Source organism: Macrotis lagotis, chromosome 6, assembly GCF_037893015.1.
Source record: "Macrotis lagotis isolate mMagLag1 chromosome 6, bilby.v1.9.chrom.fasta, whole genome shotgun sequence".
NCBI lineage: Eukaryota > Metazoa > Chordata > Mammalia > Peramelemorphia > Peramelidae > Macrotis > Macrotis lagotis.
In genome coordinates this window covers 30,434,335-30,493,088 of record NC_133663.1, presented here as the reverse complement: position 1 = coordinate 30,493,088, position 58,754 = coordinate 30,434,335, and the positions used below count along the sequence as shown (strand labels likewise).

The following is a 58,754-nucleotide window of genomic DNA, read 5'->3' as shown; positions in this document are numbered from 1 at the left end:
TTCAGAGATGATCAGTTAGTGAAGTCCATTAGTCAAGGGTTAGGGGTCCTGGCCATCAGTCCCAGCTCAGCTCTGTAATTCTCAACAAGTCGCTGCTTCTTCAGTTTCCTTTGTAAAAACAAAGGGGAGGAAGGTTGGGATGACCACCAGAGGCACCTTGTGGTCCCGAGATCTTCCATGCTGTTTACACAGTGGCTAGGGTTGTGTGTAGAATGTCTCATCACCTCAGACAGTTTTGCTGTCTTAAAGGACTTGACACGTTTGATTCATCCAAGAACCCTGTGAAGTAGGCCAGGACTTCAACATGCCATGATCCCAGGCACCTTAGGTTCAGACAGCCCTCCTGTACAACCTAGTAGCTGGAAGGCTCCACTCCAGGTCACTGTTCTCTTCATGCCACTGTACAGATTGATTTTTTTTTTTTTTTTAGGTTTTTGCAAGGGAGTGGGGTTAAGTGACTTGCCCAAGGCCACACAACTAGGTAATTATTAAGTGTCTGAGGCTGGATTTGAACTCAGTTCCTCCTGACTCCAGGGTTCGTGTTCTATCCACTGCATCACCTAGCCACCCCCTACAGATTGATTTTTGACATATTTTTAATTATTTCCAAGACAGACACACACGGTTGACAGGGCAAAGTCGCAACTAAGGCAGACACAGAGATGGAGACATTGCCTTTGCTCCCATTTTCCCATACCCAATACTCACACACACATGCACACCTGCATGTCTTTGTATGTTTGAAGCCCTCCACATCTTTCTCTCGATGTAACTCCCTGCCCTTCGTGGCCTCTACCCCACCTTGGGAACCCTCAGGCCGACATGACATTTTTCAAGTGTATGGTCCATATGTTCCATGGTTTTATTCTCTTTGGACCATTCTTAGTCCTGGCATAGTCCTGTTATAATGTGAAATTAAGAAGTCCTCAAACCTAGGGGGTCTTTTAGCTGTGTTTATGATGAACCTGACCATTAGCCTAAGAGTCTATGTCTGTGGAACAAATAATTCTTGGGTTACTGTGTTGGATGAAATTTAACCCAAAGTTCCTGTCCTCAGGCCACATGTGACAGATCATAAAACTGACAGCCTGGTCATTCAATTGGACACCATAATTTTTTTTAGATTTTTTCAAGACAATGGGGTTAAGTGGCTTGCCCAAGGCCACACAGCAGGGTAATTATCAAGTGTCTGAGGCCACATTTGAACTCAGGTCCTCCTGACTCCAAGGCTGGTGCTCTATCCACTGCACCACCTAGCCACCCCAGACACCATAATTTCTTTAAAAAGATCTACTGCTCTACAGGTTCATGGAAAGCCAGAAAGGGCCTCTCCTTTTGTAGAGGAAACAGGCCCAGGGATACAACCCTAACATCCAAGCCCAGGTCAGTTCTCTCTCCACTTGCCCAAAGGAGTAAGATTTGGATGGGAGACACGGACCCTGGCTTCTCAGGCTCCTGAGTGCATGCTGTTTCTATTCTATTTTTAGGTCTTTTTACATTTTATTTTTACATAGCTTTTCCCATTAATTATATCCCTGAGACTTATTGGAAAGAAAAAAAAATGAGAGGCTGCTGCAGTGGCTTCTGTCAGGAGTGGAAAAACACGTTCCATCTGGAAGTATGAGGGGCTAACTGTCCTTCCTCTAGTTCAGTGTGGGGGGATGCCTGGTGCTTTTCAAGATCATCGCCCTGAGCTAACCTCACACTTCACCCAGATGGAGCTCAGCCTACTGGGTCGTCGAGGGTGAAGAGGTAATGATGGCCCTTCCCAGGATCCCCATTCTGGGAAAGGCAAGGCTGCGCCTCCGAGGTGGTTGCGGACAAGCCATCAGTTTTCTCCAGATCTTCTCTTCTGTCAGTAACTTGAGGGCGGATTGCAGGAGGCTCAGGAGCCAGAACAAAGATGGCTATAAAGGGTGACCAAGGTGGTGAAAGGTCTTGGGGTGTGAATGTCTTTAACTATGTCAAGGGCTGCCATATGGGAAGGGGAACTGCCAGACTTGGAATCAGGTAGACCGATCCTGAGTGGGCCACGGGCCCCTCACGAGCAGAGCCGGTGTCCTCACCCAGGGGACAATCCCTGCAATGCTGACATCATAGCTTCCTCTACAAGCATTGGGGATTAATAGCAGCCCTCTAGCTTGGACCCCAGAGAAGTAAGAGCAGTAAGTAGGTGGAAATTGCAGATACAATTAGGAAAAAGCCCCTAAAAATGAGACCTGTCCATAAGTAAGATCCTGGCTTGAAATCAGTGTTTGGTGATGTAAAAGCTGAAATGACTACCTGGACAATAGCCCTCTGCTTGAGACCTGGAAAATGTCCACCAAAAATTTAGGATGAGGCTACATCAATAATGTCTGCCTTTTATTGGGGAGTTAAGAGGCAGAAGATGAAGACTGTCAGCAGACATTTTTAGAGAGAATATTGTTTCATGTCTGGTACAATTGATCTCAATAAAAGCTGAAAGTCCACACATGGGACCTATGAAGTTAAAATTTGACGTTTTAAGGACAATTTTTTGACACCAAGTCTTTCTTGATAGCACCCTGACCCTAAATGCCCCTCCCTGGTAATGACAGAGCTCCTTTGTACTGTTAGATGTGAAAATCCTCCAGAGCAGGTCCACCTTCCCCAGGCCCATCACACATTTTATCTGATTTGGGGGTTTCTATACTTATATTTGGATGTGTGTTTGATTTTTCTCATGGAGCTCGTCTTTGATGGACTCATCCCAGAGGGCCCTTCGGAGTCAGCCAGCTTCCCCATGCCATCTCCAGATTCAACTTGCTGCCCGGAAGATAGCCCATAGCCTGTCAGGATGAGAGGCAGTGCCAAGCTAGGTAGAGCTCCCCTTTGGTTAAAGGAGAGCCAGCATTTAGGTTCTAAAGCTTTTCTGGCTGAGTCACAGGTTGCCCTCAAGTGGAACTAAAGGAGCCCTGTAGGACCATCAATGTTCCTGCCCAATCTGGAGCACTCAGGGTCCAGGCTGCCCCTGGAGAGTCGCTTGCCCCCTGCCCTGCAACATGCCAGGTGGGGCCTCCCAGTCGCACTATCAATCAATCAGCACATGTGGCTGAGTGAGGATCAGATGCCATACAGGGAAATGTTCCTTGGGGGAAGCTTCACTCCCACCAAAGTCCCCTTTCTGACCCTGAAGAGCAAGAGACTGCAGCTGACTGAGAACGATTAAAAATAGAGCTGATTCACTGGTGCAGGAGAAATACTCATCATTTGGTATTGAACTCTATCCTCCCAGATCGCTGTACCTAATGTTTGCTTTGTAGGAATTCTTCAGTTTTTCTATTCCTAATACTTCCTATTTCAAGCACAATTTGCAAAGGGAAATGAGATTTACAAAATGTAAGAATTTTTGTTGAAAATAAAGTCATCAGTAAAAGTTGATGCAGTCATTACTTAGATGATTATAAGAGAAAAATAAAACCACTCAAACCCATCACCACTGCTTAATTTTATTGCAATGAAGAAATTTTAATATAGTAATTGTCTGAGTAGTATGCTAAATATAAATTATTCCAATTACTAAAGTTGTCCAGAGACAGGCATTGTTTGGAAATCAAGTCAAAATCAGTGGGAGGGAAAGGAAAAACCCCCAGTATATTAAATACATAGATTTTAGAATTATTTGCACAATAAGCTTATTCCTAATTGTTGAGTGTTTTAACTACCTGGATCTTCCCTTGGCTCAAAGCTCAAAACTAGACACTTCACTGGCGCCCATTCCAGAAGAAACTCAAATTCTCTGTCTACTTGTTTTTCTATTTAGGGCTTCCAACTTTCAAGATGAAGAGACTAAGGGGAGCAATCTTTCATAAGAGAGCTATTTATTTTTGGCCCCTAAGGATAGTCACCTATCCTTCAGCAGGCTGTAATATTGACAGCCTTTTAATTTTCACATATTCCTCTAAAAAATATTATCTTTGAACAGAAATAGAGAACCTGGGCTGTAGCCCCTAAGATAATTTTTTTGTGGTTAGATCTTCAAAGACTGTTTTTCCATGGTCAGCAAATATTTGTGGACCCAGATATTAGCTAGACACATCCCAGATATTACAAACAGATACAGGACAAAGTTACGGTTTGAAGTGCCTGTGTATTTATTAGTGATAAGGATTACCTAACAGTTTCTAATTTCTGAGAAATAGCATCATGTTAGTATAATTTTTATGTCCAAATACAAATTACCGGTGTTAGTGCTGACCCCAGGACTAGACAAAAATCTGAGGTGCAATGTAGAATGTTACCTAATTCTTAATACTAATGATTAATCTGGGAATTTTTGGAAGCAAGACAGAATTGCTGCTTGTGTTTGAGAGCAATTATCAGAGTTGTGGCCAATTTGGGAAAGAGAGAAGCCTGGGCAGCTGACATTGTACCGAACCAAAGCAGCGAGAAACGGAGCTGCACCAAAGTCAGCGGTGAGAAAAACACTCAGCCATGGAAATCAATCACCGTCTGCCAGGGGAATAGTCTTAAAATAACCGATGGCAGCATCCACAGAGATGCAGTAGATAGATCGGAGCCATGTTTCTGCTCGCAGACAAGGAATATTAAGATGAAGCAATCAGACCACATGTGAAATGTTTACTAACGTACACGAAAACGTATATTTGCACAATCAGGAAAACATTAACACCTTCAGTTATAATACTTGAATAGAAGGTAACAAAAGAATAAAAATAAAGGTTTGCAAATAAATGATTCCAATTGCGAAGCAGTACTAAGTATAACTTCTCACAGCGGCTTGGGGAAGAATCAAACCTGTTTTCATTATTTCAACTTCAGAGGAATGATGTCAAGTCTCTTAAAACGTTTATATAACTAAACACAATATATTATCCAAAGCACAGTAAATAAGGATGTGAGACACAAGCTGAAATCAAAATTCAAACTGCTCCAAAAATAGCAATCAATTAGAGCCCACTGACTGTTACACGGTCATTTTTATGTTCTTTATTTTAATCGGTACTTTCAAACAATAAATTGTCCTTCACAGCAGTGCCTCCCAATTGGATAATACAGTACTCCAGTTTTTGAATGTAAGATAAACCAATGAACACAAAAGCGTGCAAAACAGCTGCTCTAGGTCTGCTCAAACACATGGAATGTTGGCACCAAGCTGCAGCTGCTGTGGAGAGACGGATGCGCCACACAGACCCACACACCCACACCCACACACACATATATACACAACACACACATGTTCTGTGGGGTATGAGGGCTGGCATTACTCTAAAAACATACTTTTAAATGGTCTTAATTTTGTACAAATTGAAGTGCTGAGAAAATGTCTAAATAAGAAGTAACAATTAAAATAAAAGGTTTGTTTTATTTGTAAATTATGTACAGAATGTTTTCTCATATTATGATGGGGGGAAATGGATGGGAAGGGAAAGAACAGCCACTGTTTTCCCAACCTGTGCTGCTCCCTTTCCTAGACTGGAGAAAACCATTTCCTTCTGAACCCAATGTACAAACAAGTTTGGATTTCCTAAGCTGGTAGCTAAAAGGACAGAATTGGAAGCTAAACAAATCATGATGCATCATTACTGACTGGCTTATCTTAAGCAAATAAACTCCTAACTCTGAATCCTAAGGAAATTTTCTGGTACAATTTTATGAAAATTAAGAAAAACAGCTTAAGTTTCAAGAGTCATGAGTCATGTGTTCATTTCATCCTAAAGTAATTCATAAATAGCTACCTAACTGTATGTCACCTGAAATTTTGGTCTTTCACTTTCAACTCTTCTGCCATGTTGAACAGTAAGAAACTCTCTACAGCATCAAAAATGCCATCATTCTGAATGTCACTGAGGAAACTACATCTTTGACAACTATCAAAAAGAATAAAGGCTACTTACTGCCAAAATAGTTGTTAAATGGATAAAATTGTTAAATATATGTATTAGTGACTTAAGATTGTACCAAAAAAAAAGTTAGTAGTCTATAAAATAAAAACTGAACAGAATTGCCTGGATGTCCACTAGATCGCAGCAAACTGATTGACAGACTACTCCAAAGACTATGCGTATGGTTTTGGTGATCAGCCAACAGAGAAAATCCAACCACTTGCACACACTCAGTCCCCAAACTGAGAACGTTTATGATTTTTCAGATGAAAGTCTAGTCGTTTCTTCTTCGTCTCCCTCGTCTTCCTCCTCCTCTTCACAATCTCCATCTGTTTGCTGTTCAAGTTCCTCTTTTGTTATCATTTCAAAATCATTTCCATTTCCACTACTGTGCTGGGATCGGTCGTCCTCCCGTCTGTCACTGTCTGTGTCCGAATGGCGCTCTCCACCTGAGCCCTCGGTTCCATTAGTTCCCAGAGTTCCTGTTTTCCCATCCTCATCTTCCTTTTTCTCACTGTCTGATTTTTCCTCACTGTCAGATTTCTGTTGTTTTTTGGCCTCAGATTTCTCCTCTTTCTTTAAGTCTGCTTTTGGTCCTTTGTACTCGTGGGTGTAGAGAGGCCTGAAGGAGTCAATGAAGCCCACGTCGGCAGTCAGATTCGGTAGGAACCAGAAATGGTGTCTACCTCCAGTAATGAGCCAAATTATAAGGAACAGTATGCAGCGAGCTGTGAGGAGAAAAATCCTTCAAGTTTAATATCTCAAGCACTCATACTGTCACCCAAGTTTAATGTTAAACAAATCTTGGAGGGCCCCTCCCCCAACAAGCCTCCTGAGGACCCCCATGGCCCCTCTCGAGGGCCAAATGTCATCTGCAGAACAGCTGCTGCTCTTGGGGGACAATGAGGAATTTGAGGACGGTAACAATGAGATGCTTGAAATTAATGGAACAAGTGGATAATTCAAGGTATAATCTTTTAAAAAAGGTGCACTGTTCTTTATTCTCACATCCCTATGTCAAGTTACTTATATTTCTAGGTAAAGATGCCCCTGAACATTATCATTAAAACAAAACTTTCCTGGTGTGAGGTCCTGATATACACATTTTACCTTTCTAAATTTTTTTATATGTAAGTTCATTGACCAAAGGCAAAATGAGAATACTCAAGAAAGACAAGTCAAATCCCTTGGGTGATTTTCAATTCACCACATTCAATTTTCAGTACTCCACCCTTATTCTGCACTTTATGGTTTCTAAAACAGATCCTTTATGACTCCTCTCTGAGGTAAAAAACACAGACTATTATTAACTTTCTTAGTAGAGGGAGGTTGGTCTCAGAGCCAGGGTTTCTCTCCACTTTCCACTGATCTGGCCTTCCACAGAAAAGCCCCTTCTCCCCCCCCCCCGACTTTCCCTCTCTTTCACACACTCTTCCTACGTCAAAGACCCTTGATGCAGAGTTTTTCAACTCCCCAGGACTCACTAAGCAGGTCTTTTTCTTGGGCTATGGTTGAAAGGTTCTGATGAAAAAGCTTTGCCAAGTTTAACTGACCCAGCCCTTGGATAGCTGACGCTCTGGTATTCCCAGGCCTTCTCCCCTTCATTTTCTCTGGGAGCTCCTACCTAGTTTAAGTCTTATTAACAGAGGTTTGGCAGACCCAGTGTCCTTCTCTGAATAGGTGTTTTTAAATAAAATGTCCCTTCATCATTTCCTGGGTCTGCATAGCACATTTATCAAGAGCCAAAATAAGTAGGTGAATGTTCTAAGACTACCTGATTACGTCAGGCTAGTTTTATAGGAAACTATTACTACCACATAAAACCCTGAAAAAGCTCCTTTACAGGCTTACCTTTAAACAGAGGGAGTAGTCTAGATGACTCCACTTTACAAGTGGGTGAAGCATGCCTAGGCTGCTCAGAAGCACAGCTTCATTTTTTGAGTCCTTGTACACTATTCATAAGAGGGGAGAGGCCAACTGCGTACTAAATCTTTTTTGACAAGAGATCCCATCAATGGCTTTTAGAAGGAGGGAATTTCTAAAAGCTGCACACTCTGCTCTTCTCCTGCTTGAACTATTCCTCAGCGATACCATGAACACAATTCTAGAATAATTTCAGTGATCTGAATGAAACTGAAAATCACTCCTTGCTTCTACCTACCTCTTTTTTTATCTATCAGCCTGACTCCAATTTAACTAATCAAATCTTTAGAATCCATGCAAGTCAATGTTCCCATCTTATCTCCGCTTTCTTAAATCCTCAGGTATTGGTTGTCCCTTGGTAGGTATACTTTATAAAATTTTACCTAGGTGATATCCGAATACCCACTTTAAAATAGGGAAGGTTATGAAGAAAACTCATTCTAATCCAATGTTTCTCCACTGAAACTGCTCCCCCATCTTAGAAAACTAAAGAACACTATAAAAGTGGTAGCTATCTTACCACTCTTATTATTTGAAATGGTAACATTCACAATATAAATATTATAAAAACACCTTAATTTTGACCCTTATGGAATAAACTCAATGCACTAGCAGGACGTGTTCCCTGTTTTCTAGAAGGGGTCCCAGTCGAGTCCTCAGCTTTCTAAATAAGTTGTGATTTCCAGGCTTAGGAGCTCTTTGGAATATCTTTTGCCACAGTAAAAATGATAAATCTAGTTGTTCAAGCTATCCCACAAAGGCCTCTTTAATTCATAAGGCAGTTGAGAAATGGCACTTACAAAGATAATACTATTAAGTAATAAAGTATTATTGAAATAATAATTAAAACAAAATCAGCATCACTTTTATTTATTTGAATTCTGTTATGTAAGGAAGAGCAGGCTTAAAAGATGAGGAAATAGATGGAGTGTGCTGTGGGGAAGTCTGAAGGGACTTCTGGGCATGTTCAAGGATGCGGAAGCTGTGACCCTGGTCCTTGATGATGCTTTATTTTACAAAAGTTAGCCTTCCTTTCCTCAGTAATGCTGTCTCCCTAGAATTTTTCTTCTGCTCTGTAGTCATAAATAGGGTGGGGACAGGTGGGGAGGTAGGCAGAGAAGATGAGACATTCTTCTGAGGCAAATGAACAAGATTTGGGAGAAGAAAGAGCTGGAATCAAGAGGATTGTCAAAAAATGGGTCTCATTGTGGAAAACTGTATAATGCTCCAGGTCAGAACTCACTTCTCTTTAAACTCTGAGCGAGATGATGCCCTTCAGGACACAAACCCCTTTGGGGAGTAGACCTCTGCCCTATTCTGAGGCTTTACATCTTTAAGCAGGGAATGCTTCCTTTTTTTCCCCCACCCCAACAACCAATTCAGAGTTAAACACCATCACTCAAAATGGGAAAAACCTGCCCCTAGACCATGCTTTGTAAACCAGTAGTGAACTTGCACTGTGAAGAACCTTCCCCTCTCAATTCCTCTAAGTTCAATACTCAGCATTAATCGCTTCAAGCTTCATCCGGGCCAAAGTCTAATCTTCTGTTCAACAAATCATCAGGACTGTGCTCCCTCTTTTTTGATCATCCCCACTATCTCCAGGAAACCTGAATCAAGGACTTGTTTCCTCAGACCTTCAGACAAGGTACATACTCTACTACGATGTGTTCATAAAGAAGAATAGCAAATAATAATAATTAAAAACTATGTATAAGGACTCCAACCAATGTATTCTATTCTAAATCTAATTAAGTTCCCTGGACCCAGAAGCTCCTGGTGATTAGGGCTAACACCCTTTCTTGCCTCCATCTACCCACAACTCCAGCAAGAAAGCTTCTTTTTGCTGCCTTATCACAATTTAGACCTCTTCCCACTCGGCCTGCAGTGAAACCACCTGCCAAACTGGACTGGGGAAAATGTCCAGCCTGACCTCTCAACTGGATGGCCTTGGGACTGGAGGCCTTAGCCACTTGGCTCCAGGCTGCTTCCAATACAATGAATTGCTGCACTAGAACATGCTCCCATTTTTTTTGCAAGGCAATAGGGTTAAGTGGCTTGCCCAAGGCCACATAGGTAGGTCATTATTAAGTGTCTGAGGCCGGATTTGAACCCAGGTACTCCTGACTCCAGGGCCAGTGCTCTGTCCACTGCACCACCTAGCCGCCCCTCACTCCCATTTTCTAACTGCTTTCCTATATCTTCCTCTTCTTTTGAGATTCCACCTAAGGTGCCATCTGCCCCATGAAAAATTGTCTCCATTCACTCCCTGATGAATGGAGTTCTTTTCTCCCTATGACATTCTACCTCCTAGGAGACTGCCTTGAGGGCAGGGTCTATTGTTTTTCGTTAATCCCGCTCCTTTGCACAGAGATATTTCGTGTTAATAGAATGTCATTCTTTACCCCCTAACACCCAGCCCCTCAGTGGCTCTGAGTTATCAAAGCCCTCCACAGTTTGACACCACTCTCGATACATGGGAGGCCTTTACTAAATGGAATATTTGCTCTTTACTAAGGAACTCTCTCCTGGTAATGTCCTTCCCTCAGGTTCACCAGCTTATTCAGTATTAAGGCCTACTCTGATGGACTCTTGCACAACTTTGCTTGTACATCTCTCATTGGACTTATGTCTTTAGGTCATTTCTTCTTCATCAAAATGTAAACTCAGTGAGGCAGGGCCCACATACATGCATGCCATCTCTTATTTCCTAGCATCAGCACAGTGTGACTGGGCTGAGCAGTAAGAGAGTCCCAAATGAAGAATGTGTAAGACGGCCACACAATTCAAATCATGTCATTCCCCCAAACAATGCAAACAGATGACAGTTCTGGGGGGTAAATAGAAGGAAAAAAGAAGGGAAAAAAAATCTAAAAGATTTTTAGTTTCTGAAAATTTTACATAACTGTTTCAGTGGCAACAAATGCTCCTAGAACAGTACCCACCCGAGCAACCTGAACAAAATCCTTACATTTCACCAGTGAAAAAAAGAATCTAACAACAAACAAAAGCAATGCAAAATGAAAAGACAAGAAGTCGAGTGATTTGGAGCCAAGTCTGGTCTGACATCACAGCTGTATGACCTCTAGGTCCTCCCCCTTACCCTTCTCTCTAGCTCCTTGTCCAGCCCAGTATCCCAGCTCAGACTCCCAGGCCCATGGTCCTGTGCTTCTGAATGTTGCTGGGGGAAGACAGGAGACCATGGTCCCTAGGTCTCCTACAAACCCATAGGCTGGCATCTCCACTGGGCTCTAGGCATTGCTCCCTGTACAGGCAATCCCCATCCCCTTCCCTGTGACTAGGACCCTCTATGCTTCGGTAGTAGGTGAACTTGACTATTTTACAGAGAAAACTCTAACCCATCAGCCCTAAACTCCCTCATCACCCCCCCCCCCCCCGCCTTCAGAACCCAGGACCATCTCCACTCATCTTCTCACTTGTACCAGTTTCTAAGGAAGAAGCAGCACTTTTCGCCCTCCTGTCTTCTCGTCCACCTCCTCCATAATACTGGCTCCTTCCCCACAGTCTCAAACATACCTAAATCTCCTCTGTTCTTTAAGAAAGTCTGGGTGAGGCCCAAATCATCCTTTTTTCTTGCCCCTTCCCAGCTTCTTGCCTCTGATGCCCCCTCATACACTTCTTGACTGCTTGCAATCAAGGTTCTTCAGCCACCTAAAAGGGCTCTGTCCCAAGCTGCCACCCAACTCTTAACCACTAGCTCTGACAGACTCTCCTCAGTCACTTGGCAGTGTCCACTGCGGCTACTCCTTCCTCCTCTGGGAGGCTCTCGCAGACTTCACAGAACTTCATACCTCTTCTCCTGTCTCTAACACCGTCCTTAATCCCTTCTTTTCCCCATTCCCATGTCTCCAACGTGGCCCTCTTCTGAGCTTCCCCAATTCTGTAGTAGGTACTACCCAGTCTCCCACATGGCTAAGTCCTGCTGGTTCTAAAAGTGAAACAGCTCAAGTTCACTCCTCGTCTCTATTCATGCTACCACTACCCTTATTTAGGCTCTTATCCCCATTCACCAGTATAACACCTCTTCAAAGTCTTCCTGTGTACAGCCTCTAACCATTCAATTTGTCCTCCAAACATATTTCCTTAAGGCAAAGTCTGAACAGACTGTACCACAAACTCATCACCCTAAAGTTTATGGCTTTGTTTAATTTGAATACAACCTACCTGACTTATTTTTCACATTGCAACTATGCATCTAGTCTAATCCAGTCAAAATGACTTTAAACTCAATGTTCCATTGCTGTATTTGAGAACCTGTCCTCTCCCCACATCTAGAAGGCATTTCCTTATTCTGCCTCTTAGAATCCTCCTTTTCTTTAAAGAATCACTTTGGTGCCACATCCTCCATGAAGCCTCCCTTCCTTGACTGCTCTCCTTTCCCAAATGGACCTCTATTTATATATTGTATTCTCCTCACCTCATTCAATAAGCACTTACTAAAGGTCTCCTCTGTGCCAGGCCCTGGAATGATGGCAAGACTGCTGGAGCCAGAGGCAGCAGGCTCTGCAATTACCTCCCATGTGAGCTGGCACTAGTATGAGTTTCAATGATCTCTTTTGTAAAATGAGTGTTGGATGAAATGACTACTATAGTGCCTATCTACCTTCAAATATATGATCTTTTAGGAAGCAGCCAAAAAAAAAAACTAGGTTAAAGCAGGGTTTTTCATATTTGTCCAAATTCAGTCAAGCACACATAAATGGTTTTTAAAAAGAATGTGCTTGCTTGGGGGAGGGGAGGCTTGGAGAGGAGTACTCAATTTTGGATCTGATCACATTGAAGAGTAAAATCAATGTTGGTTCATTTCTAGATCCCTTTCCTCCAATATTACTATATCACTGCCCAGAATTACTGTCTTCCAAGCAGAATAAGGTCTTGGATTTTAGCCTGAACTGTTGGAATACCCACCTTGTGGCAGTCATTTCTACTGGAGACAATACTCACCAATGGCAAGCAGAAGGATGCTGGCTACAAAACAGCCCGCTCCAACACTGAGGTAATAAACCCCTACTCGCATCTCCGCTGGCCACAGAGGGAAAAGTGTTGCTGCTATTACTGCAATCACTGGAATACAAAAACATCAAGACACTTAACATGACTTCTGGCCTCAAATTGAATTTTACTAATCACGACTTCACAAATAAAAGTTATGATTCTATTGGCGGTGGGGGAAGAAGCTTTAAAACGATTTCATATTCTACTGATAAACTTAAGATAAAACTCTGTGCTATTAAATCAATTAAAATGTACATAGTCCTTAGAATAGAAAGTTAAGTTCTGGTTTGGAAAATGAAGTAGCAGATAAAATTCAGTCATTAGTTTTTGACATCTTCAAGCTCTACCTAATGTAATATGGGTCACTGCTCTTGTTTCTTTCTAAAAGGGACAAAAAATACACTTTATATGATGTTTAAGCAAACCAAACCCAGATTTGGCAATTTATACACCATCTAGGGATTTTCTCAAAAATCACAGTAATAACTATGGGTGAACTTGAAACAAAATCAACATTTCTAATCTCAGAAATATCCTCCTCAATAGAAATGATTTTTTTTTTTAGTTTTTTGCAAGGCAATGGGGTTAAGTGGCTGGCCCAAGGCCACACAGCTAGGTAATTATTAAGTGTCTGAGACCAGATTTGAACCCAGGTACTCCTGACTCCAAAGCTGGTGCTTTATCCACTATGCCACCTAGCAGCCCCAATCATATGATTTCTGATAGGTTTGTTGTTGATGTAATTGAGTATACTAACAGTTTTCCTAATATTGAACCAACCCTGCATTCCTGGAATACATCCTACTTGATCATAATATGTGTGTGTGTGTGTGTGTGTGTGTGTGTGTGTGTGTGTGTGAGAGAGAGAGAGAGAGAGACAGAGAGAGAAGAAAAACAAGAAAGGAGTTAAAAGTGAAATGGCAGAGAGAGGCAATTAATCATTGTAGAATAGCCTCAGTAATTTCTTCTCTTCCTTCTGGAATATCATCCTTGTGGATCTGAGGAGAACAGATGCCCCATGGCAGAGTAGATCTTTGGTCATTAATAACTTAAGAGAGTGAAAAGACTTAAAATTTATTTATTATTTCAAAATTTAAGAAAAACACTCTTCTTCACCCATGTTTAAATCCTGAAAAGGGATCCAGACACTCTTAAGTCTGTTAGCATAATTTTCAATGGCTCATCTTTAGATAAATTTCTTAAGAAATCCATAAGGAAGATCTGATTATTCCAGCTATTTCTTTCCATTTCCTTAAGGCTATACTTGAAGTTATTTATTCACTTACCAAGAATTAGTCCCATGGCAAATGTTTTAAAGTGGACAGGGTCATAGATCCACACATACACCTGGAATAAGAAACAATTAAATGTTTCCACATAACAAGAGAAAGTTAGATTATTTGTCATTTTAATTTAGATGTGATGTTTGTTAGCAAAATTGTATCACTTTTGAATTCAAAGCAAGGATCCACATATAATTAAATACTTGAAACAATGTATTAATTGAGCTCTAGCTGAAAAAGCAAGATATTTTGCTTGAAATTGGAGTACCTTGTTTGGTAATAGCCTATTCAACAGAAGCAACAGTGAAGGAGTTTACAATAACCCAAATAACTATTCTAAATGTTTTACTACAATGTCAAGACTCACAAGAGAAGGTTATCAGAATATCACATATATTTGTAGAATATAAAAATCTACCCTGAAAGTAAATGATTAACTTAGTAGCAATTTTTCCTAACAGTAAGTAAATTACACTGGATAGTTTTAGATTTTAAATAATCTGCCTAACCTGAGTGTCAGACTGAGTGGTTCAGATATATGACTGACCATCTAAAGAAGATTATCATATTTCTAATCGCTTCTTTCCCATCCCATAATTTCTACTGGTAATTACAGCTGCTATATCTAGGCTGGATACACTAACCTCATTTCCATCCAGGAACACTTGGTCTTCATGTGGTTCAAGTTTAAATTTTTTTTTGGTTTCTTTCTTTTTAGGTGTTCCTGGCGTTTCCTCCTACAAAAAGGTACACAGATACAGACACACACATAGTTAAATAGGATGAAAAAAATCATTAAAAATGTATAATTTCACTGCAAATGAAAATCAAAACATTCATCACACAAATTAATTTTCAAAGCAATGTAGGCTAATATCTTTTCTATTATGTTAAGGACTAGATAATTCTCTGAAAAATGAAATAAAGCAAACAAAAATCACCAAAAAAACCCCACCTTTGACATTCAAAATATCTCTCACTGGACACTTCCAAGCTGCAATATGCTTAAAAAACAACACAATACCCACACACCTCACAAGCTGCTGTGATTCAAAAGACAATAAAATGATTGCTGAGATGCCCAGAAATAAATTCATTTGTCTAGTTTGGTGTTATGAACTTTTTCACATGTTTGACCTCGTTTAATCCTCATAGCTCTGAACCAGTGGTTATATAAGTATTAGCACCTTCTTCCAGAGAAGAAAACAAGTTCAAAGAGCCTGCCACACCAAGTACAGGTCAAGGCCAGGATTCTCACTTAGATCTCCTCAACACTGTTTCTTGCCTCCTGAGAAGGGCAGGTGTTAAGTCACAGAATGGTGTAGCTGAAAATAACCTTAGAAATTATTTAACTCAAAACCTTACTCAATAAGAGGAAGAAACAGAGGTCTGGAAGTTAAATGATTTGTCCAAAGGTCCAGAGCTAGTTTGTAATGAAACTGCCATGTTCAAGAACCTGAAAATTCCTTCAGTCAAGCATAAGTTTTTATCTTCCCATTGCTCCCTATGTCTAATTGCTGTTTAACCAATTCTTTTTTTTTCTTTTTCTTTTTCTTGTTAGGTTTTTCAAGGCAAACGGGGTTAAGTGGCTTGCCCAAGGCCACACACCTAGGTAATTATTAAGTGTCTGAGACCGGATTTGAACCCAGGTACTCCTGACTCCAAGGCCAATGTTCTATCCACTACGCCACCTAGCTACCCCTGTTTAACCAATTCTTAACCCTCTAATTAACCCCTTCTTTGTTCTCTCAGGCCTCTTCCAGTAGATCTGCTAGGCACAAGTCCTGGTTTCCCTGTCTTACCACCACCAATGCCTTGCCAAATGAATTACACTCCTTGCATCTGCCTCCTTTTTACCTCATGTGCTTCAGCTCCCCTAACCTGATCCACTATAAATTTATATAAATCTATTTTCAAATAGCCCTCATAGCAGTGAACCAATTCAGCTATTCCTCCTTGATTCTCTAGCCACATTTCAGCAACTCCTCCAAATCACCTTTCTTTTATTTTTCAAATATTTCACTTTTGTCAAGTAGCAAGAATCTTCCACATCCCCCTCCCATCCCCCCAAACAAATTTCCACATAGGTTGTGTCAAAAAAAACCCAACTGTCTCACTGTACACTCACCTGCCAATCAGGAGGTAGTTAGCACATTCCTTCTAAATCAGTCCTTTGAAATCATGGTTAGTCATTTATGCTGATAATGAGATATCTTAATGAGGCTAGTGTATTAATTCCTTTACCATACCGTTGTCACTGTATAAATTGTTCTGGTCCTTTTCTTATTTCACTCTGTATCTGTTCACAGGACTCTTCCCAGCAAAATATTTCAGCACATTTCATTTAAGTGCACCCTCTCAAATTTCCATTCCACTTGAAGGCTTTTTTTCTGGCTGCTACAACTATTTTTTCTTTGACCTGGAAGCTCTGGATTTGGTTTATGATTATTAGGATGTTCCTGGAATGTTCATTCTGTTTTTCTTTCAGGAGGTAACTGGTAGAATCTTTCCTGTTTCCCTTTTGCCCTCTAGAGTTATCTTTAAAGGTTTCTTGAAATAGGATGTCTAGGCCCTTTTCATTGGTCACGGTGTTTAGATGGTCCTATGCCTCTTAAAATTTATACCTCCTAAATCTATTTTCCAAGTTTGTTGTTTTTGCTATGAGATAGTTCATATTTTCTTCTATTTTTTTTAAGTCTTTGACTTTATATCACTATTTTGAAATAACTTGTGAAGTCACTATCTTTTATTTGGTCTATATTAATTTTCAGGGAGTTTGTTGCTTGGACAACAAACCTCCTGTGCCAAGCTGTTCATTTTTCTTTTTTCTATCACTCTCATTTCCCTTCCAATGTTTTCCTCAAGTACTCTGATTTTGTTTTTATAATTTTAACTCTTGCTTACTCTCTTCTAGGAATGTTAGTAGAATCTGTACCCATGATGTTCTTTTAAAGATTTGGCTATGGATGTTTTGGAGACATTCTTGTCTTGAGCTTCTTATCATCATATCTCTTATGGAGAGATTCCTTTCTTGTCTGTTCATTATTCTAGTCTACTTCTTAACTTTGGACTTGAAAACAGGGCTGAACTTTGCCTTATTTCTGGGAGGGATATCTCTTGGGGGTAATGACTGGGGTATGATTTCTCCCTAAGTCAGTCTTGTCTCTCTTCTCTCTCTCAATCTTTACTGAGAAAATGGAGATAATTTGCCACAAGCACCTCTTCATTTCATGCCCCAGGACATCATTCCCCACTATCTCCTTTATTAGTCTCTTAAAAGGTAGCTGTTCTCACCTAGACTAAAACTGCTATAGGTTCCCTTGATCTCATTCTTCTCTTACTAGATCTCTTTTATAATTTTCAACCTCTCCTCTTCTATTTTTCCTTCCATGTTACCCACAAATATGTCAATGTCTCTCATCCATAAACAACTTATACTAGATTCTACCATCACCACTAGTAATAGCTTTCTATTTCTATTCCCAACTTCAGACAAATTCCTTGAAAAACTCATCTATTACCATCATTTTTTAGGTCTAGAATCTGGAAAAATGAAGGCTTGCCCATCAGTCAGTATCCCTGGGCATCATTTTACCTCTTGGTTTTTTTGATTAGTGAGATTGGGAATCTGCTCTGGAAAAATGGGTGGAAGGGAAAACTAGCTATCCTGAGTATCTGGGCTTTTTTGCTGCCTCTCTTCTTAAAGATTCCTGTGTTTTGGCATCTGATCTGTTACTCAGATGAAACAACTCTCTCTTAATTGCTCAATCAATGGTCTTTTCTCAGTTCTCTTTCATAATCTCTGCATCCTCCCACACTGTTAACCACACTCTCCTCCTGGGTAATCTCTCTGCTCTGGGTTTTCAGGACATTGCTCTCTCCAGGTTTTCCCCGGTCTTTCCTGATTGCTCGTTCTCAGTCTCATTTGCAGATTTCCATCTACTTCACCCTCCTATCAGCAGGGATGACCTGTTCAACAGACTTCAGCTCTGTTCTAGACCCTCTTTTTTTTCTATATTTTCTCATTGGTGACCTTATCAGTTCCTATCAACTCGATTATCTCACTGCAGATGATTCCCAGATCACTACCTAAACCCTAGTCTGCCTCATAAGCTGCAGTATATAACACATTTCAGATTGGATGTCCTAGATTTCAACTTTATCCCCTCACATCAACTATTGCAAGAGCCTCTTCATTGATCTTTCTGCCTTATAGTGTTCCCAACTACAAGCTGCTACCACTTTAGAAACCACTAGAAAAAGTGGTTTTTCTAAAAGTCAGTTCTAGTCATGCCTGTCACCCTTTTCTAATCTTCATGTAGTATCACTCTTATTACCTCTAAGATTATTTTAACTTCTCCACTCGGTATTTAAAGCTCTTCACAACTGATCCAACCTTTCTGGAAAGCAATTAGGAATTATGCCCAAAGGGCAATAAAAATGTGCACATCCTTTGATCCAGTAATACCCTTCTGGGTCTTTATCCCTAAGAGATCTTGAAAAAGGGTAAAAAAAAATCCTACATGTACAGAAATATTTATAGCAGTTCTTTGTGTAGTGGCAAAGAATTGGAAACTGAGGGGATGGCCATCAATTGAAAAATGACTGAACAAATTGTGGTGTATGTATGGGATGGAACACTACTGTGCTATAAGAAATCATGAAGAGCCAAATTTCAGAGAACCCTGGAAATTCTGGCATGAATCGATTGCTGAGTGAGATGAGCAGAAACAGAAGAACATTATTCACCCTAATAACAACATGGGGTGATGATTAACCTTGATGGACTCGTTCACCCCATCAGTGAAATAACCAGGGACAATTTCAAGGGATCTGTGATAGAGAATACCTGTATACAGAGAAGGAACTGTGAAGTTTAAATAAAGTCCAAAGCTTATTATCTTTAACTTTTAAAAGATGTCTTATGTAACATGTAATTTTGCTATCTCTACTGTTTTCTTTCTTCCTTTTGGATCTACTTCTCTCACAATGCATTCAATTTTGATCTATGCTTTTTATCATGGATGTAAATGTAAAGCCTTCTGTTTGGGGGGAGGGAGAAAAATTGTAAAGCTCAAAACCTTGCCAAAAGAAAAAAAATGATTGGCAGAAATGAATGGCAGAAACTACCATTGTAAATAATTGGAAAACAAATTAAATATTTATATTTATATAATTAAAAAATAAATAAAACTCTTCACAAATCAGTCCTGTCCTATTGTACCCCTCCAAGCCTGGAAATGCTTTCTTGCCCCAGCTGTCTCAAAGAATCCCTAGTTTTCATTAAGACTCACATCCACTGCCTCCTTATGGAGGAGGGATTTCTCAGTTTCCCCAGCTACTGGTGTTTTCTCTTTTAAGAATACTATGATAATAGAGGAAATGGATCATTAAATGCTACAGTCAATGGAAGAATTCTTCCCAAGAAAAGCCTAAGCAAACAGTTCAGTTTATCTCTGATGATACAGACAAAATTTTATTTTGGATCTTTTTTTTTTTTTTTGGTTTTTGCAGGGCAATGGGGTTAGGGTGGCTTGCCTGGGGTCACACAACTGGGTGATTGTTGGGTGTCTGGGCCGGATTTGGGCTTGGGTGCTCCTGGCACCAGGGCTAGTGCTCTGTCCACTGTACCACCTGGCCATACCTATTATTATTATTGTTGTTGTTGTTGTTGTTATTATTAATTCATTTATTTATTATTATTTTTTTAAAGATTTTTTTTTCAAGGCAATGGGGTTAAGTGGCTTGCCCAAGGCCACACAGCTAGGTAATTATTAAGTCTGAGGTTGGATTTGAACCCAGGTACTCCTGACTCCAAGGCCAGTGCTCTGTCCACTGCGCCACCTAGCTGCCCCTATTTATTTTTTTAATTTTATTTTTTTTCTCTCTCCTTTATCATTCATGCGGGTCTTTATTTTGGGGGGAGGCATTAAAAAATAAATAGGGGTGTCCAGGTGGTGGCAGTGGATAGAGCACTGGCCCTGGAGTCAGAAGTACCTGAATTCAAATCCAGCCTCAGACACTTAATAATTACCTAGCTGTGTGGCCTTGGGCAAGCCACTTAACCCCATTTGCCTTGCAAAAACCTAAAAAATAAATAAATAAATAAAAAGGAAATAAAACAAAACAAAACAACAGCGCTAATCAACTTAATGCAAATGACCTGGCACTCAACAGAAAATGTATGTTAAAAAATGGGAAGATTGTCTAAGATGGACACTATGAAGAGTTAATTCACAATCTTAAAGTCTCCATAACTGGTAAATCCTAAATCTGATGATCAATAATTAAATGTTCTGACAGACTTGTGCCACCCCTGGCAGGACTCACCTTTTTTGACTCTTCCTTTTCTCCATCTTTTTTTTTCTCTCTCTCCTTCTTACTCTTTTCATCTTTTACATTTTCTTTCTTGCTTCTTTTTTCTTCCTCTTTCCCACTTTCTACTTTTCCTTTTTCTTTTTCTTTTTTTGTGTCTTTGTCAAGTTTCACTTTCATTACTTTTAATGCTCGGTGAAAGAATTGCTTTTTTAAAAGCCTTTAAAATAAACAAAAAAAGTCATTACATTATTTATAAACATGTGAAATCTCTTGATTAATACAAGGTTAATTTTATATAGTATAGAGTCCAGAAGTTAGTCCCCAAACAACCCATTCTTCCCAAGTGTCTTAAGGATGCCTACCCTTCTTTAGAAATATTTATTCTACATAGTTTTGAGTAATCCTCATAGGATGGAGTTTGTGTCCAGAATTAGATCATCAAAAGTACCACGACTAGTTAGTGGTACTTCTCTCAAGTGTGTGTCCAGGTTCAACACTCTTTAAGTGGGGGGGATATATGTGGACATTGAGGAAGCACTGACACCATGTACCTGAGGATCAGTAGAGGGACCAAGAAGGTAAAATGCTTCTTTTCCTCTGCCAAAAAGGACAATCTTTAGACTGTAAAGGATATAAGAAGGAGAGCTAATAGGAAGCTAAATCCCAGGACATGCAGGGATAAAGTCAGGTCCTGATAATCCAAATCATTCAATTGAGCTAAACTACATCTAATGACCCTGAAGGAGTTGGAGAATGGGATTCCTGAGCCAATATCACAAATCTTTGTAGACTGGATGATGGAAGGCAAATTCTATTACAATTTTAAGAAAAGGAATGAGGATGGGATATAATAACTTAGGTCAATAAACCTGACTTTGATTCCTGGAGAAATTCAATGACATCTTAACAAAAGAGGCAATCACTGGCCATTTAGAAAAGAAAGCAGTGATCACAAGTCACTGTGATTTATCAAGAACAAATCAAACCAAACCAATCATTTCTTTTTGGGCTTGGTTACCAGACTGGCACCAGGGGATTACTATATATTTTACTTAGAATTTAGACAGAGAATTTGGAGGGGAAAAAACCAACATCCATCCTCTTATGTTAAGACAACAGTGTTTGGTCAGGCAAGTTCAGACCTAGTTGAACAGATGAATCCAAAGGACTAGACATTAATGTTCTATGTCAATCTAGAAGCAGCGATCTAATGGAGTCTCCCAGGGATTTGTGCTTGACTTTGTGATATTTTATCAATGACTTGAATAAAGGGACAACTGGCATATTTATCAAATTATCAAAGCTAAGAAGGATAGGTCACACATTACACAGGAATTTCAAATTGAGCTAAATGTGAATTTTTACAAATGGGTTCAAAAAAATCAACTTCAGAGGTATCTAGGTGCTGTAGTAGATAGATCACTGGAGAACCCGAGTTCAAATCCAGCATCAGACACTTAATAATTACCTAGCTGTGTGGCCTTGGGCAAGCCACTTAACCCCAATGCCTTGTATCCCCCCCCCCCCCCCCATCAACTTCACAAATACATGATTTAGAAGGCAGGAGTTCAAGCCTATTTTTTCCTGGTATGTTCAGTAAGAATCAGGAGTATAATATGACTTGCCAAAAAAAGCTAAAGCTACCTTAGGAAAAGTGTAGAGGCCAGGTATAGGGTTGTGGAAACTGTACTATACCGTGCCTCTGTCAGATCCTATCTGCTGAACTGTGTTCAGTTCTGGACACAGACCATTAGGAAGGACTTTGAGATCTGCCACATGCTATGGAAAGAAACCCAATGTGTAACCTAGAGAAAACTTAAGGGGAACCTGGTGGCTGTCTTCAAGATATCAAGGGCTGGAATGTGAAAGACAACTTGCTCTGCTTGAACCCACAATGTGTGGAAGTTACAGAGAGCTACATTTCAACTGAAGAACTTCAAACAATTCAAACTGTTAGTGAAACAAGAAAAATGTTGCCAATCCAAATCACTATTTTCTTGGACTTCTTATTTTCACTGCACATTTATGTAAAACTCATTCTATTACAGCTACTTATTCCACATCAAGTCACATCCCATTGTGGTTTCAATATATCGAGAATCGGCGTAAGAAATTAAATGGGGAATTTTTAAGGAGTTTTGTGGAAGTCACAGACAATCCACAAAGGTCAGCAGATGTCACAGAAAAAGTTTAGAAATATGTGTACAATACTGCATAACTTCAATCCAATTTTACACTAATGTACTACATAAAAGAAAAAGGAAAAATTCAGATGACTTCTCTGTAGGAAGGGAGGGACAAAAAATTTTACTTGGAATTTCCAGATCCTGAGGGCACCACAATCCCTGAAATATGGAAGGGAAAGGGATAATTGGCTTGATTTAAGTACTGAATAATGCAAAGGCAAAAAGCTAAATTCATGTCAACTTGCTAAAGGCTTTTTATTGCATCATCTCTTAAAACTCTGTTGAATACGGTTGGCAAAACATACCTACTCGCAAAATGCCCAACCTATAATTACCAATAATGACACAACTATGTTTAAGTGTTGTAGTGAAGAATATAGAAATGAATTATAGACTATGATAGGCAAAACTCTTAATGACTAATAATTTAATCAATTTGAGAATTTAAGGGATTTTGATGCAAGTTTTATCACAAATATGTACAACAGAAGAACTTTCTTTTTTTTCCCTTTTTGTTAAGGCAATAGGGTTAAGTGACTTGCCCAAGGTCACACAACTAGGAAATTAAGTGTCTGAGGTCGTATTTGAACTCAAGTCCTCCTGACTCCATGGCCAGTGCTCTATTCACTGTGCCACCTAGCTGCCCAAGAGCTTTCTTTTAAGGTAGAAGCAACTTGAAATTATTTTTGAGGGGGATGAATGGGAAAATATCTGATTCATGCAAAAAAAAAATTCAATAGTAAAAAACCATAAGAAAGAGAATATACTTTCTTTGCCTACCTAGAGATAACAGGATAAATCTGGCACCATCTGACCATGTTAGCTCTGACCCTGCTCCAGAATCTTTAGCAGCTCCTAATGGCCCAGGGCTTGGCCAGCCTACCCAGACCTGCGGGCTATCTCTGGCCTTCATACACTCCACAGGGCTGCTGTTCTCCAGAACTTGCCTGCTTGCTGACTCTGGCTTCTTTGCATGGCCTCCCCCTCCTGCCCCCCCCCCAATGCCCTGGGATACATATTCATTCATTCTCATTCTCTCTCTCAAAGGTAAAAAGCTCCTGAACAAAAGTTCAGGAGGCTCTTTCTCGGCTCAAATAATGATTGATCAACTTGTTTACATTCTATATTCCCTCAGTAGAATGTAAGGTCATGAGGAAGGTCTTTTTGTTTTTCTTGCATACTTGTATATTCAAAGTTCTTATATCCAACATTCAAAAAACTGCTCAGTTGAAAGAATTCCAGGTGTGACCAAGAACTTTAAAAAAAAAAAAACCATGAGATATCTTGGATTTCCCCAAAGCCAAAGATATTGCTGAGGGGGAAGGGGGTCTCCCCTAAACCCTCTGACCAGCAATATGAATCAGCATAAACTCTTCCATCTATATTAATGATATTATTAAAAGGATAATGATGCTGACCTTTGGTCAGTGACAAGTTACTTGGTGTTTCAGGAACTTGACTTCCATGTGCAATTGTATTTTTTTCAAACAGAGAACCTGGCATTAGTCAATGCTATAGAAAATCATCATGACATTCTAAAACAAGAATTAGAGATGGAAAAAGTTTCTGGTGAAAGAACACATGATTCTGTGGTTTCAGATCCACAGTGGGTTGGATGTCCTGTTGGGACAGGCCAGTAAATGGTATCGGGAGCAGGCGATATGGACATTTTAGGTACTTGGCCAAGGAGCAAATGCTATCACTGTCAATTATTGAAGTCTCATTTTGTTACTTTAATATGAACCTTCAATTTAATCTATATTAATAATATAGTAAAATCTGTAGCATGGTTCTTTTTGTTACGGTTAAATATTGAATTTTGTTCTGCTTAAAGGCTTGTAACACTATTTCACCAATACCTGTTACAATAGTCAACAACAGACTCTCGGGTTGTAAACAAAGCTTCTTCTCCTTTCTTGGCCTTTGCCCATTTGGAATCCAAAAGGCAATCTACTGCTTTTGAAGCTAAAAGGGAAAAAAAAAATAAGTATTACTGACTTTTAATGTACATTTAGGAGAAAACCAAACACTACAGAATGAGAATCTTCTTTAACTCAAATTCCTCTGGTTGTGCAATTAATAGACATCTATCATAGCATATGGGCAATCTCACCTTCCAAAAGCAAATTACAGAACTTTCTAATCAGAAAAAAATATTTTATATGCCCTAATTTAGTACCAATAGATGAAAATAAGTTCTCTAATGATTTTAAAAACGGGCGAGAATTAAAATATTGTATTAATTTAATGAAGTCCATGTATTTTTAAGTGCCTACAATAATCAAGACTCTGTGTAAGGTGCTTCTTGTTGGTTGTCCTTTGTTCTGGAAGAGGATGATGACTTCAGGAAGATGTCATGATGTGCAAATGAACTGGATTTGAGTGAGGGAATGCTGGGCACCCTCTCCTTCACAGTCATCTGGGTGCAGAAGCCAGATGTGGATCAGGACAACTGAAGATGGTCCTGTATGCAGGGGGGGAAACTTTGACCTTTTTAAGCTAAGGTCTTTCCTAGCTCAGTTTGTCTGAGACATGCCTATTCAGTGATTAAGGTTAGGAAAGAAGAAATGAGACAAAGCATAACCTCTTTTACCAAATCAAAAAAAAAAAATTCAATCTAGAGGGGAAGACAGACCCTCAGAATTTCTGGCCAAAATAGAAACAATGGCTATTTACATGCACTCTGAGTCATCAGGTCCAAAGAATGACCAAAAGAAGCTTGGACTAGGACCTGTAGTTGGTCAATTAATGAGAGCCAGAGAGATTTGGGGTTTTAAAGCATGGTCCTTAAAAAAAGAATTCTATAAACCCCAAGCTATCTCGCAAAGTGATCAACATTTATATTGCTAGGTCTTAATAATTTAACTTTATTGATTGTATTATCTGGTTTGATTTTTTTTTTTAACAACATCTCTTTTAGAGATAGGTATGATGACACCTCCTTTTACACTGGATAAAGCTTTTAGAGAGTTTAAGGACTTGTTCCAGTAACATGGCTGTGACCTATCAGGGTCAGGGATCAAAACTAGATGGTCTGATTCCAAGTTTAGTGTTCTTAATTAAGATCTTAATTGAAAAAGGTACCTTGAGAGGCTAGGTGGTGCAGTGGATAGAGCACCGGCCCTGGAGTCAGCAGTACCTGAGTTCAAATCTGATCTCAGACACTTGATAATTATCTAACTGTGTGGCCTTAGGCAAGCCACTTAAACAAAAATAAAACTTATTCTAAGCATATTTGCTAAAGGAGTCTACTAAAGGTACACTGAGTAATATGGAACTAATAAAGGTAGGTTTTGTAAGCAACCTAATGTGGTTGAGAGAAAAGAATGAAATAGGAATGAAAGAATTAAATATGAAATAGGAGCATAAGAATTAAATTGGTATACCTATCATTCCTGAGCTTTTACCTGAATGAAAATAAAACAGAATTTTTTTTTTTAGGTTTTGCAAGGCAAATGGGGTTAAGTGGCTTGTCTAAGGCCATACAGCTAGGTGGTGGTTGTTGTTGTTATTATTATTATTATGTGTCTGAGGCCTTATTATTATTATTATTATTATTATTATTATTATTATTATTATGTGTCTGAGGCCAGATTTGAACCCAGGTACTCCTGACTTCAAGGCCAGTGCTCTATCTACTGCACCACCTAGCCACCCCTAAAACAGAATTTATAGGACGGAATCAAATACAGAAGAAAAATACAATGTAAGGAAGGAATTCCTTTTTTTCTAAACTATTAAGATGTATCTTGTTTTTAAAAGGTAAGAAACAACACACCTGAAATGCAATGCCATGTGCATCAGAATTCTGGGGTTCTATTCTGGAGACACAGCAAAGTTAAGAGTCTTATGAGATCATTTCAGTGGTTTAAATATTAAACCCCTGAAACCAACTTCAGAAGACCTTTTTCTCTGCTAAGGAAAACCTTTAAAGAAATTCTGAATATTTAAGACACAAAAACAAAATAAGGCCAACAGTGCTCGTACAAGCTTTATAAAAAGTAACATAAGAAAAAAATGTTCAAAATTTGTTCATTAATATAAAAGAACATATTTTTGGGGGTAGCTAGGTGGTGCACTGGATAGGAAGACCTGAGTTCAAACCTGACCTCAGATACCTATTAATTACCTAGCTGTGTGACCTTGCAGGTCACTGAACCCCACTACCTTGCAAAAAACAAACAATAAACAAATAAATGAAAGCACTTTAAACTAAGACACCTTAGAAATAGTAAAACTTAATATCTTTCTAAAAAGATCTGAACTGAGGTGATTGTTATATTGTAATCCTACCAATAAAATAATCAACCCGGTGACCCATCATATTTGTGGATTTTGTGGGACAGTTGAAGCGGAGATATTTGGCCACTGCCTTTTCCTCTTTGGATGGTTCGCCAACTTCCTGCAAAATGAAAATGTTATTTTAGTGTAATCATTCACGAAAGATATTTTACACGTTGTAAATTATATTTACAAAAGCTCTTTAAGCATATTTTAGGCAATGTGATAAAATAATGAATAAACATTTCCAGGTAAATTCTTTGGGAACCATAATATCAATCTCCCCTTTTCAAACTTAAAATTTTCTCTTTTTTTTGGTTAAAACTTTAAAATTTCAATACAATATAATGCTGTTTCTGTGAATGAGAAATCTAAAGTCAATTTTCACCATGTATATTTAAACAATGTGGTTTGTTTAAAATGGTCATGCTTCCATTAACATATATGAATATTGGTACTCCTAAGTGAGAATTTCATCCAAATAAAACAGTGTAGTCACACCAAGATGAGCTGATCTGCAAAGTGTGAAGTGATCTAAATATCCCAACCTATTCCTTTTCTCCATCCCAATTCTCCTACCCAAACCCTAATACTCCAAAACAAAAGAAACAAAAAGTTCTCTCTATATAATACTATCAATATTGAAACTAGATCTCTCCTGCCTTCTCTAGAACAAACGAGGAGAGGAGAGATGTTGCTTTATGAAAATGAAGTAGGGACAAAGAACAAAAACCAAGGGGATGCCCATCAACTGGAGAATAACTGGACAAGTTTATGGCATATAAATGTGGTGGAATACTATTATACTATAAGAAATTATGATGTTTCTGAAATTCTTGGAAAGACATTTTGTGTGTGTTCATGTGTATCACAAATATAATATATATATATATATTTATATATATGTAATGAATTTTCATTTTCTTGCCTAGCCAATAGTAGATAAGGGAGAGGGAGATAATTTGAAAATGAATATAAAACAAAACAAAACTTAAATTTTTTAAAAAAAGTAAACAGTTAAATTGAAGCTTCAAGAAACAAGAGGAAAATAAAACCCACAAGCTAAAAAAGAACCACATCAAGTGATAGAAAACATGTTGCCAATGTTTCTTAGTCCCTCCTCATTCAGTAATATATTCTGAGATTAAAAAATCTTTTCTGCCATCCTTTCAAGCTGGAGTCAAGTCACTCATTTCACTTTCCCAGCTAAAATGTCTAGGAGGAAGAATCTACACTCACTGACTTTACTTCCTTATCACTCACCGTATTTTTTTCAATTCTTTTGCAACCTTTTTTTTGCAATCCCAAGGGACTGCCTTGGTATTAATCCCCTATGACCTTTCTACAATATTTGATACTGGTCACCACCGTATTCTCTTGCTTCTCCTACCCTAGGTTATTGTTAGTCTAAGTTTATTCACTTCATCCCCAGAATAAGTGTCTTAAGGCTCTGTCCAATTTCACCTCTTTAAGCCTCCAATATTCTGACCTGGTGTCATGGGGAACATAATACTTAGACCACCTACAGAAACATGGATGGAAACCCTGAAATCCTATTGCAAACCTTAAAAGTGAAATAAATATGGACTCTGATTAACTAGTCCATCTCCAACTTATACACTATGCCTCAGACAAACTGAGACCCAGACAGAAAAGACTGAATTTAGAAAGACCAAGGTTATCCAGTGCATCCTGAGCCATCACTAGTCTAGTGGTCTTGATCTCTGTCTTGCCACTGGACTTTGATGCCTCTGGAAGACTAAGGCTGACTCTGTGCAACTCTACCCCAATTTATACACAAGACGCCACCTTCCTGACATCTACAATCCTCTTCATTGAAATTTCAATCCTCTATATCTTTACCACATCTTTTTCAAATATAAATGCTTACTTCTGAAGTTGATTTTTGAACCCAGGTATAGACAGGCTTTTTACATATACCCTCATTACATTTCACACAATATTTGCCCCACAATTCTAGCACATCAAGCTTTTTATTTGGATTCTGCCAGTCAACACATTTGTCTCTTTTGTGAAATGGATAAACATTTCATTCATACCTTTTTCCAAGTAACAGATTTTTAAAAAGTCACCTAGCACAAGGTCAGTTATTCATTGAATATTAAGGACCTACTAGGTGTTGGGCTAGGGGTACAGTCACTCCTCTCACTCATAAGTCTGATGGGGAAAATAACATGTAAATAACTAGGCATAGATTCCCAATTCACTAGATTATCTTGACCTCCCCCCCTTCAGGGAGGACATCAGATTATTCTCTTTACCTTTCCTCTCATCAGTTCCCATGCCACCTTTATGATTATGATTGTCAAACTTACCTATCTAGTTCCAACTCTCTCCTGACTCATACTTCTTCAACTGCTTTTCAGATATATGTATAAAACAGAATTCATTATTTTTCTCTCAAACCCATCCTCCTTCCTTATTACTGCTCTACCTCCTCCCAATTGCCTCAGGCTTACAATCTTGGAGTCCTCCTGGATCCCTCATTATAGTGAAAGGCAACTGGACCATAGAGAACAAAATAATACTTTATATGCAATGAACTGCATAATATCGAAATTTAAAGGAAAAGCGTGTGGGGGGAGAGATGGAAAAATAGCAGTAAAACTATACTATCTGGGGCCCTCATTGTACCTCTTTCAAACCCAGGCAAATCTAACAAAAAGATTAAATTAGAAAGAAGTGAGCAGAACTTTTCAAAAAAAAAAAAATTAAGACATAATAGCTCTCTATCAAGAGTTTACATATTTTTCAACCATGCAGGATACCGTTACAAAAATGGCCATGTATTAAAGTATAGAGAACTTAAAAATGCAGAAAGGTACAAATATCAAATGCATCATTTACTGATCACATAATATAACAAAATTATATTCAACAAATGACATCTGAATAAGGAATTTAAAATACAGACTAAATTCTAAAGAAATTGGTTATTCAAAGAACAAATCTCAGAAACAATAGAAAATTTCATCAGAGGAAATTACAACAGTGAGACATACAAAAACTTGAGGAATAAAAACTAAAAGTAGTTATTGGGGAAATTTTATCTCCCAAAGTTTTCAAAAAGAGAGATGAAATTCAGAAAATCAGAAGACATTAATAAAACTGAAAGAAAAATTGATAAAACCAGGAGCTGATCTTTGGGGAGGTGAAGAGGACTAGCTAATCTGATTTTTAAACAAGAAAACTAAACTTGTTAAAACCAAAAATGAAAAGAATTCTTTACATATGAAGAATAAAGAAAATCATAACCATTCACCACCAAAAAACCTGATTAACTAGATGAAATGAATACTTACAAAAATATAAAATATTCAGATTTATAGACCTTTGAAACAAGGTCTATATGATCTAATATCCAAAAAGGAAATTGAACAAGTCATAAATGAACTCTTAAAGAAAAAAACAAAAAGCTTCTGGAATAGACAAATAAATTTACCAAACAATAAAAGAACAATTAATTCTAACATTATATGACCTGCAAAAATAAGAAAAGAAAGGACCCTCACACCCTCTATAAATCAAAAAAAATGCATCGATACCAGGGAATGATATGGTAGAAGATTACAGACCAATAAAAAAATTTTAAACCCTACATGACACTGACAGAGGCTGGCAAATTCAAGAAAACTTTTGAAAACTTGTTTCTTTCTCTTTGTTCCTTTCTTTTTTCTGTTTTCTTTTAGAATATAAATAACATAGACATGTTTTGCAAGACTGCACATAAAAAACCTATAGCAATTTGCTTGCCTTCTCAATAATGGAGGTGGGTAGGAGAATCTAAAACTCAAAATTTTTAAAATAATGTTAAAAATGTTTACATGTAATTGGAAAATTTTTTTAATTAAAATAAAATTCTACATGATTTCATCATCAAGAGATGCTAAGGCCTTTTTACAAAATCAAATTCAAGAAAGCATTTATAACTAACACTTTTCCTTAATATAGTAAGTAGTATCTATCAGAAATTAAGAACAAGTATTAAGATGTAATGGAGAAAAATTAAAGCCTTTCTAATGAGATCAGAAGCAAGGACACCCATTTTCCACACTGCTGTAATTGTTTCCAATTAAGGTCTTAGCAGAGCAATTTTCAGTGATACAGATACCTATGAAGTCAAATTAGCCTTCCTGAATTAGAATCTTTATTATCCATTCTTTTGTCATTTATTTATAGATATCTTTGGGGATGAATTTTCAATATTAGCATATTCTTTGGATTTTATATCTCATGAATTTCTAGATATCTCTTTTGCTATTCTTCTCACAATGAACTCTCCTTAACAGCATCTAACTGGGTAAAAATATAGAGGCAGTTTTCTCCCCTTTTTCTTTTCAGTTCAAATCTCTTTTGAGTAGATTTGCAAGACCCCAGGCAATTAGTCTTTCCAGCCTTGGTTGGGAAAACTTCACCCCTGGTCAAGATTGAATATTCTTCTATTTTTAAGTCATAGTGGGGATATCAAAATCTCAGAACACCATCTTCTTAGTAAAATCTGTTCTTCCTGTGTGAAGATCATGCCTTTAATAAACAACTATAATGGAAACATCACTTATGCCTCTAAGATCTTTCTTTCTTGCTCAGAGTTAGTAATCTTTAGCAATCCGATGTTTTTTAGATTCCTTCTAGTGATATAATTACAGTTTATGTGAATCACCAGAAGTAGTTAATAATAATCGTGGTCTAGTTTTACATTGGGGTGGTTCTCTGTCACATCCTGAACACATGCCTCAGGAAGACAGCAGATCTCTCTATTGTCATGAGATAAGTCAATAAATGAGGTGCCAAAGTTTTATCTATTTTATAACACCTATAGTAACTTTCCTTTATGAGCACATAACTACCTCCCCAGTTTAAATCTTATCATCTCGGTCTGGACGACTGTACAGACTGGCCTCTCTTCCTTAGTCTCTCCCCTCTCTCACCTATCTTTCAAGCAGGTGTCAAAATTATTTGCCTAAAGCACAAATCTGGCAAAATGACTTCCCCTGCTCTAAAACCCTCTGGCTCTGCCTAGAATAAAATACAAACTGCTAAGCCTGGACTGTAAGGCCATCATTTCAAATGGGAAGTCTACTGATCTTCCACACCCTTTCCCATCTAGCTCTACTGGCTACTTGCTATTCCATGCTCAGGAGGCTCCAACTCTATTTCTGTGCTGACTGGAAGGCCTTCTCTTCTCAGTTTGGGCCTTTTAAAATCCAGGGCATCCTTCAAGATTCAGTTCAAATGCCACTTTCTGCAAGGGGACTTCCTCCCCCCATCCCAGAGCCCCCTTCTCTAAGCATCCCTGACACCTCCAGACACCACACCACACGGTCTCCTCCAGGTAGGGATTCTCTTTACCCTTCTTTGTCTCCTCTACAAAGACACAGGAAGTGCTGAAATGTGAGATGACTGGTTGGTTGTGCAGGCCCTTCAGCAGAGCCTGGACTGAACTTGTTCATGTGTAGATCATTCACAGATCTTTTTCTGGTAGCAAAGAAAGTCAAGGGGGTTCTTGCAACCTAGAGAATGCTGGGACGAACTGGCAGAGGAATGTGATGAAGCACCCCTGTGCTATAAGGAATGAAGCGAGAGGACGGTTTCAGAGAAACCTGGGAGGATTTGTACTGACTGAGGCCGGGTGAAGAGCAGAAGCTCAACAATGCATACTGGCAAAAACCAACCATTTGAAACCTTAAAGAACTCTGAACAAAACCCTGAAGATGTGATTCACACTGATAATAAAGAATGTATTCAATCCCTGACAGAGATAACAGATTAATAATATTCAGGACTTATTACACATTTTTGAACATGGCCATTATGGGGATTTGTTTTATTTGACTATGTTTATTTGTCATAAGACTTTCCTTTTTCCCTTCTCTACTGCTATGGAAGGAAGAGAAGGAAGATGGAAGGCAGAAAAACAAATTAACATTAATTTAAAAAATTGTAAATGAAAACTTCTAAGAAGAGTGGGTAAAGTGAAAAAAGAAAGAATCTACTTATCAATCAACTCCTGAAAGAAATCCCAAAAGAAAAAGTCCTTGAAAGAAGACCAGGGAATCACAATCAGAATCGTACTACAAACTTCTCCATAAGAAAAGAGCTCTTGGAAAACAATCTTTCAAAAAACTATTGATAGCCACCAAGCCCCTCCCCACTGGACTCTCTAGCTTTGTAATTCTCTTAAGTCTGTGATATTCCGTGATTTGCAGCCATATGGAATGTCTAGAAGAACACAGCATAACATTGTCTAGAAAATAGTTACCCATCATTTCCCATTATTTTTCTGTGTGGTGGGTTAGACTCAACTCCGGGGTTCTTGTGAATCTCACTTAGAAAACTGCAACGTTCTGAGCCTGGAGGGGCCCATACCTCCTCCTTCACCAAGAGGAGTATCTACAGGATACTACGGGACACCTGCTCTCCTAGCTGGACAGTCTTGGGGAGGGGGTGGCATCTGAAAATCACTCACTTCTAATTGAAATTGAGCATTTCCTTCAATTAAGATTAAACTGGGTGTAGCAAAGGGGGATTTGCCTCTAGATCTGCCAACTATGTAACTAGTGCTCATGCTCTTTTCCCTTTACCACACTGCTTTCCCAAAGAAGAGAAAGAAAAGGCAGTTTAAAAAAACCCAAACATTTAATAGGCACTAAAATTTTGCTTAAAGGGTGAATAAGAAGGATGATGAATTCGATGGTCAGAGTTTAGATGTGGATGATGCCCTTAGGAATGAAGATGGAGGACTTATGTTAAATATCCCAAAAGACTCAGTGACTGTCATAAAAATAAAAGATAAAGAGAACATAAACATATCTCTAAAATGCTGTGACCTGCATTTCAAGACAAAGAATGAAAAATATTAGCATCACAGAAAAAAACAGAGAAGTTGGGAAAGAGGACTGGTCTGGAGGAAGTTCAGTCTGATTAAAAAATAAAGACTGGTACAATTACTGGTGACATCTAGCAGTGAATACAGTCTTGTTAAAGGAATTCATAGAAAGACTATCACCTAGTCCAAGCCCTCCTGATTTAACAGATGAGGAAATCAAGGTCCAAGGTCAGTGAAGTGACTGGCTCCCAGGGCAAAAAAGCAGGTGCTAAAGGCCTACACAATACTGGCCCGACAGCTAATCTAGTGACTGACACACTGCCTTTATATATTTATTAATTCTTCAAGTATACTGAATCAATTCTTTTTTTGGGACGGGGTTGTAAGGCAAATGGGGTTAAGTGACTAGCCCAAGGCCACACAGCTAGGTGATTATTAAGTGTCTGAAGCTGGATTTGAACTCAGGTATTCCTTACTCCAGGGCCAGTGCTTTATCCACTGTGCCACCTAGCCGCCCAATACTGAATCAATTCTGCTTCTGAAAAGTAAATAGTAAACTGAAGAATACAAGAAAGGAAGGATGGCCTGGATCCTCTCCCAATCTGACTATAGGGCCCTAGATAATAAGAGTTCCTGCACCCCTAGTCCGTTATCCCAACTCAATGAAGGTTTATCATAATCTGAGAGTCTGTAGAAAAACTACCTAGAAAAGCACTGCATATGGGTAATTATGGCCATTAGTTCATGTTTGTGCAACACTTTCTTTTTCTTTAGAAACAACTCCTGACCTGGTGAATGTTTTTTATCATTATTCATTTTTTTTAATCATGCAGTCAAAGCCCTAATTGGATTCCCATCATTAAAAATTACCTGCGCCTTGAGGCACTGTCCCAGTGACTGCCTCCACCCTCAGATAATCTGGGAGTCCAGGCCCATGGCTGACCCTCTGCCGCTGCTGGCCAACCAGGTTCTGGCCTTGACTTTGCCACCAACTGGTTGTTTGACACTCCAGCAAATTTGGACTTTATAAAGGTGTCAAGTTAGGGGCTTGGTCTAGAGGATACTTGTTGTTCCCCTCCTGTTCTTTGGGGAGAGGCCATCCAGAGAAGCTCCTTAAGATGAGCCAGGGTACAGGGAAAGGCATCTTGCCACGTGGCAGCTTGGAACCAACACAAAGCTCCTCAGCAAAGCAGAGACAAAACCGGATCAATCTTTTTTTCCTTGTCATTCTCCAGGCTGTAAAGTCTCTCTGAAGGCTCTTTAAGGGGCCTACTTGTTCCAGGTAGCTCTGGGAGGGGCTCACACCAAAGGGGAAAGCAGAGAAGGAGCAGCTTCCAGTCCAAGTGATTACAGATCCAAGAAGGACATTTAATTCACTCAAACTCACACAGCAAAAACCTCCTTCTAAGGAAGGGGCCCAAATTCTCCCACCAAGGAACTTGCCTGTCTTTCACTGATACCCAGAAGGGATAATCTTTAGTTCTGGACTGAACTTTAATTCAGATTTTCTGTTAAGATGCTTTTTGAATAAAGAAAAGGAAACTTGCAAATTTAGATCTGTTAAAGATCAAGCATCATTATGAGAATAAATATGCAATTTAAGTCAATATAAATTCTCTAGAATATTTTTAGAAAATACATTATAATAAACAATGGTCTAATGTTAGGAAAGTTTCCTCAATTTAGAATTAGAAAGGGCTACAAAGAAAAGGTGATGGAGTTAAATGGTGGGTGTGAGTAGCTGTAATCTATCACCAATGAAGTATTTCATAAAAGAGTAAATAAGGCTGTCAGAGACATGCCAGGTGTAAAGAGGGCACCGGGCTAGCCTGGTGCTCCAGAGGCATCCGTGGCCTATCCGAAGATCCAGAGAAGCTACAGGGTTGACCCAGATGGGAAAAGTTATGCAGGAGAAGAAGGCAGGGATCAAGGTGAGGGAAATCGTTCTAAATCAAGGAGAGTAAATATCCAGTTTACAGATTTCAAGCAAAGAGAAAACTTCTCTCGACAATCTCAGGAATTGTATTTTTACAAATGGCACATTAAGTGTACATATGGAGGAGGAAAACTGATCCAACAAGCTCTACTATCTCACACCAAATCTCTTTATCTCTCATCAAGCCCCTCTGACTTAATGAGTGAATGCTTTTAGACAAATAGTTATGAACTTATGAATAGCATGGTTATAATATTAACTATGAATGAATTTTTTGCAGAAAGACGGTCAGTTTAAATCTTTCTAATTAATAATTTAAATATTTGTAGCTTTAAACAAATCTACTGGCAATATCAATTGTTTTAACTGAAGCTCTTCACAGCAAATATTTGAATTTGGGGTGAAAGGCTGAAAAACACCATAGACTAGAACACTGGTTGCTTCAAAAGAGCAGAAGAGTCAAGAAAATTGAATTACTGTCCTGCACCTGCCTCTAATTAACTGCTTGCTTCTCTAGGCTTTGGCTTGGAAAATCAGTACTTTTCTAATAGATAGTAATCAAATTCTCAAAAAAAAAAAAGGCAGAAAGGGAAGAAATGCAAGCTAAGAAAAAAAAATGTTCCAAATTACTAATGGTAAGAGAAATGTAAATGAAGACAAATGAGATTTTCTATCACACCTGTGATATTGGCAGAGGAAACAAAAAAGGACAATGAGAATTGTTGGAAAAGTTGTGGGAGGACAAGCATGGATGGATCTGTGAAGTGGTCTAACTATGCTGGAAAGAAATTTGGAATCATAGTCATTAACTGTTATGTTTCCTTTCACCTAGCAACACTAAGTCTATATCCCAAAGAGTTTAAAGAGAGAGGGAAGGGATTTGTACTTGCAGAAATATCTACAGCAGTACTTTTTGTTATGACAAAGAATTAGATAACACAGGTGGCCATCCATTGAGGGATGGTTGAACAAATAAAGGTAAATTCAAGTAGGGAAAATTACTGAAACATAAAAAAGATGAAACCTGGGAAGATGTGTATGAATGGATGTGAAATGAGAAGAACCAGAACAACTGATTCATTGAAAACAATTTTGAAGACTTAAAAACTAAATAATGCAATGACCAATTAGAACTAGAGAAGCTTCCAATCATCTGGAGGAGAGGCAACAGGCTATAATCACAGAAAGGAAGGAATATTTTTAGATATGGCAAACACAACACTAATCTGTTTTACTCAACTAGAATTATTTATTTTGAGACTGGGTTTTTATTGTTCCAGGGGAATGGGAAGTGTGATATTGATGCAAAAAAAAAAAAGAAAAAATGTCAACAACTATGTCAAAAATACACAAAGGAACGTAGATGTTCAGAGGAAGAGAAAAGGAAAGGTTAATATTGGCACTATCGTGTTCAAACTGCACGTCAAATTTCAGTCTTACACCTCATCCTCTTTTTACTGGCTCTGAAAATGGAAATGGTTATGTTTGTTGATGACTGTCAGGTTCATAAATAAAGATGATAAGATCTGCCTGTAACACCTATTGAATGTGAGATCCAAGGCAAGATCATTTTACCCCATAGTGCCCCAGGCAGCTCTTTAAAGATGGAAAAAAAAAAATTCCAAAACACTGTCAATCTGGTAAGAGGGAATTTCCTCCTCTGGAGTTTTTCACACTAGTGAAAGCAATGTGAACAGTCACAGCAACGACAACACCTGGTGGCACAGATGCGCAGCTGGAGAGCCGGAGTGCTCGGCTAGCAGGGAGCCCGGCGGGCCTCTGCCCACTCAAGCCGGCTGTTTCGGTGGGGCACGAGCGGCGGCTGCAATGCACCCCGGGCACCGCGGCACTGGCACACGCGGGCACCGCGGCACTGGCACGGGGGCAAGGCTTCGGGGCACGCCGGGCCCGGGTGGGCGGGAGGCGCCGCGGCCCCGCTCACGCTCGTTCTCCACTTAACGCTTTGGGTCCGGAACTTGCTTTTTGGGGCTGGGTTCTGCTTTGGCCCGGCCGAGGCCCACAGCCGGGCAACGGCCTCGGGCCGCGGCCTGGGCCGAGCCCCGGCCCCGCCGCCTCGCAAACCCGAGAGCCGGCCCCGGGGGAGGCGCTGCCCGCGGGGCGCGGGAGCAAACGCCGCGCCCGCCCGCCGTGCCCGCCCGCCGTGCCCGCTGTGCCCGCCGTGCCCGCCGTGCCCGCCGCAGCCGGGTGAGAGGCAAACTTTGCCACGAGAACAGCCGCCCCGCCCCCCCCGCGGCCCCGGAGCCCCGCGCCGAGGTGGAGGCGGGGCCGGAGCCCCGAGCCGCGCGGGGGGCGCCCCCGGGGCCGCCGCGCCCCCCGCCCCGGCCCGGGCCGCGCCCCCCCCGCCCCGCCCGGCCTCGCTACCTGGACGCGCTTCTTGTGCCTCCTGCGCTCCGCCATGTTCGCGGCTGCTCCGGCTCCCTCTGACGTGCGCGGGGCGGGGCCGCGGGGCCTCGCGAGAACTCGGCTCCTCCGAGACCCGTGACGTCACGGGGCGGGGCGGGGCGGGGCCAGGCCGGGGCCGCCGGGCCCCTCCCACCCCGGCCCCCGGGCGCGGCCCCCCAGCACGTGGGCGCCCGAGGCCCCAGGCCCGGCCCCCGCCCCAAGTCTCCCGATCAGAAAACGGGAGAAGAGCCCGGGGCGCTCGTCCCAGAGGGGCGGGGGCCCCGACGCCCCCCGGAAAGGAGGCGGCTGCGTAACAAAAACACCCCCATCACCCCCATGATTCCCCATCATCACCCATCATCCCCCCATCATCACCCATCATCCCCCCATCATCCCCCCATCACCCCCATCATCCCCCATCATCCCCCCATCATCCCCCATCACCCCCATCATCACCCATCATCCCCCATCATCCCCCATCATCACCCCCATCATCACCCCCATCACCCCCATCATCACCCATCATCCCCCCATCATCACCCCCATCACCCCCATCATCCCCCATCATACCCCCATCATCCCCATCATCCCCCATCATCCCCCCATCACCCCATCACCCCCATCATCACCCATCATCCCCCCACATCACCCCCATCACCCCCATCATCCCCCCATCATCCCCATCATCCCCCATCATCCCCCATCACCCCCATCATCACCCATCATCCCCCCATCATCACCCCCATCATCCCCCATCATCCCCATCATCCCCCATCATCCCCCCATCATCACCCCCATCATCCCCCATCATCCCCCCATCATCCCCCATCACCCCCATCATCACCCATCATCCCCATCATCACCCCCATCATCATCCCCATCACCCCCATCACCCCCATCATCACCCATCATCCCCCCATCATCACCCCCATCACCCCATCATCCCCCATCATCCCCCATCATCCCCCATCATCCCCCCATCATCACCCCCATCATCCCCCGTCATCCCCCCATCATCCCCCATCACCCCCATCATCACCCATCATCCCCATCATCACCCCCATCATCATCCCCATCACCCCCATCACCCCCATCATCACCCATCATCCCCCCATCATCACCCCCATCACCCCCATCATCCCCCATCATCCCCCCATCATCCCCCATCATCCCCCCATCATCACCCCCATCATCCCCCATCATCCCCCATCACCCCCATCACCCCCATCATCACCCATCATCCCCCCATCATCACCCCCATCATCACCCCCATCACCCCCATCACCCCCATCATCACCCATCATCCCCCCATCATCACCCCCATCATCACCCATCATCCCCCCATCATCACCCCCATCACCCCCATCATCCCCCATCATCCCCCATCATCACCCCATCACCCCCATCATCCCCCATCATTCCCTCATCATCACCCCCATCATCCCCCATCATCCCCCATCACCCCATCATTCCCCATCATCCCCCCATCACCCCCATCATCACCCATCATCCCCCCATCATCACCCCCATCATCACCCCCATCACCACTCCCCATCATCCCCCCATCATCACCCCCATCACCACCCCCCATCATCACCCCCATCACCACCTCTACCACCCTCTTCACCACCACCACCACCACCACCACCACTACTATCGCCACTAAAGTACGCAGCCTTTCCATGTTCACAAAAGACACATCATCTTGCTTGAGCCACACATCTGTCCCATGAGTGAAAGACTCAACCTTGGATCCCTCCTGCCGTGTTCTGCCTTTGCTTCTACATTTGTTCCTGAACAGAGGGGGGAGAAAATGGCTCAACCATTCTGAGTGGGTCCACTGCAAATTGATGCTAGACAACTTCAATGAGCTCTCTTCACTGGTAGGCAACTATCTTACTCTCCAAACATTAAACATCCTCAAATGTCTTATGACTCCTTCTCCCCAGTTCTTTCAGCTGAGAACCTGCCCCCTATTTTACAGAAAAAATGGAGGAAATGCACCATGAGTTTATCTCTTCTTGTCTTCTTTCTCATCACTCAGATGCCTTCCAGCATCATCTCCTTCACTCCCGCCTCACAGGATGAAGTAGCTTACTCCTTACTAAGGCTAATCTCTCTCTACCTGTTGGTTGTCTTTTCTGGCAACCCCACCTCTCTTATTTATTTATTTTCACTCTTTATTGATTGGCTCACTCCCTACTGCCCACAAAGAGGTCCATATCTCCCATATTTTGAAAATCTCTCATTTGGTCCTTCAATCCCTGCCAGTGATCACCCTATATTTCTTCTACCCTTTGTAGCTAAACTCTTCAGCCATTTCCTCTCCTTTTAACCTTCTACAACCTGACTGCTGACTTCATTTTTCTAGCTTCTAGAGATTCTCTTCAGGACCCCACTGTCCCTGAGTATCTCTTCTCTCTCTGACTGTTCCTTCTCTCTCCCTCCTTTGTTGGATCCTCCTCCAGATCATGCCCTCTCCCTGTAAGCATTCCTTGGGTCTCTTCCTAGGTCCTCTTCTCCTCCATCTCTATTCCATTTCTTTTGGCAATCTCATCAACATCCATGGATTTAATTACCATCTACACTGATCATTCTGAAATCTACCTTTCCTACTTTATTTTTCCTGTAATTTTGGGGGGATTGTGTTCTCTTTTACAATATGACTAACATGGAAATATATTTTTCATATCTGAACATATATAATCTATATCAAAGTGCTTGCCTTCTTATGAGGGGGAGTGGAGAGGGAGAGTATTTGGAAATCAAAAATGTTAAAAATTGTTATTAAATGTACTTAAAATAATATTCTTTAAAGAAGCAAAAATGAGAATTGCTTAAATAATTGTAATTGATAAATGTTTAATAAAATAAATAAAAATGCAACATGTTAATTTACAGCTTTTCTGAATCAATATGACAGCAGGGATGTCTAAGTCTTTTCTAGGTTTTTAGGGGTTGATTAATCCTTACCTATAGAAAGTGTTTTGGAGTAAAGTCAGAGGAAAGTAAGATATCAGACTTGGATAGAGAGTATTCAAGGAGAGCAATTCCAAGACTACACTACAGTGGAAAAGTTCTTTACAGCCCCAAATATTAGACCAGTTTCATCTGCATTCAGGAAATCTTCTTGTTTTTAAATCTAATATAATAACTGAACTGAAAGAGTAAGAGAGGCAGGAAATCAGGAATACCTTTCAGCCATCTCAGACTAAATGTTCAGGAGAAACTAGGGTGGATTTCATTTTTCATCATAAATCCTTTGGAATTGTCTCTAATCACTCTTGATTTCATTTTAATTGGGTTTTTGGCTGGAGTTTGACAAGCTGTTTGACAGGTATCGAGTTGGACACCTCTTCCCTAGATTTCCCTCTAGGACTTTATAGTGAATGATGTTAAGGTCAACTGTTTCCTCTGAGAACTCCAAGTTGGTGGAGCAGATCCAGCCCTAGGCTTGAATCTTGCCTCAGAGTTACCAGGTTAGCTTCTGTTGGACTCAGGGGGCACTCATCCTTGCCCCAAGGGGTTCCCTAGTTCTGGACTAGGCACATGAACTGAGTTCAGTGTTAGATGAGATTGAACTTCCAAAAAGATTAAACATTTTCTCATTGTTTCTGGCCCTTTATATCTCTATCCCATAATTTCAGGGAACTATGGAAAATGTCTAGGATCTCACAAAGTGGAGATCATATATGACAACTATCTAATTTTTACATAAAAAAGAAATACTGAAAACATGTAAGACTCACTAGTACCAAGATTTTGGGAAGATAAAACAAGATTGTAAAAAAGAGCTAAAAATGATTTCAAAACCAAATGAGAAAAAGTTCCTGTACTCAAGGAAAGACAACATACAAAAGGAAATTGAAAAATGTTGGTGATGAGATGGGAAATGTGCACAGGGGCATGATAGAGTCTGATACAAAGGAAGGTCACTATTTGGAAAATGTTTTTGTCAAGATACGCTCAATTTGTCTTAATTTTGTTAAAAAGCGTAGGAATATAAAGAACTTTCCAATAAGAGTTGAGGTAAAGAATGTCCATTATTACCATTACTACTCAATATAATACTAGAAATGATAGAAACAGCAATAAAACAGGAAAGAGAAACTGAGGCAATGAGCATAGACAGAAAAGAAACAAAATTATTACTTTTTATAAATGATATAATAGTTTATTTAGAGAACCTTCGAGAATGATTTAAAAGCTAATTGAAGCAATTAGCAACTGCAGCAAAGTTGAAGTGTATAAAGTAAACCCATACAAACCAACATTCTGTACATTATTTCCCATGCCCCCCCAAAAAAACTCCCCAAAGCAAAGGATAGATTTAGTTTTACAGACTATATAAATTACTAGGGAATCTATCTGACGAGACACAGGAACTATATAAATACAATTACAAGGCACTCTTTACACAAATAAGGTATCTATATTGGAGAAATATTAATTACTAGTAGGTAGGGTAAGTCAATATAATAAAAATGACAATGGATAAATTAATTTACATATTTAGTGTCATTCCAATCAAACTAACAAAGAACTACTTTATTAGATCATAAAAAATAATAAAGTGCATCTGGAATAACCAAAGATCAAAAATATAAAGGAAATCAATGGAAAAATGGGAAGGAAAGAAACTTAGGAGTACTTGATCTCAAACTATAGTCCTGCAAAGTCATAATTCTTAAAACAATTTGCTACTGGGTAAGAAATATAGGAGTTGATCAATGGAATAGATTGGATACACGATATACAGGAGCATATCAGTACAATAATCTTCGTGTTGGATAAATTCAAATATCTTGACAGTTGGGACAAGAATTCATAAATTCATTAACAAAAACTGTTGGGAAAATTGGAGACTAGTCTGGCAGAAACTAAGTATAGACCAACATCTTTCATCATATACAAAGGTGAGTTCTAGATGGGTACATGATTTAGACAAAAAGAATAGCAGAATAATATAAATAAAGAGAGGATAGAAGAAATTATCTGTTTGATTTAGAGGAAGAGTTCATGACCAAAGAGATTTACAGAAGTAATAGACATAATTTTGATAACAAATTCAAAAGGTTTTGTACAAACAAAATCAATGCAGTTAAAATTATGAGAGAAGCAGGAAATTGGGAAAAAATCTTGATAGCAAGTTTCTCTGATAAAGATCTGATTTCTAAGACAAATAAGAAATTAAATTAAATTTATAAGGATAAGAACCATTTCCAATTGATAAATGGTATAAATGAGAGTTTTCAGAGAAAGAAATGAAAGCTATCAGTAACCATTTGAAAATTCTCTAAATCATAGAGAAATGCAAATTAAAGCAACTCTGAAGTGCCATCTCACATTCATCTTATTAGCAAAACTGGCAAAAAAAGAAAATGACAAATGCCAGAGGGGCTTTGGAAAAGAGGCACATACAGTATAGGTGGCACAGTGAAATGGTCCAGTCATTCTGGAAAGTAATTTGGAACTCCAAAAACTAATAAACTACACATATTCTTTGACTTAGTAATATGGCACTAGGTATATAACTCAAAGAAATCAAAGAAAGAGGAAAGGGCTCTATATGTATACAAATATTTAAACATCTCTTTGTGGTAGCTTTGAGAGGATACTAGTTATGGTACAAGAATGTGCTGGAAAGCTATTGTGCTATGGAGAAATTACAAAGGAGATGGTTTCTGTGATGTATAAAAAGTTTAAGAGACAGTTTCTGTGTAATGAAGTATATTATTAATCTTGCTGGCAGAAATTAACAAAAGTGGGTAATGGCACTCTCAAATGCCAAAGAACCCACTCAACACTTAGTAGGTGCTCCTGAAGGTGGAATCAACTTTGATTGGTTAATAGTTATGAGATAATGAATATTATAATGGGAGCTGGGTTTATTTTAATGAGAGTCTGGGGAACATGAGGATCATTCAGTTTTGGTCAGAGAGACTTATCTATACCTGTATCAATCCTGTCTAGGGTAATCTAGACAAAAGGGGGAATCCCTCTTTTATCCAGACCCGTCTGACTCAAAAACAATGGACAGAGATTCATCTATTCACCTAAATTAAACTTTCTTTATCTTTTGAACAAATTTGAATTATCCCATTGGGATGCATCTGCCCAAGATCTCATTTCTTTATCATTCTTGTCTTTCAAGGCTGACTGAATGGCCTACAGGGAATGAGGAAATAGAAGGAGGGAAAAACCTTAATTCAATAATTGGTTATTAATATAAGGGAGAAATAATCATTTCTTTCATTTCAGATCAACCTGGGAAGTCTTGACTAAACTTATGCTAAGTGAAATGAGCAGAACCAGGAGAATAGTTTATAAAATAACTACCATATTATAGAGATAAACAACTTTAAAAGACTTAGAAACTGTTCAATACAATGACCAATTACAATTTCAGAGGATTCTTGATAAACATGCTACCTGTCTCTGGAAAGAGAGACAATGGACATGGTCAATGTAGAAATTTATTTAATCTAATATTTAAAAAGAATCTGTAGCAATAGTGCAAGTGAGAAGGGACAAAGGGCTCATCTAGGGTTGTGAGAGCAGAGAAATGTATACATACAAGAGATGTTGTGACAAGACAACAAATTGAATATGTGCAGTATGTTGAGTATGGATAGATAAGTGGTTCAGTGGATAGTGCACTGGGCCTGAAATCAGGAAGACCTGGATTCAAATCCAGCCTCAGACACTAACTAGTTGTGTAACCCTTGGCAAGTCATTTAACCTTTGTTTGCCTTAATGCACTTGAGAAGGAAATGGCAAACCACTCCAATATCTTTGCAAAAAAAATATAACAAAATAAAACCCATATAAAAGAGTCATGAAGGGTCAGATTCAACTGAGCTACTGAATAATACCAAACATGAAGAAGAGTGAGTAGTCAAGCATAACACCTAGGCTGTGAGTCTGGGTAGTTATTTGGAAGAGTCTTGGTGCCTTTAATTGTTTTTCCCATAGAATATGAGTTCCATGAGGGCAGAGACTATTTTTTTTGCTTTTCATGGTGTCCCCAATACTTAGCAGAGTCTGATTACATAGAAGATACCTAATAAATATTTATTGACTAGCAGACTGACCTGATGCCATAAAATCATTGTTTGGTTCTGCAATTCCAACTAAAGGCATTTGGTTCTGCAACTTTGACATTGGATCAATGGGAATATTGAACAGAGCATGAGTTTTTCCATTCGCAAAAATAATCAAGAGGCAATGTGATCCATTTTCCTCAGTGACTGTAAAACATCTATAATCCTTCCCCTGCCTTTTCTTTCATCACTCATGTGTTTCAAAGTGGTGTAATTTAGCTCTATATTTCTCCTTTTCTTGATATCACATCATCAGATAATGTAACCAGGTATCAGATTGGACATAATATAATTATGTTCAATTAGTATTGAACTTGGAACCAGAAGACCTGAGTTCTTGCTTAAGTTTTGTCACTTACTGGCCTTTGTTCACTCAGCAGCTGACTACTTCTATGACCCTGGGTAAATTACTTAATCTCTCTGTGCCTTAGCTTCTTTTTTTGAAAAATAAGACTATTGGTCCAAGGCCCCTTCCAGCTCTAAATTTATGGCTGTTATTTTTTAAAACTTTTTACAAAAGGAGTGATGATCAAATGGACTTGCTCATTCTATCAGTGCAACAATCAGGGACAATTTGGGGTTATCTGCAATGGAAAATACCATCTGTATCCAGAGAAAGAATTGCGGAGTTTGAACAAAGACCAAAGACTATCACCTTTAATTAAAAAAAAACCAGTTATCTTATTATGTAATTTTGCTATCTCTTATACTATATTTTTTCCCTTAATAATATGATTTCTCTCTCATCACATTCAACTTAGATCAGTGTGTACCATGGAAACAATGCAAAGACTAACAGACTGCCTTCTGTGGGGGTGGGGGAGGGAAGCTAGATTAGGGGAAAAATTGTAAAATTCAAAATAAATAAATTAAATCAAATTTTTTTTTACAAAAACTAAGGATCAAACTCTACTTTTTAGTGATTTCTGTGTAGACAAGTAGGCAACCAACATGAATTACTGAACTTTACATCAAAGTTTAAGTAAAATATATGTAGTGCTATCTCCAGTGGGCTTTGGACAGCCATTCCAACTGCTAAAAGGAATGGATTGATCACCATTTACAAAAACATGCTTATGTAAAACATATAATGAGTCTTATTCATCTTCTTTAGAAAGTTGCTAATTCCCTGCATCTAGGAATATAGGAGAGACTACTAGGAGAGGATCTTTCAGAACCTCAGGGAAAGAAGTATTTCCTTTTATTTTCTGATTTACTTCCTCTAACAACTTGTTCCATAATATTTATTTTTGGAAAATAGATTTTTATTGGTATTTTTTGCAACACAAGGTTAATATCCTCCCCTTCCTCCCTTCCTCCCTCCCACCCTCCCTCCCTTCCTTCCCTCCCTCTTTTTTCCTTCTTTTCCTCCTTCCCTTCCTCCTTCCCTCCTTCCTTCCTCCCTTCATTCCTCCCTCCTTCCCTCTCTCCCTCCTTCCTCCCTTCCTTCCCTCCCATCTTACCTTCCTTCCTTCCTTCCTTCCTTCCTTCCTTCCTTCCTTCCTTCCTTCCTTCCCTCTTTCCTTTCTTCCATCCTTTCAAAGAGTCATTCCTATAATACAAACTAATAAATTTTTTAAAATCTTCCAATATATGTAATGTTCCCTTAACTCAGAACCCCACCACTACTCCTCCAGTAAAAAAAAAAAAGTGGGAGAGGAAGGAGGTATTTTTTCTTATCTATTTGTCAGGGCCGCTCTTGTGATTTGTAATTTTGCAAGTTTTAGTTTCAATTGATTTGTGGTAGTTCTTTCCATTTACATTACTGTAATTATTGTGTGTATTGTTTTCCAGACTCTGCTTATTTAACTTTGTAACAGGTTGGTATTTAAATAAAACACACAGATTCTGCCTTTAGTTTTCAAGAGCATTTATTTGGATATTGGGAGCAAAAAATGTAATACCTTGACTCATTTACAAGGGTTCTAACTATCCCCCCCGCCAGAAGTCTGTGGATAGATTTCAAGGGTAGAATGTCTGTGAACTCAGATGGGTAGACTATATCTCAATTTTCATTAATCTCTATCTGAAATCCATAATTTTCTCCTATTACGACATTTAGAAAAGCATTCTGAAGAGAGCTCTGAAGAACCTTATTGGACAAAGAGTGCTGGGTTTGGAATCAGAATGAACATTTGAAACCTGATTCTGCCATGTAACTTTAAATTGCTTCCCTCTGTAGACCTCAGGTTCTTTATCTGAAAAATGGAGCTAGATAAACTTCAAGGTCCCTTCTACCTTTCAATCTATCACTCTGTCAATTCTGTGACCTCTCCAGTCTCAATTTGCTTGTTTATAAAAAAAAGGATTTTAGATTAAATGACCACTAAGAGCCTTTCAGCTGTTGATCTTTATGAAAAAGAGAACAGGAGGAAAGGGTCAGGGATCTTCCTTCCTAATTTTCACTTTCCCACTGGATCTCATTCTATATTCCAGAACCTGTAAGTCAGCATCCTTATAGTTTGATGTTCTTCCTCCCTAGCCCTTTTCCTTCTAGCCTCCCTACTTTGTACAGTGTCTAGTGAGTATTTAAAATGGCTGTTGGCTTATTAGCAAAGGAAGGTAATAGAATTTCAAAGGACCATAGAATTCAGAACTGGATGAAAATTTAGAGGTCATCTAGTCCTCCCTCCTCATTTGACAAATAGGCAACCATTGTCTGAAGTGATCTGACCAAGGTCAGGCAGACAATATAGCACAGTATAATTCTCAAGTGTGTGCCCTCGTTCTGCTACTAATTAGATATGTTTTCAGTGGTGCCAACTCATGCTCTACAGCAAAAAATTCATCTTTTTACCACTAATATTTTTCCCAGTGATGACCAGATGTCATTGTAATGCCACGATCAAGACTGAAGGGACTGAGTATGCGCTCATAATCATTTTAACCCTTCTTCCATAAGATAGAACTTTAAATTCTGGAGGACATCTCTCGTGCCCCAGCGAAGTCTTCTTTTCTCCAGACCTAACACTCCTATTTCTTCTAGTTGAGCTATATTTGGCATGAAGTCAAGATCTTCACCCCTTGGACAATTCTCCCTTAAACGCTCTATAGTTTACTAATGTCTGCTCTAAAACTAAATAAATGGCACCGTCAAGGATCCCCGTGTAGTGTGACTACAGACATCTATCTGCATCTTAACACCTAACTATGCAATCTCTTTCCTCAAATATCTGCCTCACTTATTCCACCAACCCAGGAGGTTCTCTCTACATTAGTAGCTGAAGGACCTGTGCTTTCCTTGGTGTGGCAGGTTGTAGTCCTCTAAGACTTGCTTTCTACAGCTGTCTGAGTCTCAGAGATATTGAGATCTCTCTGTGATCACAAAACTGGAAAATGTCAGAGGAAGAATTTGAGCCTAGGTCTTCCTCATTCCAAATGCACCCTCCAGGCATTCTGTACTGCTATGGACATGGATGAGAATTCATACACCAGGGAGAGCATTTGGAAGGAGTACCCAGGCTGATAAAATCCAGGCTCCTCCCTAAAGTTTCTGAATTAAGTCCCTAGAGATTCTAAAGAGTCTATTACATACCTTGGCGTATGAATATAGAGAAGAACATATTACAATTAAGAATGATCAAGTTAAAAAATATAAACAACTACGGAAAGCAGAACCAGAAAAACCAGTATCCGCATTTATTAAGCACTTAGTAAGTTTACAAAAAAGAGGAAAACTACAGCTCCTGCTCTCAAGAAGCTTCCATACTAATTAGTTATTTGTTTTTGTTTTGTAGGTTTTTGCAAGGCAAATGGGGTTAAGTGGCTTGCCCGAGGCCACACAGCTAGGTCATTATTAAGTATCTGAGGCCGGATTTGAACCCAGGTACTCCTGACTCCAGGGTCGGTGCTCTATCCACTGTGACACCTAGCCGCCCCAGAAAGTAAATTTCAATATGTCAGTATAGAGGCTCTACTTTATGTAGACTTAAATTAATGTGAGATATATACCTTCATATTCAGAAATCTGGATGTTTCCTTCATACATTAAACTATTAATAAGCATAAAAAAACTCACATCAAAAAAAGTTAAACATGTTTGAGCTATCTAATTGATACTTTAATTATAGTTTTCTAATTAGTATGGAAGCAGGGAGGCTAGGTGGCACAATGGATAGAGCACCGGCCCTGGAGTCAGGAGGACCTGGGTTCAAATCCGGCCTCAGATACTTAATAATGACCTAGCCGTGTGGCCTCGGGCAAGCCACTTAACCCCATTGCCTTGCAAAAACTTAAAAAAAAAATTTTACTTTCTGCTTAGCCACTTCTGTTATGTAAACAATTGTACATTTATTTGCCATTCTGAAACTTCAGGATCAAGTTTACATAATTTTGCTAAATTTCCGTGTTTGCTCAGAAGCAGTTTACAGTACTAAAAACCAACCAGCCAAAGTTCAACAGAAAGTTATGTCTGGGGGCAGGGTAGGGATAGGACCTGGGTGAAAGGAGAAAAGGAAAGAAAAAAAGAAAAGAAGAATGCTGACTAAGGTTGATGTGAGTTTTCAACAAGCTCTATTATTCATTTGGGATTTGGTTGAGATGGAAGGTGTGAGATGCTAATCTAAATTTGTTTGGTTTATGGGGGCTTGTTTTTTCTTTTTCAACTGAATAGATTCCCAAGTTTTCCTAATATAAATCTTTCCAGTAGTTTATATTCCTGGGCTTATTGAAATGATATAAAAACTTACTTTTAGTTTTTTTTTTTTTATCAAGGGCATTCCAGGGTTCTATTTCAACTTTTTTTTCTTGGTTGGAGGCTCTGTGATATAGATACTATGAAATTATCAGCAGTTCACCATCCTGCCTTAATGGGGTTATGTTGACGTTTGTGAAGGAACGAATGAGATAACATATATGTAGCATTATCAGAACAAAGCCTTCTCTATTGCTAGCTATTATTAAGATTAGTATTTGATGCGGGCAAGCTGGACTTACATTTATTAGATTGTAGGCTCCGAAGAGTAGGGATTGTTTCATTATTTTTATTTATATTCCCAGCGACTAGCATATTAGATCCTCAATGAATTCTCTGGGGATTGATTGACTGAATGAGGACATTGCCATCATTCAACATCTCCTAACTCTGAGTTAATAGCCAATAAGAGAAAATAACAATGTTCCAGCAATGCTTCATCTTGATCTTTTGTTCCTCTCTTTGGAAGAAAGTTTTCATAATAATAACGGGAAGAGCAGCAACAATAATAAATGCTGCATTTCGAATATCTTGTCCATCCTTACAATAAGAATAGCATATACGGTATATGTAAACATTATTTTACTGATTCTCATAAAATAGTCGCATTTATATGACACCTTGCAAAGTACCATTCCTGTTATCTCACTGATACAATTACAATAACATTTATTGTACAGGTTAAATGTAAACGTTATTTCATTTATCCGCATAATAATGCTAACATTTATGTGATACTTTGCTTCTCTGTTATCTTATGGATCCCCACAATCAGGTGAAGTAGGTATGTTATCCCCTCCAGATCACTGCCTCGTCATAGCAAAGGATCTCATAGTAGAATTCTAACAAGAAAAGAGTGTAACATCAGCAATAACCACAATGGTGTGGTTACTGATCCTAGAGTCCGATATCCTGGAAAAATGAAGTCAAGTGGACCTTAGGAAGCACTGCTAAGGCAAGTGGAGGTGATGGGTTCCCAATTGAGTTATTTCAAACCCTAAATGATGATGCCGTTAAATATGCTAGCAAATTTGGAATACTTATCAGTGACCACAAGATTGGAAATGATCAGTTCGTGCTCTTCTAAAGAAGAACAATACCAAAGAATGTTCAAATTACCAAACAATTGTGCTTATCTCATGTGCCAGCAAGATTAGGCTTAAGATTCTGCAACTAAGGGGCAGCTAGGTAGATAAAGCACCAGCCCTGGAGTCAGGAGTGCCTGAGTTCAAATCCAGCCTCAGACACTTAATCATTACCTAGCCGTGTGGCCTTGGGCAAGCCATTTAACCCCATTGCCTTGCAAAAACCTAAAAAAAAAAAGATTCTGCAACTAGATGTCACCAATATGTAAACCCAGAATTACCAGATATGCAGGCTGGTTTCCAGAGAGACCAAGGAACCGGAGATCTGCTGGCTTATGGAGAACACCAAGGAGTTTCACAAAATCATCTACCTCTGTTTCACTGACAACATTACAAAATGTGACAAGTCCTCAAAGAGATGAAAGTTCCAGATCATCATGCCTGAGGAACCTGTATGTGGGTCAAAAAGCAACAGTTAGAATCAAACATGGAATGGGGTTAAGATTGGGAAAGGAATATGACAAGGCTGGATATTGTCACCTTATTAATTTAATTTATATGAAGAGTAAATCAAATGAAATGTCAGATTGGATGAATCAAAAACCAAAAATAAGGTTGCTAAGAGAAGTAACAACAATCTCAGATATGCAGAACATATCACTTTGATGGCAGAAAGTAAAGAATAACCCTCTTGATGAGGGTGAAAGAGGAGAGTATAAAAACTGCTTAACATTAAAAAAATAAGATCATGGCAAAAAAGAAGAGGATGTTAGAAGAAGAAATAAAGGGTTTCATGGAAACAAAGAACACGAGCTTGGACAGACTTCGAGAGATAGTGAAGGATAGAAGAAACTGCCATGTTCTGGTCTTTGGGATCATGAAGAGTCAGGCATGACTGAACAAATGAACAACAATAATGACAAAAATACTGTTATCCCCATTTTTACAGATGAGGAAACTAAGACTGAGCGAGATTAAGGGACTTGTCTCTCTATTCAGTTAAGTATGTGTCTGAGGTAAGATTTGAACTTAGGGCTTCTTGAGCACTTTATTTACTGTTCCATGTAATTGTTTAAACTCATTCAATCAACATTTATCCAGTATTTACTGGGGAATGAGGGAACTACTTAGAATGAGAAGGTGCGTAGGGGAAATGGGAAATGAAAATAAAAATAAAAATAAAAATAAAAGAATACAGACAAAAGGAACATGCATATTCAATGATGCAGGTTGAGATACATCATTTGCTTTGAATAAGGAACATAAATTTAGAGCCAGAAGGGATTGTAGACATAAACCTAGCCCAAATCCTTAATTTTACAAATGAGGAAACTGAGACCCAAAATGTTTTAGTGACTTGCCCAGGATTACACAGATAATAAGTATCAGAGTCAGAATTTGAACTCTTGTCTTTTGACATAAGAACGAATTTTTTTTCCATTGTACCATGCTGCCTCCATACTTATTCATGATAATTAGAGTGAGCAGATAATTTAATTGGGTAATTTCAGGTCAAGAATGCATCTAAATGAAGAGTAAAGTGGGGAGAATGAGTCCCTGTTGTTAGTAGCTATTGTTTGAGTAGTAGTTGAGCTTGTCAGGGGATAGATGAAGGCTGTTGAATGGTATCTGATTCCTTCCAAACCACCAGTCCTGGGAGTAGTGTTTATTTTCATAGCTGGAATACCAGATGCTTCATCAGCAAAACCACAAGATTCTCACATATTCCTGGGCACCAGGAAACATTGTCCAAGGAGTCTCAGCCATGTGTATCTCTGACTTCTCAGAATACACACCCAAGAAGTCATCCTTGCTGTTTGTTGATTCAGTCTGTGATGCCCATAGAATGATGAATCATTCCTCTGAGGAGTTGGATGCTTGCTAAATTACATGGACTGTTCTAATGATCAACCAAGAGGAGTTAATCAATAGCATAAAAAGCCAAGATAATTGCATGGGCTAAGTTCCATTTTGAGGGATTAACAAACTAATTGACATTCCCCAATGCCTCATCCTTGTATAATATCTTAAACACTAAAAAGTAATGAATTTGGAAAATGACTAGCAATAGTCAAAGAACATTCTCGTGCTCTGAGGCATGAGAGACATCTATAGTTAAGTGCCAGGGACTTTTTGACCTTTGATTATAAGGTTCCTCCAATGTCTGTAGTCATAGGAGTAAAAAGAAAAGGGTTGTCAAGGATACAGTCAGCACTACCCTTGTGACTCAGTCATCATTGACCTGTCTGGCATTCTTGACCCTCCTCAGTCTGGCATTTCATTCTTACTTCACACTGTTCCCCTTCCACATGTGCTATGGGAGAGCTAATGCAAACAATTTCTAGAATTGGCCCTGCCTATCACTTATAATATCTTGTATGGAGAGAATGAAGACTATGACCTTAGGCCTACCACCAATTCCATCCTGTTTATATTCTTCTGAGACCATTATCCAAGAAGCCTTCCTCAATCAAAATGAATTCAACAATTGCCATATTCAATTTAACAAGCTCTTATTAAATACTTATAAACATGCCAGACTTGATTCTGGGAGAATCAAAGACAAAAATGAAATAATCCTTGTGCTCAAAGACTTTACACTTTCCTAGGTGATGAAACATAAACACACAATAATACAAAATATATGAAATAATTTTAAATGAATTTTGTATTTCTTTCTTTTTTAATGGTTGGAAGAAGGAAAACATGAAAATAAAATTAAATTAATTTTAAAAAATAGCAAAATGGATAAAATAAATGAAAAAAATGATTTAAGATAGGGTAACTAGTTTGCTTTGTGGCTAGAGTGCTGTTGACCCTGAAATCAGGAAGACTAATATTCCTGTGTTCATATCTGGCCTCAATTCTTATTAACTGGTGCACTTGGGCAAGTCACTTAACCCTATTTACCTCAGTTTTCTCATCAGTAAAACAGAAATAAATTACTCTAATATGTTTGCAAGAAAACCCCAAATGAGATCAAAAAGAGTGAAACCACTGAAACTACTGAACCACAAGAAAAGATCACATATAGGAGACAGTGCCCGAGTGGAGTCCTGAAGAAAATTAAAATTGCTAATAAGCAGAGGTGTACACAGTTTACATAAAAGGACTCTGCCAAGAGATAGAATATTATCTCTAAGGAACAGCAAGAGGATCAGGTGAAAAGTAAAGGAAGTCATATGAAATTAGCCTGGAAAGTTAGATTAAAGTCCAAATGTGGAGGTTTTAAACCAGAGAAAACACTATCCATACCTATTCTTTAGAAATATTGAGTTAGCAATTGTGTGGAATATGATTTGGAGAGGAGAGAAGCCTCCAGGGACTGAGGTGGTCTTTGAAAGAAAGTAATGTCATGTATTTTCTGTTCTTGTGAGATCTTTCCAGTAAACATCCCTTTGTTAAAACTAGTAGATGTGAAATGATACTAGGACCTTAGTTACCATAGGATATCAGTGATAGGAAGGAAATAGTTGTAACTAGTACCTGATAATGGAGACCTGAGCCAATGGCATTAGAAAAAAAATGACCATAATCCTTCTGGGTTCTATGTAAACTCTTGTCTGTGAGATCTGACTCACCATAGGATGAGGTGCTAAAGATTTTCAGAGTTCATACAGCTATATGGATATAAATTCATATATCCATATATGTGTGTTAACATATATGTTTATATACAAACATGTATGTACATATGTCTATTACCTTTGTATCTCCAGTTGATAATACTTGATAAATAGTAAGTACCTAAAAAAGTCAATTAAAAATAAAAGAGATAGGAGAAGTTAGAGGCAGGAATACTAATTAAGATATTATTACAATAAGTTAAAAGTTTAAAAAGTTGGGGGCAGCTAGGGCAGTAGATAGAGCACCAGTCCTGGAGTCAGGAGTACTTGAGTTCAAATTTGGCCTCAGACACTTAATGACCTAGCTGTGTGGCCTTGGGCAAGCCACTTAACCCCATTTGCCTTGCAAAAAAGAAAAAAAAAGTTTAAAAAGTTAAAAGTTGATGAAGGTCTGAGCTAGGTAGTGATTGTGTGAGTGGATGCAAAGGATGTTGTCAAGATAGAATCAACAATATTTAACAAATGATTAGATAAAATGAGTGACAAAGAAGTTTGACTCTCCAAAGTTATGATTAGGAGTGATTAGAAGCATGGTGGTATCCTCTGCAGAAGTAGGAAAGTTTAGGAGTTGGGAAGGAAAATAAGGAGTTCCATGTTGGACATGTAGAGCTTGAGTTACCCTATAGGACATCCAACTTGAAATATCCACTAGGCAGTTGGTGGTTTGAAGGCAGAGCTCAGAAGAGAGCTCTAGGGCAGCATGAATACAATGAATACAATATAGGGACATAATACATAGCTGGGAACAATTTTCTTAGAAATGATAACTAAATTATATGGGCATCAATGAGATCGTTGAGACAAGATGAGTGTATAAAGAGAAGAGATGCTAGGGTTGAGCCCAGGATTTCACTCATATTTAGGGAACAGTATGTGAATGTTGGTTTAGAAAAGGACACTTAGAAGGAGCAGTCAAATATGTAATTTGAAAATAAGAAGAAAACAGCATCATAAAGATTCAGGGAGGGGCAGCTAGGTGGCGCAGTGGATAGAGCACCAGCCCTGGAGTCAGGAGTACCTGAGTTCAAATCCGACCACAGACACTTAATAATTACCTAGTTGTGTGGCCTTGGGCAAGTCACTTAACACCACTGCTTTGTTAAACAAAAACAAAAACAAAAAATAAAGATTCTGGGAGAAGAGAATGATCAAGAGTATGGAATTATCAACAGTGCCAAATGCTCAAGAAATCCTTGGAAAAGGAAATTTTAGTTGAACAATGGAGTTAGAAGCCAGATTACAAGTGTAGGAGAAGTGAATGGAGAGGGAAATTGCTTTTCTTTTTCTAGGAGTTTCGCAATAAAGGTGAAGAAAGGAGATTAGAGTTTTAGAGAATGACAAGATCAAATGAAGGTTCTTTCAGAAGGTTAGAGATCTGGGTTTGTGGCTAAACAATAGGGGGAACCAATAAGAAGTTTGAGAGATTGCAAATTAGAGAATGAGAGGAAAGATGATCAAAGAAGCAAACGTCTGGAAGAAAATGGAAGGCTTTGAATCAAGGACATAAGTAGAAGGGTCACCTTTTCCTTTGAAACTCTAATAAAGAATAGGGAATAATAAGAATGGGATTATAGATCTAGACGTGGGAGGAACTGAGGAACCATCTCAGTCAATTCCTTCATTTTATACTTAAGGAAGCTGAAGCCTATTGCAGTTAATTGACTGGCCCATAGTCACAGAAGTAGTTAAAAATCAGAGATGGTTTTTTAATTCAAATTTACTGACACCAAAATCAGGGCTCTTTCTTCTATAATATGTTCCCTCTCAGAAGCAGAGATGTGAGGTTTAGCACCAAGGAAAGGAAATTTTGACATCCTTTCAATTCTTGGTTAAAGTATGAGGTGACATTTTCTGCTGAAAGGTATGTGGAAAGGGATGTTGGAGGTGGCTTAAGGTTAAAAGGGAAGATTTGAAACAGTAAATAATAGAGTAAATTGGGGACGCATGGGAGGATCCCTGTGTTGAGAGGGTTCAGTTGGGAATAGAGAACACATACTTGAAGCGTACTTGGTAAGCATAGTTGTTTGACTTCTGGCAGTGTTGAATAGAATTAGAGCAGATAGTTGCAGGTGGCAACCTAGAGTTGTAATTTGGTAATGTATGAGCATATAGGCAATGGAGCAAGGGCTTCAGAAGGAAAGAATGGTGAAACCAGTTCACCCAATAGTCAGGACTGAGAAGAGCTCAGAGTGTAGCAAGAGCAGGGATAATGGCCTGGCAGAATCCTGAAGGGCTGAGAGATAGCAGGTCACGGTTAAGATGGAGAACAGGTTTGGGAGGAATAATCAGAGATGGAGCAATAGAAGATTGTGATTGGATAAAAGTTTCAGAATTCTTGATCACGGAGATAGAACACTTGCAGGTGAGGGCGACATAAAGGGTGTGGCCACCTCTGTGTGTAGCTGAGGTGGAGAGTAGGTCATGGGAGTTAAGGGAATTAAGGACTGGGAGATTGGGGTATTTGAAGGAGCATCATCATGAAGGCGAAGTCCCCCCAGCAGGAGGAAAGGATTTGGAACAATATCTGTATAGAAAAGAGAGTTCTAGATTAATAGTCTTCCAAAACAAAATACATGTCATTTAATCCTTGCATTGAGCAAAGCTATGATTCATTAAGCATGGGGAAGGGGGTGATAATTATGATCAAGTATTTAAAGAATAGTCCTGTGGAAAAGGGACTAGCCTTGTCCTATCCAGAGGACAGAACAAGAAGATATGGAGTCGAGGAGAGATGGCGGGGAAGCTACCAAGAGGCAAAAGGAGCTAAACAAAAGTAGAAGCAGACTTGAGAGGGTTTGGGTCTTCCTCCTTTGAGCTCTTGAGGAGGGGCAAGATACTCATTTATTAATATGCTATATAGGAAACTTTTTCAGATATAGGCCAGATTTGATAGTCACTGAGGTCCCTTCCAGAGCTCAAATTCTGTGACATTTTTATTATGTATCAATCATTATCAATCAATAACCATTTGTTAAGGTCCTATTATTAAGTGCTAAGCACCGGAGATTTAAAAAAGAGACAAAAGACAGTACCTGCTCTCAAGGAATTTACAGTTTAATGAGGGAAAAGACATACAGACAAATATATACAAAACACATTATGTACAGGATAAAGAGGAGATAATTAATAGAGGGTAGGGTCTGGAATTAAGAGGTGTTGGGGAAAGATTCCTGTGGGACTTTGGTTGGGATTTAAAAGAAGTCAGGAGAGTAAGTAGTAGAGGAGGGATGGCATTCCAGGCATAAAGGTCAGCCAGGGAAAATGTCCAGAACCAGGAGATGTGGTGCTTTGTGGAGCCAGGAAGTCGGTGTCACTGGATCAGAAAGTACGTAGTAGGAAGCAAGGTGTAAGGGAAGGTAGAAGGCAGTTGAATACAAAGCAGAACATTTTGTATTTGATCTTAGAGCCAATAAGGAGCCAATAGAGTTTGTTGAGTGGAGGTAGGGGTGACATTAGACCTACACTTAAGGAAAATCACTTTATTGAATGGATTGGAGGGGCAAAGAGACTTGAAACAGATCACCAGTAGGTTATTGCAGTAGCCCAAAGTGTGAGATGATGAGGGCCTGTAACAGGGTGGGAGCAGTGTCAGAGGAGAGAAGGGGATGTAACGGAGAGAGATGCTGGAAAGGAAAAATGGATAAAGCTCAGCAACCGCTTGGATATGGGGAGTAAGAGATAAGGAGAAATCCAGGATGACACCTAGCTTGGGAGTCTGTTGGACTAAGAAGATGGTGGTGCCCTCTATAGAAATAGGGAAGTTGGGGATATGAATGTGGAGGCTTTAGGGGGAAAGATAATGAGTTCTAGTTTGGATATATTGAGTTTAAGATGTCTACTGGATATCTAGTTTGAGATGTCAGAAGGGAAATTGGAGATGATAGATTGGAGGTCAGCAAAGAGTTGCATTCGGAAAGGTAGATTTGAGAATCATCAACATAGAAATGGTAATTAAATCCATACTGATGAGATTAATGTGAATTAATATAGAAGGCAAAGATATATCTATAAGTAATTATAATGAACTTACATTTTTGTACAACTTTAATATTCAGAGAGCACTTTATATACCTTATAAGATTCATTGGACCCTCATAACAACCCCATGAAGTAGTTGCTAGAGGCATCATCAATCCCCATTTCATAGATGAGGAAAGTGACTCATTACAGCCACTTGGTTATTTGGT

At 39.4% G+C, this 58,754-nt stretch overlaps 1 protein-coding gene across 1 annotated transcript; it reads right to left on the bottom strand.

The window, feature by feature from the left end:
- Window positions 1-4,091: 4,091 nt before the first annotated feature.
- SEC62 (SEC62 homolog, preprotein translocation factor) lies at window positions 4,092-38,117 on the bottom strand. Its single transcript, XM_074190898.1, has 8 exons — window positions 38,040-38,117; window positions 26,887-26,995; window positions 24,453-24,558; window positions 20,420-20,624; window positions 14,734-14,826; window positions 14,093-14,153; window positions 12,756-12,875; window positions 4,092-6,595 (listed from the first exon to the last, which is right to left on the bottom strand). The coding sequence occupies exons 1-8, from the start codon at window positions 38,073-38,075 to the stop codon at window positions 6,120-6,122; spliced, it is 1,206 nt and encodes a 401-aa protein (XP_074046999.1). The 5' UTR covers window positions 38,076-38,117; the 3' UTR covers window positions 4,092-6,119.
- Between the last annotated feature and the right edge of the window lie 20,637 nt (window positions 38,118-58,754).

What these genes read in the sequence shown, in the direction of transcription:
- SEC62 (XM_074190898.1), bottom strand. Translation starts at nt 38,075, where the DNA reads ATGGCGGAGCGCAGGAGGCACAAGAAGCGCGTCCAG. An exon ending in GTTGTTGACTATTGTAACAG is followed by an intron (nt 20,625 to 24,452) that starts GTATTGGTGAAA and finishes TTTATTTTAAAG; the next exon opens with GCTTTTAAAAAAGCAATTCT. An exon ending in CATCCTTCTGCTTGCCATTG is followed by an intron (nt 6,596 to 12,755) that starts GTGAGTATTGTC and finishes TTCTCCTCACAG; the next exon opens with CTCGCTGCATACTGTTCCTT.